Below are 72,089 nucleotides of genomic sequence, written 5' to 3' on the forward strand. Positions count from 1 at the left end.
AAGGATTGTTTAGCAAATACATTTTCCCACAAGAAGTAAAATATATACCCAAAAAAAAAAAAAAAAGGCAATTTACTTCACTTTCAAGGCTCTTTAATAAGGTTTAAATTTGCAATGTAATAAAAGAGATCATTGAGATTGAGGGCAATTGCTTGAACTAATAATAGGTGTGAATACAAAAGAGTACTGTCATTAGCTCTACTTATTTTTTTACGCTGTGTTTGGTCAAGAGATTTGGGAAAAGATTTAAAAAGAGGAAGGGAAAAGATGTGTGAAATTAAGTGAAATGTATATATGTTGTATTCACATTTTACCTATCTTTTCCCTTTTACTTTCTAAATCCCTTCCTATATCCCCCAACCAAACACATCTTAGAACCTCTAATTTCTTTTGACCTTCACCACCCAAATTGGCTTCCTCCATCATCACTCTTATCACAGGCAAATCCCCTCTCCCGCCACCTTCACCTCTGGCTACCTCTCTGTCACAACCCAAACCTGCCCCTAAATGTTTAGTGTCGTAACTGGCTAGTAATCTGAGATTACCAAAGGCCTGCTTTATAGTAATACAGTAAAAGAGGCTGGCGGAAGCCAATTAATAATAAAATAATCATCCAATGAGCTATGAGAACTTAAATGAACAAAACAAACTTTATATAATATATACAGATATTCACATAGTCCACAGTTTAGGAATTAAATCCCAAAAAAAAAGGGTCAAAACAAAGTCTTAAACAAAAGCTCCATAACATAGATCACATTTTCAAATGGACAAATTGAAACACCCAAAAGCCTTAACACTTGACGGCTTGGAACCTCGTAGCGAGATACAGTAGTTGGCTTGACAAAACTGGGTTCAGGTCGACGCCACTAAGTTCAGTCTGGTGCTTGAACACCTATATATATATATATATTAAACAGTGAGTAACAACTATGTAAAGGAGTTATGAATGATATCCTTACAGTAATTGAACTAGTCAATTCATCAGTAGATCATTTCCTCAATTAGTATCTCATAACATATCAGTCATTTCGAAATCATAGCAGTCATACGTGATACATCCAATAGCAAAACAGTACAGTAAATCTTAAAGACCGAAACAATCATGTATGATGGCCATCAACACAATAAACAGTAGTTCCAAAGATTGGAATTGACAGAGATCTTTGTAACAGTAGCAGTAGCAGTAGCAGTAACAGTAACAGTAATAGTAGCAGTAGCAGTAAAAGATGCTGTGGATGCCGTGATTACAGTTCATAAAATAGGTCGATCATTCATTCAGTAAACAATATTATTTCATAAAACTGTGCGATTTATCGATTAGAAAATAATTATAAATTGAACATACCTTTACAATGTTGTTACTCACAGTTAGCTCCTTAAAACACGTGACTATGATTCGGTGTTCGACCTACATAACCAAATTCAAGTACAACAACTCAAATTTACATTCAATTTATTCAGTCGGTTATATACCTATTTGATGTTTATTTGTTCGGTTAGTCTTATCCGTTCTTTATTCTCTTTTATGTCCATGAAATGCATATGAACGTAAAATACATGCGAAAACCATGCTAACGGAGACCCGGAAGCACTGGCCGCAGGTGCGAAAATGCCACCGCACGTGCAATTAAAGCAGTATGTGTCGCTTCTGTGTCCTATTTCCCGCACGTGCGAGGCCTCAGGCCGTACGTGCCGAAGTGGGTAAATTCAGTTTGAAAATCTGTCCAAGTTTTGAAGCTTAATTTTCGCAATTTCAAACTTCATTTTCATGCAATTCAAAGTCCAAAACTCACAAAAACATGTTGAACTAACAATTTCTATCGTCAAATAAAAACCATGACTTCAAATCAAACTAAGTTTTCCATGCAAAAGGTTCAAGTCTTGAATTGAGATGTAAATTCATAGAAGTTACATTCTTGAGTTTCAAATCCTCAAATCTCTTAGAGTTTCCCCTCAATTTTGAAAACTCATGCAAGAAAAAACAAATGTATGATCAAGAATTCCATGAACTTATGTCATGCATGGTGAATTTAGGAGCTAGTTCATTCAATATTTCCATATTAAGGCATGCATGTTCTAAACTCCTAATAACATGACCAAAACCTCTAATTAATCATGAAATTCATCCTATTTCAACTCAAAACCTAAAGGATTATGTGTATAATATCTCAATTTCTTGAAATTAAAGAAGAATTCCTACCTTGAGTGACCAAATTGTTGAAGGTTGTTTGGTTCTTTTCTTCCTCTTCTTGAACTCTTTCTCTCCCTCTCTAGAATTCTCTCTCTTTCTCTCAAAGGTCTTGTCTCTACAATGTCCACTATACCTCTCTTTTATTCCTATTCAATTGATGAGTCTAATAATATTATACTTAATTTTCAATTTAGGCTAATAAGTCATATTGACTTAATTACAACAAATTAATGCAAATCTCATTGTAATCCAATGCAATCATATTAAATCACACTAAAGTGAATTAGGCTCTAATTACCTACTCTAAATATTTAATTTTAACTTGTTTAAATTATTGAATTAGACAAGTTCAATTCATATCTATACATTTCTGTTCACGATAACACGATACATATAACACGTGACACATAATTAACACATAACCTCGTAATCAACATAATTCACATAATTAGCTTAATTAATTAAGGAGGTGGTTGTCACACTCTACCACCACACCCCCGCCCCCAACCCCCTTTTGTATCTCCGCCGTCGTCTAGCAGCAACCATTTCTCACCCCAACAATCATTTTCAAACACTTTTTCCTATGTTCGATTATTGTTCGGATAATCATGGCTAATGAACTTGATTTGTTCAACTAGAAATGGCCAAATAAACCAAATTTGTCTAGTTATAACGGACTAAACGAGGCAAAATTGATAAAATTGATCACATTCAACCTTAGTAGTTCGAATAACCTTAAAATATTTAGCTGCTAAAGGTCGAATAATTTTGATTTGTTCGGTAAATCAGAGTCGAATGGTATTTCAATTCTGTTTTTTTCCAAAATCGCACAAAATACATCAAATTGATAACCAACCACACCCAAATATCTCTCAAACATCAAAATTTTGTATATAATTTATTTACTATTATATACATTTGAATTATGAAATTTTTATTTTTATTGTTGTTTGTTGTTATCTTTTTCATGTTTTTAATGGTAGTTGATTTTTGAGGAAGATGAAGAGACTAGAGAAGGTAGTGAATATTGATAAAATTAATATTTTATGTTAGAATACATTTATAATAAAAATAAATAGAGAAGGTGGCAGACGTAAGATAAAGGGGGGATTTATTAGAATTTTTTTTTTAATGTTTGTATTTTAATTAGTCCATAAGATATTCTAATAGGTCTTATTATTTCAATATTTAATATATCAAATCCTAATTCTCATATTTAAAGTATTTTATGGGCATTTTTACCCCTACAAATATTTTTGAACGGTTAATAATTTGGTGATGTGAACATTCATATTTTACAATGTGAATATGCACATTGACATGTTAACATTCACACTGATGGTGTGAACATTCACATTAATAGTGTAAACATTCATATTACGAAAAATTCATACTGTAAATGTGAATATTATTAGGAGGTATTTTGATAACTATGTCACCCATAGGATTTATTGAAATATAAAAAAATAATGTGAACTAAATGTAACATAAGTAATTAAAAAGGAATTTATAAAAAGGTGTCCCGAGATAAAAGGTGCTATTAAGAACTCTCATACAAACAACACACAACACAATTCATGTTTAATGCTTCTTAAAAATTATTAAATTTACAATAATTTATATTTATATTTACGATAATCTCTTATCTCTTAAATGTTATAATTTTAGATGTACCGTCATTCATCATAGTATTTTTTCTTCTTTAGAAAGATAAAAAATAGTTATACTAAAATAAAGCAAACAATATATAAAGTAAAATAAAAACAATAAAAGTTTCAAGGGTCAAATAAAGAACAAAAAATAAATTCGATAAAAAATCATCTACAATCTAAAGAAAGTCACTGATCTTCTCATAAATATGATTTGAAAAATTAGATCTATATCGACCTACACTACAAAAAAATTGCTTTTTTGCGACGGTAAAACGCCGTCGCAAATACCTCAAACGCCGTCTCAAAAAGTTTTTTGCGACGGTAAGTGGCTTTTTGCGATGATAAGTAGGGGGTCGCAACAAAGGAAGTTGCAAAAGGGTTTTAGAGACAGCATGACACCGTCGCCTTTTTTTTGCGACGGCAAAATGCCTTTTTTGCAATGGAATAATTCTGTCGCAAATAACGCGTGAAAATCTGAATTTTTTTGAGACGGTACTGTGTTGCCGTCGCTAAAAGGGGTTTTTGCGACGGCAAAAAATACTGTCGCTAAAAGTTTATTTGAGACCGCACTTGAACCGTTGCTAAAGGACTATTGGCGACGGCAATAACATCGTCGCTAAAGGCTTTACTTGTCAACCAATTCCCTATCGTTTGCGACAGTAACGTGCCGTCGCAAAAAACCCTGGTTCAATTTTCTTTTTGAGACGGTGTGTGCTGCCGTCTCAAAAAAAAAAAAAAAAAAAAAAAACTGTATTAAAATTATTAAAAATATGAAAATAACCTATATTAAATGAAAAATAACTAAAAAAAACCCAATAATTACATAATAATATAAATACATACATAAACAAAAGTTAACACATAATGAAAATTCATAATGTTGTTCCATTCATAACAATACATAAATAAAAATTCATAACAATAAAAATTATCCCATTACATAATGTTGCATAATACATACATAATGTTGTTCACAAATCTAAATAACGTAAATCAAAACCAAAAGTTTTCGTTTTGATTCTTCCGTGGGTTACAAAAACAAAAGTTATAATCTTTACACGCTCGCATTCCACAAGAAGCAAACTACTACTCGGGAAATATCTGAAAATAACAAAATAAAAATAATTAATGACAATATAATGGTGTTAATATTTTAATTACAGAAAAACATAAAAAATTAACTACTATATAATTACAAAGATGAACATAATAAGATGCAATGATCTGATGGTCATACAAATATGAAAACAGATTTCTATTAAACACCATAGACAAGTGTACGGGGAGGAAATAATTCTCCTCGTATAATCCTGTTGACCAAGTCCACGCTCCTCCGTACGACGTCGCTTTGTCACCTGAAAACACAAACGTGAGCTAGCCGGCGGGTGTGTGCCGGAAACCTCTCCGATGCCTAAGTCAGAAAACTTGACAAATAGACAAAGCTCTAAGTTCTCAGAAAGATTGTGTTCAATTACCTCCTCCAAGGTGATGTTTGTAGGCTTTTATAAGTTTCCCGTGGCACAATCCTAGTAGGACTTGTACTTCTCCATGCAGAGTCCTCCTAGGATTCATTCTCCTAAGGATAATGCTTATCCTTTTACACCCTCCCCACTGCTTAAACCAAGTGGGATGGTTTTCTTCATGGCCGAACTACCACATGGCCGAAATAACACGGGCTATGTTGAGCCACAGAGAAGGCCGAACTATCCTTAGCTCGGTCTTCTCCTTTAACTCATTACTTCGGCTGTCCCTGTTCAGCCTTGGTATGCTTAGATCAGACTTCCAAGTAACAAGTTTTGACCGACCTAACCAGATTGTGTCATGACCGGACTAACTCTGAAACCGGTCCTCCCAGAACATACTGCGACCGGACTGACTCTAAGACCGGACCTACTCCGAGTTGTCTCTGGATTGGAGTAGCCTTACTCTTCCTTGGGCCGAAGCTACTATCTCTTCTTGAGCCGGAATAAACTCACCTCCTTGGGCCGAAGTAACTCTGTCTCCCCAAGGCCGGAATAACCTTGCCCTCTAGGTCGGAGTATTCAACACAGCCTTTTTACGCAGTCCTACGCGTTTTGGGCCTTAATGCCCAACTCTCAGCTCGGCCCAATTTTTCCCAAAAATTACCCTCTCAATTGCCCCTTAATTCCATCTGTGCAACACGATTGGGATTACCAGCCTTTTGGCCGAGCTGGAGTTTGTTACGCTTTTTCAGCCGAGCTAAAAAACCCTTTTAGCCTTTCCAGCCGAACTAAGTTTACCTCGGGTAACACTATGTCCGGTCAAAAACGTCTCTTCAATCATAGTGTCTGTAACGCTTCCCATTCCAGTGACACGTAGCAGGCTCTGATGGGCTAAGGACGGCTGTCACGCCGTCTTCGTGCTTTGAGATGTCGAGACGGTTCCCGCCCAAATTTTGGGCTCTCTAACAAAAGTGAACCCTAAGGCTAGGGTATCTTCACTTTTACCACCTTCATACTCTCCCTCTGCTTTTTTGGCTGCTCGAGTTCTTGAGCTTTAAGCTTACTGTGTTCGTGCTTCCGTTGCTGCCACTGCTTCGTCTTCAACTTCTTCTTCTCCAAACTGGTAAGTTCTGAGAAAACTTGTTGTTGTTGTTTTCTTCATTTCTGTTTTTTCTATCTGGGTGAAGCATGCTCGTGTATTCCTTGTTTTTGCTTCTGTACTTTCATGAAAAAATGAATAGAACTTGTATGTGTATGAACTGTTATGTAGAAAAACAAGCCTTAGATCCAAAATCACATTGCGACCGAACTATGATTCTGTTTGCCCCTAATACGTAGACTTCGGTAGTCAATAGCCGAACTAGAACTTGTAGGAATGTCAGTAGTTTCCTCTGAACCACTCTAGCCAAGATAAGATTACCGAACAAGCTTGCATATACCGAACTAGGTACTTCGGTCCCCAACCGAGCTAAGACCTTGGGGCCAAGCCGGCTTTCTTAGTTCTGAAACTGAACTCAGAAAGCCGCCCCTAGGGCTCAGCCGGAGTAACTTTCCTCACATCGCAACCGATTTAGGCCTTGGGACTAAACCAGCTTTCTTAGATTTTTGGACCGAACTCAGAAAGCTGCCCCTAGACGTTAAACCGGTCTAAACTGCTCGAAACCGAGCTAAGAAACCTTCTGATGAGCCGAGGTAGAACCAGCCCGCTAAACCGAAGTAGGATTTGTATATCTTGCTTATAATTTGTAGCGCGGTCCAACGATCTGTGCTTAACCCCTTTGTTTTCTACTTTGCAGACTTAGGTTGCCCAGGCACTCCTGCGTGTGCTCAACCGAGCTACTGAGCCTAGTTTTTGTACCGAAATAATTTATTCATAAATTATACGACAATGGGTAAGTATAGATATTTAGTCGAAACCCCTGGTGGCATGGCCGAATTTAGGCAAGATTACCAGATTCCTGACGATGTCCATCTGGCGTTGGCCGAAAAAGACGCTACCCCCTGGAACAATGAAGGCTTCGTGCCTTTTACCCTTCAATCCATCATAGAGACCGGACTACGGTTTCCTGTCCAACCGCTAATCTGCGAATTTCTCAGACAGACTAGGTTATGTCCCACCCAACTATCCACCAATACATACCGTATTATAATGGGGATAGCCGCATTAAACCACCAAACCGGACTGAATCTTGGTTTGGCCGAGATCTTTCATCAATACTCTATTGGCTCAAAGAATGCTGGGTGGGTCTACTACCTTAGAATTCGTCGTCGTCGAGAGAAGATAATTAAACATACTCCGGATAAAGATCTCAATGATGATGATTTCTTTTGGGTCTCTGGGAACTTTGAGGATTTTCAGGCTCAAATTCCTGGCCGACCTATAAATTGGAAAATGGGAGAGCCTGGTAATTTTACTTCGGTCTTCTGCTTTGTAAGTTATCTCGGTTGCTTAGTTTGTTAGCCGAACTAACACTTCTCTTTTTTGCAGATTTCGCCCATCTCCATTCCTTGTATAGCTATCCTAACCTTGGAGTCTTGCGAGCCGCTTTCCGAGTTAAAGAAAGGGATTGGGCCAAGCTTCTAAATTTCGAACCGACCTACCGTTACAGCGGTCGACGGAAAGCAAAGGTGACTGACTTCCTTCTTGAGGAGGCACCGGAACCGGACCCAACTTTGCCCGAGATAAGACTTGTCCCTCTAACCGCAGAAGAAGAGATGGCGAAAAGGAGCAGGGTCAGGGCCCTTCTTACCGAAACAGCTAGGCCCGAAGTGGCGCCTCCCAGCCAACCGCAACCTGCTGTTGTCGCCCTTCCTTCCCAACAGCCATCCTCTTCCCGCCGAACCAAACGTGCCCGAACTTCCGAACCCGAACGAGTTCTGATTGATGAAGAAACTCCTATTCAGCCGAGCTTACCACCGAGCCCCCAACCGGAGTCTTCCGACCGAACTATCGGCTGCTGGGCACCGAAACTAACCTTCAACGACCGAGTCATTCTAGACACAGACTCGGTCGTTGCTGAGAAAGACCACCTGTTGGCCATCAACCTGGCCAAGAGCGTGTGTCTGCCCAAAGACATGGAACATCACCAAAAACAGTTAACCACCGAGCTGAAGTCCATCCGGTCTGCTACTAAATCCATGATTCTGGTTAGTGACTTCGGTTGCTTTTCTGTTTATGTTTCTTTTTCTTTTTAGCTCTTTCTTCGGTTAAAGGGAAGTTGTTTGCTTTGTCAGGCCATTCAAAAGAACCAAATCACTCACAGGAGAGTACTGGAGCTGAGGAAAGTGACAAGGCAAGCGGCGGCCGAGGCAGAGGCGAAATCGGCCGAACTAGAGTCGGCCAGAAAGGAAATGGCCGAACTCCGAGGTGAGGTCGGTCGTTTGACCGGAATGGTTAGTTCGGCCGAGGCCGAAAAGCAAAAGACTGCCATTGTGCTGAAGGACAAGTACTTGCGTGAGCTGGTAAAGCTTGAAAGAAAGAAAGACGCCGAAATGAAGGAGAAGGCGAAGGAGGCTGAGAAACAAGGTTTCAAGAGGGCTGAGGATGCTTACGCCCAACAATGTGACGCTGCAAAGGAGCTGTTCTTCAAATGCGGCTGGAGGGCGGCAGTGGAGAAGCTCGGTCAAGATCAACAGACCGAGGTCTTCAACCGTCCAGATTATTTTATACCGAAGTCCCTGGCGGAGTACGCGGCCGCTCTGCAACAACAGTTTTTGGAAGGCTCTGACTCTGATGATGCCTCTGATGAAGATACTCCGGCCGAAAATGTGGACCAGCCAGTTCGGTCGGTGCCCACTGCTGAAGACCTAACTGTTGATCCTCCCAGTGGAACCGTAGCCGAAGTGGCTCACCCTAGTGTGAATGAGCTCCCTCCGGAGACCGGTCTTCAAGTTGATGCCGATGCGGTTTTCGACGCTGAAATTGATGAACTTTTCTCTTGACTTTTTTACTTTTTCTCCTTTGTAACCGAACTAAGCCCCCTTCTCCTTTTATTCCGGTTATTGTGTGTATGCTTGCCTTTTGTAATGTCTTCTATTACTCCAAGTGTTATTTCGGTTTTTGGTTGGTTAAACTATACTTACCAGCCAACCACTCCTTAGCCGACATAATTACTTCGGCTGAGGAGTACTAAGTGTTGGTTTAATCCAGCCAACCACTCTTCAGCCATACACTTACTTCGGCTGAAGAGAAACAAGTGTTGGTTTATTCCAGCCAACCATTCTTCAGCCATACGCTTACTTCGGCTGAAGAATAACAAGTGTTGGTTTATTCCTGCCAACCATTCTTCAGCCATACGCTTACTTTGGCTGAAGAGTAACAAGTGTTGGTTTATTCCAGCCAACCACTCTTCAGCCATACACTTACTTCGGCTGAAGAGTAACAAGAGTTGGTTTATTCCAGCCAACCACTCTTCAGCCATACACTTACTTCGGCTGAAGAGTAACAAGTGTTGGTTTATTCCAGCCAACCACTCTTCAGTCTTACACTTACTTCGGCTGAAGAGTAACAAGTGTTGGTTTATTCCAGCCAACCACTCTTCAGCCATACACTTACTTCGGCTGAAGAGTAACAAGAGTTGGTTTATTCCAGCCAACCACTCTTCAGCCATACACTTACTTCGGCTGAAGAGTAACAAGTGTTGGTTTATTCCAGCCAACCACTCTTCAGCCATACACTTACTTCGGCTGAAGAGTAACAAGTGTTGGTTTATTCCAGCCAACCACCCTTCAGCCTGACACATACTTCGGCTGAAGAGTAACAAGTGTTGGTTTATTCCTGCCAACCATTCTTCAGCCATACGCTTACTTCGGCTGAAGAGTAACAAGTGTTGGTTTATTCCAGCCAACCACTCTTCAGCCATACACTTACTTCGGCTGAAGAGTAACAAGTGTTGGTTTATTTCAGCCAACCACTCTTCAGCCTTACACTTATTTCGGCTGAAGAGTAACAAGAGTTGGTTTATTCCAGCCAACCACTCTTCAGCCATACACTTACTTCGGCTGAAGAGTAATAAGTGTTGGTTTATTCCAGCCAACCACTCTTCAGCCATACACTTACTTCGGCTGAAGAGTAACAAGAGTTGGTTTATTCCAGCCAACCACCCTTCAGCCTTACACTTACTTCGGCTGAAGAGTAACAAGTGTTGGTTTATTCCAGCCAACCACTCTTCAGCCTTGCACTTACTTCGGCTGAAGAGTAACAAGAGTTGGTTTATTCCAGCCAACCACTCTTCAGCCTTACACTTACTTCGGCTGAAGAGTAACAAGTGTTGGTTTATTCCAGCCAACCACTCTTCAGCCTTACACTTACTTCGGCTGAAGAGTAACAAGAGTTGGTTTATTCCAGCCAACCACTCTTCAGCCTTGCACTTGCTTCGGCTGAAGAGTACAAAGAGTTGGTTTATTCCAGCCAACCTCTAAGTTAGTTTTTCCAGCTAACTTAGAATAAAGTTTGGTTATTCCGACCAAACGTCCTGCAGCCTGGATCCTTATCCTGGGCTTAGGAGGGGTGTTGGTTTATTCCAGCCAACCTCTAAGTTAGTTTTTCCAGCTAACTTATAATAAAGTTTGGTTATTCCGACCAAACGTCCTGCAGCCTGGATCCTTATCCTGGGCTTAGGAGGGGTGTTGGTTTATTCCAGCCAACTTCTAAGTTAGTTTTTCCAGCTAACTTAGAATAAAGTTTGGTTATTCCGACCAAACGTCCTGCAGCCTGGATCCTTATCCTGGGCTTAGGAGGGGTGTTGGTTTATTCCAGCCAACCTCTAAGTTAGTTTTTCCAGCTAACTTAGAATAAAATGCTTACTATGTACCTAATCTTCACTAAAGCTAACTTTTACAGAGAACAACTCATGCTGAAAAGAATCGCTTGTTTTATTGAAGAAAGAAAAAATTACACGTCTTTGAAGAAGAAAGAATAAAATAACTTGAGATTGGCCGTGTTCCATGGCCTAGGGATTGCTTTGCCGTCCTTGTCTTGGTGGTATGCCCCTTTGTCTGTTAACCAAACCACTTTGTAAGGACCGTCTCAGTTTGGCCTTAACTTGCCATCTCCTGGTCCTCCACTGCTTTCCGATCCGCCGTTTTTCCGACATCTGCGAATAGCTCATTACTCTCCGGTTCTTCCATCGAATGAACATATCCTTTGGCGGCGCGGCTGCCATTCGCCGTGACGAAGCATTGCTTTGACATGATCTGATCTCCATAGACTTCTTCAATTATGCCGGTGTTGTTGGGGAACCGCATTACTTGGTGGTAGGATGACGCCACTGATCGCATGGCATGCAGCCATGTTCTGCCTAAGATGATGTTGTAAGTGGAGGGGACCTTCAATACCCAGAACTCCACTTGTTTTGTCACGGTTCCTGCTCTGACTGGAAGAATGATTTTGCCGACGGGCCATTCTGGCATGGAGTTGAACCCAATTAGGGGAGATACGGCAGGTGCCAAGTCTTTGTCTTGCAGCTTCAATTGCTTGAATGTCTCGTAGTACATGATTTCACATGAACTACCTTGGTCAATCAGAATCCGCTTGACGTCAAAATCCTTGACTCGGAGAGTGACGACCAGGGCATCATTGTGGGGGCAGTAAATTCGTTCCAAGTCTTTGTCAGAAAAAGTCATGACGTTTGTTGCCTCCGTCTTCCCTTTCTTGATGGCTGGTTGGGCACTTAGTACTTCTCTAAAGTGTTCTGCCTTTTTGATCGATCCCCTGAGCTCGCATACACGCTCAGGTTCAAAGACTCCATGTATGACATTGATGACGCCTTGAGGCGGGGCGTCTATTGGCATTCCATTGGGGTGGTTATTATGGTCCTGGGGGGCTGGCTGCGTCCCTCCTTCAATGTACTTATCCAAGTGTCCTGCTGCCACCAATTCTTCCAAGTGCTGTCTCAGTGGCGTGCAATTCTCAGTTCGGTGCCCTTTTTCTTGGTGGAAGGTGCACCGTGATCTGTCGTCGTAGTCTTTCTGGGCTTCTCCTAGCTTGGCTGGCCACTTGACGAAAGGCTCATCTCTTATTTCGCTCAGAATTCGATATATTGGTTTCTTGAACACCGTTGTTATGGCAGTGCGGATTCTCAACCATTTTTTATCTGGATCTTCTCCGTTATCTCGTCTACCGCGTCCGTTTTTATTCTGTCGATCTACTGTATTGACCTTTGCTGAGGTCTTCTTTTCTGGTATTGTGGTTGTACTAGATTTTGCTTTTGCACGTGCACCATCCTCTTCTACCCTGATGTGCTGATGTACTCTCTCCATCAGGGCCTCCATGGTGAGGGGTGGCGTCATGGTAATCGAATCCCTTAGTCTGTTCCCTACTGGAAGGCCTCTTTTATACTGCGCAATGGCTAGATTGGTGGGGCAGTCTCCAATCTGGTTGAATGTCTCCCAGTAGCGACTGTTGTAAGATCTGAGGGTCTCTTTTTCACCCATGTCGATGGAGAGTAACTGGTCTATCTCCACCGGTGTTTTAGTATTTGTCCGAAACCTTGTTACGAACGCTTCTGCCAATTGGGCCCAGGAGGCTATACTGCCCTCTGGGAGCTTTTCGAACCAAGTCAAGCCTAGGTCGCCAAGACTTGACGGGAAGAGTATACACATTAAGGCCTCGTTTCGCCTGTACACAGCCATGACTTGGCGAAAGTGGCTCAGGTGAGAATACGGATCCGTCTTCCCTTCATATGTATTGAACTTCGGCTGAAGGAAGCTTGATGGTAGGGGAGCGTTTTCGATTGCTGGGACAAACGGCGAAGTCTGTAGTCTTGCCAATGCCTTGTCCGTTGGTTCGTAGGCCGGTCGCGGTATTGGCATTCCAACCTCGACGCTTCCATGCGTCCGAGGAGCCAACCGTTGTAAGGCCGAAACACGGTGTGGATCTCTTGCCCTGGCATCCTCCTTGCATCGTGCTTTCTCTTCTAGCACGGTTCGTAAGTCGGATGACCTGGGCAGCTCTGTTTGTCTAGATCTGGTTTGGTGTGAATGTGAAGGCCAATACGTGCTTCCTTCAGTGTATGATCTTTCGGATCTCGTCCTCTCAGACCTGGAGTGACGAGTTCTTGAAGACAAGGAGTGAGTGTCGCCTGTCCTGAGGCTTCTGCTCTCTCCTTGGGAGGGCGTAGTATTCCTACTATGATTCTCTGAGTGGCGAGGGGGCGTTTTATGCTTGCGCCCCTCTCCTGTCGCCACATCTTTAGTCTTCATCTGGCGTTTTAAAGCCTCCATGTCTGCCGCCATCCTTCGGATTAGTTCATCCTGTTCCTTTACGCGATCTTCCAGGGCTTGAGGATCAATCCTCCTCCTTTGTCTGTCGGGACTTGGAGAGTGACGAGGGCTGCCATTCCGCCTTCCCCTGCCACTCCTCCTGGAATTATGTTGTTGGGGCTCCAAGTCCGCCATGGGAGGGACAGCAGGTAATCCTTCACGCCTTGCGCCCCCTTCTGGAGTTAGTCCGTCGACGGCGGACTGTGGCAAGTCTTCAATGTGTGCCATTGATTTGCGAGAAAGGAGAAGCTTAGTCAAGAGGTTTTTGTTCTTGTCTGTTCTTCCCACAGACGGCGCCAATTGTACGGGGAGGAAATAATTCTCCTCGTATAATCCTGTTGACCAAGTCCACGCTCCTCCGTACGACGTCGCTTTGTCACCTGAAAACACAAACGTGAGCTAGCCGGCGGGTGTGTGCCGGAAACCTCTCCGATGCCTAAGTCAGAAAACTTGACAAATAGACAAAGCTCTAAGTTCTCAGAAAGATTGTGTTCAATTACCTCCTCCAAGGTGATGTTTGTAGGCTTTTATAAGTTTCCCGTGGCACAATCCTAGTAGGACTTGTACTTCTCCATGCAGAGTCCTCCTAGGATTCATTCTCCTAAGGATAATGCTTATCCTTTTACACCCTCCCCACTGCTTAAACCAAGTGGGATGGTTTTCTTCATGGCCGAACTACCACATGGCCGAAATAACACGGGCTATGTTGAGCCACAGAGAAGGCCGAACTATCCTTAGCTCGGTCTTCTCCTTTAACTCATTACTTCGGCTGTCCCTGTTCAGCCTTGGTATGCTTAGATCAGACTTCCAAGTAACAAGTTTTGACCGACCTAACCAGATTGTGTCATGACCGGACTAACTCTGAAACCGGTCCTCCCAGAACATACTGCGACCGGACTGACTCTAAGACCAGACCTACTCCGAGTTGTCTCTGGATTGGAGTAGCCTTACTCTTCCTTGGGCCGAAGCTACTATCTCTTCTTGAGCCGGAATAAACTCACCTCCTTGGGCCGAAGTAACTCTGTCTCCCCAAGGCCGGAATAACCTTGCCCTCTAGGTCGGAGTATTCAGCACGGCCTTTTTACGCAGTCCTACGCGTTTTGGGCCTTAATGCCCAACTCTCAGCTCGGCCCAATTTTTCCCAAAAATTACCCTCTCAACAAGGTATTCTGTTTATTTATTCCAACTCAAGAATTGAATGAGATAATCATCATAAAATGCATATGAATACGGACGTGTTGTAAATTTATTGTAAACCATTCTGAACTCCAAATAATAATTTCGATAGCTTAAGTAGCCTATAAAAATAGTGTAGTTTCTCAAAATTATTTGTTCATAATAGAAAAAGAAACATGGCAAACTTACTTCCATGCGATATCCTGCTCTCAATGCACACATTGAATGAAAAGAAGTGGCACACTTGTAACACTGAGTACAAGAACCATGAGTCTGCTTGCAAATAACACATGGCTGCAGTTCAAACAAATGTATCACGTTTAGAATAGAAGGTTAGAAACATGAGGGCATATCACTAGATGTATTTCACTGTTTTTTTTTTCAGCCTCCTATGTAGATTCACACAACAAACACTGTACATGCAGGAGCCATCATATTCAAAAAAATAATAGTGGGTCCATTTCTTTTCTAAATATGGTGGATCCTAGATGTACAATTACCATTTTTTGTGTGGATTCATGTAGAGGAGGTAAAAAAACCAAAGGCATAACATTAATGGCACCTTGTTCCACTAAATAGCAATTATACATTTATCATCTAACGTATACTCTAAAATCAGAAGCATATACACTTCCAAGAAGTTAGAGTGCCTGTCACACACTGACACTCGTCAAACACTCTGTGTCCTATTATTTTTTTCAAAAAATTGACCCAGGCACACTTTGGACACCTAGGTGGACACACACATAATAAGTTTGAAAAAATAAATTTGGATACAACATAAATTTATACATATTAATCCCTCATACTTTAAACCTAAAAAATTAATGTTTATCATCTTTGAATGAAAATCATATATATGAAAAATAATACAAATATATCTTTTGCATGTGTCCCTCACATGCCATGTCTTCTATTTTTTCAAAATTATCATGGTAGTGTGTCCATGCCCAAGTAACTAATTCGGCAAAGATCGAGAGCACCATGAGAGCATCTATATTATATAATTTTATATATCATATTATTTTTTTTAAAAATAATTTATTTAAGTATTGTTATATTTTAATATAATTAAGATTATATTAGTAATTATTTGCATAATTTTTGAGTCATATAATTTTTATACTAAATATCTAGATGCTTTTACTAGCTGATTCAGTACTTAATGTTTTGTAAGTTCAATAATATCAAGATACTTAATCAAATAACAAAAAATGGAGTCAAGTGGTGCAGTAGAAGCTTCTCTTAATTCATAAAAGTGACAAGTTCAAATTCAAATCCTTCAAAAAGCGTTGTTGTTTTATTATTATACACGGAGACACAATGAGCTAGCAAGGTGATGGAGGATACTAGGTGAGCATGGTACACTAGTAGTTTATGTGTTATTCAATTATTGGCTAATCCATGAGTGGCTGGGGGAATTTTCAAACTGAAATTAATTGATCCACAGATTAATCATGGATTAAAACTCAATCTGTCAATTTGCATTCTAGTTCATGATTCACATCCAAACTATTTCAAACCCACTAAAACCGCATGTTTTCCTGGCATAAGAAGCACAGACACTTTAACATCGTATCTTTTTTGGAAAAAAAGGACACCACACGGCTATATAATTTTATATATTTTTTTTGTCATATTTATGAATAATAATTCATTCAAAGATAATAAAAAAAAATAAAAAAAAATTCTAATAACTGTATAACACTAAATTATATTCCAGCCTTGAAGCACTGCTGACAAAATTTTATCATTGTAGTGTCGGCTGCGTCACTGTATCAGTTAGAAACAACATTTCTACAATGATTTTAAATAAGACTCATACCTTTACAAAAGAATGTGATGGAATTCTAAGAAGTCCAACTGCAGGCTCCATTTTCTCAACATCTACAAAAGCTGCAGAAGCAGTATTCAAATCTATGAGAATCAAAAAACAGAAAATGAAACTAGGTATTTAACGCATAAATAAGGATATCAATGGGAATGCCTTTAACAGGGCAGAGACAACACTCCTTCTCAACATTAGGAGTTTCGCATGCTCTGCAAACCCATGATGTAAAATCCTGAACATTGTTTGCTCCATAGCACTCTTGATGGACTGCTATTTGACACCTGAACTCAACAAGTTAAAAATAAAATTGACTCAGATGATTCTACTAGAGTTCTTAAATCAGGTGCTATCTCATCTCAACAAATAAATTGTAATTCAAATGCATAAAATGTGATGATTAAGCATAAAGATTCATGAAGAATAGTAACACCTGTTGCAAATAACAATTTTGTTATAGTCCCAATCCTCAACCCATCTACATACACAGATTCAACACAACTAAGAACAAATTTCTTAAGAACAAATTTCTTAACATACATATATACATAAACAGATTCAACAAAAATTCTTAAGAACAAATTCAAACAAATTTCTTAACATACATATATACATACACAAATTTCTTAAGAACAAATTCAACAAAACCAACATGAATCTGATTAACATACATACACACAGATTCAACAAATTCCTTAAGAACAAACACACAGAGAGTGATCGGTGCAGAATAAAATAAACAGAACAGATCAGATTCCAAAACAAAACAAACACACAGATTCCAAAACAAACAGAACAGATCTGTTGGTCCAAAACAAACAAACAGAACAGATCTGTTCGATCGGTGCAGAGATAAGAGATCAGGGAGAGAGAGAGAGAGAGGCTTACCTGTGAGTCGATCGGTGCAGAGAGGCAAAACCAGAGTGTGAGACTGATGAGATGAGAGAGTGAGGGAGGCAGATCAGATAAGAGAGATATCTGATATATATATATATATAAAAAAACAACGATCGGGGCGAGAGAGAGAGAGAGACAGAGATTGAGAGAGACAGTTTACCTGTGAGTAGATCGGCGGTGCGATGAGATGAACAACGAGAGAGTCAGAGAGTGATCGGTGCAGATATGAAGAACAACGAAACGAGAGAGTGAGAGAGAGAGAGACAGTGATGAGTTGAACTTGAGATGAGACTGAAAGAGTGAGGAGACGATTAGGGTTCTAAGAGATTGGGGATTTTGGGGGGCGCGGGAATAAAAGAAAATGGGGGAACGGAACGGGCGGGATTGGGAAAAAAAATATATTTAAATAATAATAATTTTCATCATAAATGAATATTTAAATAATAAAAAATAATAATAATAATTTTCATTTTCATCATAAATGAATATTTAATGAATGAAAAATTATTATTATTTTTTTTTATTTGGTAGAAGTAAGGATAATATTTTAATGAAAAATATTTTCTATTAAGAGTGATGAGTGAGAGAGAGAGAAGGAGAGAGAGAGAAACAAACAGACAAAGAGAGAAAGAGATAGAGAGACAAAGACAGAAAAAGAGAGAGAAACAAGAGATGAGTGATACAAAAAGAGAGAGAAAGAACGAAAAACGATGAATGAGAGAGAGAATAGAAAAATAGAAAGATAGAGAGCAGAGAGATGGGCGAGACAGAAATAGAGAGAGAAAAAAGAGAAATGAGCGAGAGAGACAGAGAGAGAAAAGAGATGAGAGAGATAGAGAGAAGAGAGATGAGCGAGAGAGACAGGTAGAGAAGACAAATGGGAGGGATAGAGAGAAGAAAGATGAACGAAAGACACACAGATAGATAGACAAACAGACAGAGAAAGAAGAGTGATGAGTGAAAGAGAGAAATAGAAGAATGGTGGTAGTTGAATGGCACTTGCAGTAGTGGTAAATGTGGTAGAGAATATGGGTGGTGAGAGAGAGATGAGTGAGAGACGAATAGAGAAAAGAGATAGAGAGACAGAGATAGAGTGATAAGCGAGAAAGAGACAAAGTGGTAGCTAAAAGTGCATTTTCTTGTAGTGGATTGATAAATCGAAAGGGAGCTCAATAAATAAAGAAGAGATGAGGGAGAGAGTGAGCAAGGCGAACACAGTGGGGGAGAGAGACAGACAGACAAACAAACAGGCAGACAGAAAGAGAGAAGAGTGATGAGTGAGAGAGAGAGAGAGAGAGAAAAAGAGAGAAAAACAAGAGATGAGTAAGAGATAAACTAAAAGATAAAGAAAGAAAGTGAAAAGAGATTAACGAGAGAGACAGAAAAAAAAAAGAGACAGAGAGACTGGTAGTGGTAGTGGTCATAGTTCCACCCATTGATTTAAGTATGGTGTTTGTTTTGAGCTTTCAAATCATAATTCTACATCCATTTTTCAAAACTCAATTCAAAATATAATCAGTACTTTTCGAAACTCATAATCAAACACAAAATTCAAAACTCTTTTCAAAACTTAATTCAAATCAATTTTTTAAATATTTTAATTTTGTGAGAGATAGATAAAGAAGAGAGATAGAGAGAGAGACAGAGATAGAGTGATGAGCGAAAGAGAGAGAGACAAAGTGGTTACTAAAAGTGTATTTTCTTATAGTGGATCGATAAATCGAGAAAGAGCTCGATAAATAGAGAAGATGGGAGTAAGAGAGTGAGCAAGGCGAACATAGTGAGAGATAAATAGACAAATAGACAAGTAGGCAGTGAGAGAGAGAAGAGTGATGAGTGAGAGAGAGACATGAAGAGAGAGAGAGAGAGAGAGATAGACAGAAAAAGAGATAAAGAGAGAAAGAGAGAGAGAGATAGAGGGAGAGATAGAAAAAAAAAGAGAAACAAGAGATAAGCGAGAGATAGACAAAAAAAAGAGAGAAATAGAGCGAAAAGAGATGAGAGAGAGAGAGAGAGAAAAGAAATGAGAGAGATAGAGAGATGAGAGATGAGCGAGAGAGACAAAGAGAGAAAACATATGAGAGAGATAGAGAGAAGAAAGATAGGCAAGAGACACAGAGAGAAAATGAGAGAGAGAAACAGACAGACAGATAAAGAAGTGTGATGAGTGAAAGAGATAAAGAGAAGAGAGAGAGATAGAGACAGGAAGATGAACAAATGAATGAAAAGAGAAATGTTATATCAAAAGAGTAAGACGACATTATTTTTATTTTTTATTTTTTTTTTGCGACAGAAAAATATCGTTGAATTTATTCAAACCATTTTGTGACTGTATATTTATGAAGCTATCTCAAAACCACAATCACTATGCTAGGTTAGAGTTTTCAAAAAACTCTTTTGAGAAAATTATACTTTCTTGTTTTTCGTGTTATATTGTTTTTACTGAATTTTTTTAATATTTTAAGTATATTTTTAATTTTTAGACACATCTAACATAAATACACCTAAAAATTATAAAAGTCGTAAAAAAAATCTTTTAAAAATTCATTAAATACCAAAAATACAAAAAAAAATTACAATAATTCAATACATTTTTTTTTGTATTTTTATGTATTTATTCATTTTTAAAAATATTTTTTTTAAAATTTTTTATTTTTTAAATACATCTAAGTAAGGTGCATCTTAAAAAAAATATTGAGAATTTTAAAAATATTCACTAAAAACAAAAAAAAAAAACACGAAAGTCACTTTTTTGAGACGGCAGAAAATGCCGTCTCAAAAAAGCAGAGTATTTGCGACGACACCATTTGCCGTCTCAAAAAAGTAGAGCATTTGTGACGGCACTATTTGCCGTCTCAAAAAATGAGAATATTTGCGACGGCACTATTTACCGTCGCAAATACTCTCATTTTTTGAGACGGCAAATAGTGCCGTCGCAAATGCTCTGCTTTTTTTAGACGGCAAATGGTGTCGTCGCAAATACTCTGCTTTTTTGAGACGGCATTTTCTATCGTCGCAAAAAGTGACTTTTTGAGATGGCAAGTGTGCCGTCGCAAATAGTTTCGTCTCATAAACCCACTTTTCTTGTAGTGCTAAGCAAGATATGTATCAACACCAATCATTGACGTCGTTTCTGTCACCGCTATCTAACTCCGTCACTATTGTCGTCGTACTTTGAACACCACCAAAAGCTAGTTGAAGAGGAAGAATATCCACAATGATACAGGAGAATGCTTGAGAAAAAAGGGAACCATTGTGGGTGCTAAAAAATAAAAAATCTCTATTAAAATCGGGAAAGAAACACTCAAAATCCTTAGATTCTGTTTCTACCTAGTTGGCCCCAAATTGTACTTTCCTTTATGACCTTTTAAATTTTAATCACTTTGTTTGGTTTGAATTTATTAAAAACACTGTTTAAAAAATTTTATTTTTTTGTTTTTTGTATTTTTTTGTTTTAATTAATTTTTAGATACACCTAACATAAATATATTTAAAAAGTATAATTTTCATGAAAAAAAAGTCTTTAAAAAATTCACTAAATATCAAAAATATAAAAAATATAAAAATTCAGTATATATTTTTATATTTATGTATATTTATTAATTTTTTAAAATATTTTTTCACAAATATTTTATCTTTTAGATATATCTAAGTAAGGTATATTTAAAAAAGTAAAAAAATATTCAAAATTTTAAAAATATTCATTAAAAATAAAAAAAATAAAAAATTTAGTTTTCAAAAAATTGAATTTAAAAAACTGAAACTAAACAAATACACTGATTTATTTTTATTTTTTATTTTTTTAGAAAGCAATCAAGACTCGTCAAAGACCAATGGGTTAGTTGTTGTTGAGGTATTCCTTACCATGCACGAAACCAAACGTGATTAGCTTGAAGCTTATTTGTCTTTGCAATTTGTCTCGGTCAATTTCTTATTATATTTATTTTTTGTATTGTATCAATTTATTTTCTATATAGTATTTTTACGGAGAAATTGCAATGTAATGTAAGATTCTAGAAAAATTTACAAATCGGTAAAAAAAATTTTTTTTATCAATTTTAATAATTAAAATTATAAATTTTTCATAAATTTGTAAATATTTTACAAGAATACCATTCAAGTTGTTTGGTTTGGATTTTCAAAATTCACTTTTTTAAATTTTTTATTTTTTTTTTATTTTTACTAATTTTTTTTAATATTTTAAGCATTGTTTTTAAATTTTTAGATACACCTAACATAAATACAATTAAAAAGTATAATATTTATGAAATTTTTTTAAAAAAATTCACTAAATACCAAAAATATAAAAAAAATGATAATTTAATATATTTTTTAGATTCTTGTGTATTTATTGATTTTTTTACAAATATTTTACTCTTTAAATACATCTACGTAAGGTGTATCTAAAAAATTACTTAAAATTTTAAAAATATTCACTAAAAATACAAAAAACTAAAAACCAAGTTTCTAAAAAATTGAAACCTAACACACTGATTGATTTGTAAATTTTTTCTATTTTTACAGTCTTTGGAGCCCATTACATATTCAACTTCTATGATTAGATTCAATTTTTTTTTTTGGCTTTTGAGTGCAAATCATCCATGAATTTAAAAAAAATAAATAATTTATTAATCATAACTATATAATTTCATCCCAGTTATTTTCAAAATATTATTTTAATTTCTATTATAAAATTTTGAAAATGATATTTTCATAACATAATTTCACAAAATTAAACAAAATTTAAAGATATATTCAAAACAACTCACAATTCACATATGTGAAATCAAAACAAATCAGTTTTAAAAGAACTCGAATTTGGTATATCCATTTTGCTTTTTAATTAACAGCCAAAGATTTGTACACAATAAAATACAAAATGTAACTTAGAATGTTTACATTTATAATTATAAATATTGAGAAATGTAACTTAGAATTTTCACATTTATAATTATAAATATTGAGTTGGATTTCTCTCAAGTTCACATCTCAATTTGAGAGAACTTGAAGGCCCATGAGATCCATCACGGGTCCTGTTTCGATAATTCAAACAGTTCATTTTGTAGAGTTCTCAATGTAAATCATTTATGAAGAAAATTAAATCAATCCGATAATTATACCTTTTTCATTTTATCTTGTTTAACTCTAAAAAATGAATGATTTATTTTCAAAATATGTTGTTTATTTTTTTGGAGACAAATACGATAAAATAAAAAAGTAACAATTATTATATTTAATTAATTTTTTCATTATTGATATATATTGAGGATCTTACAAATTGCATTTATTTATTCTATCTCAAATAATAACATTTTATATTTTATTAAAAATGAGAGACCCCCACTCAAAAAGCAACCTGAAAGCTAGTGTTGGATAATTGCAAAATTGTCAATTGACTAATTTCCAATGAATAATAATAATAAGAGAAAAGATAGGGATCATAAAAAAAAATTCATGAAAATGATCATGAAAGATTTATGATCCTTAGATTACCTTGATTAGTGTGTGGTACTTTATTCTAAGTGTAATCCAAGGGTCGCAAAGCTCTCATAATTATTTTCATGAAAAATTTTTCATGATACCTACCATTGTTATAATAATAATAATAATAATAATTAAAAAAAGAACATGACCGTAATAATAACAAGAAAAATGATTCATTCCCCAGCCGCCTTATTCCATTCCAGTCCTAATACTGATGTGAAATTAAAAAAAGTTAAAGACGAGAAAGAGAGAAAATGATGCTACATCACCTAATTGAGGCTGTCAAATTTCACTCCAATAACGTGATTAAAACTCATGTGAAGTAGTTTTACACTCCTCTCTCGTCTTTAATCCCCCAATTCCACATATTAGGGTTAGAATTGGAGGAGCTAAATATAGGGGACTGTAATGACAAAAGAAGAAAACAAGAAAAGCATGAATCGCGTGTTGTTTTTCTGCCACCTCCATTCCTACATACATAGTCATGCATGCCTCATGAGACACTCCATTCTTTCTAACTTCTTGTCAAGGTTTGTTTTAAATTCCAACAATTAAAGTGTTTAATTTATGCAGGATTTCACCTTTTTTTATTATTATTTTATTTTTTATTTTAAGTTTGGTACATCCAAGGACTACAAATAGGGAAATCCCTCTGTTCTCTGTCTCGTTTCAAAACTGTGTCTCATGACTCTCCTTGGAATTGGCTGCTTGGGAAGTTCGTTTTTTTTTTTTTTTTTTTTCACTAAAAAATAAATTGGTTATAAAATAAAAAAAAAATCAATCCTAACAAAATATCACATCAAATCCCATAATCATTTCACTTTTTATCTCACAAACATCACTTCCAACCACAAAAAAACCTAACTATCTTTCCAAACACAAAAAAAAAATTTCTCTAATAATATCCTATACCTAAAAAAACCTACAAATAAAACTCACTTTCCAAACACCCACACTATATATTCCACAGGTCGAACATTAAGATATAAATTTTTTGATATTACTAAAAGTATCCGAAGTTCGTCCACTAGAATCATATTCATCAATTTGGGCATCATCTCTCACTGCTGAACGTTCAACCAAATAAGTAGATGCTTTATTGATTAATGCGGACACAAGCCCAACACAAGAACAGCTTTGGACCTAAGATACAAGTTCAAGTCAAAATCCTTCAACATTAGACAGGGCATTGTTACTCATCAAGTTACTGGTAAAGGTTTTGAGCATGCCGCCGCCGCTGCCGCTGCTATCCATAATAAAATTTGAACTATAATAGTAATGCTAGAGGTACTGGAGAAGAAGATATGGGTAAAAAATGTTATAAAAACATGAATGAAGAGAACTTAAAAAGGTCTGCCCTTCTCATGGATTGCCATTTGGGCAGTTGCATTTTTCTAGGGTGCAACTTGGGCCAATTTAGTTGGGTTGAAAAGATATCCAAACTTCGTCTTAATTGTGCTAAGAGTTGTCCAAACTCAACTCACAATCCGATCTGAATGCTTAGCCAAGCCTGATTTGAAAGTAAAACAAATTAAACCCACACTAGACCTGAAAGAGTAATGCTAAGGATCATGAAGATGATCATAAAAAAAATTTCACTCTTAGATTACATATATAATAAAACACCATAGTAATCAAAGAACGAAAAATCTTCATAAAGTATTTCATGATATTTTTTTTCATAATTCCTATATTATTCAACCTAAAAGTGCCCACAAATTTGAGTTTTTTTTCCTTTTCCTTTTATATGTATACATATTTTGTGTAGCTAAGCGGACTAATTTGTTAAAGTTGATTATATTAACAATTTTTTGGACACAATCATTAATAATATCAAAATAAATAATTTATATGACAAAGAGAGGGAAGAGATGAATCAAGAAACCAATGCATCACCACGATGATGTTGTCATTTTCAAGAAAGTGAAAGGATAGGGTTTTGTATAGTATCATTTGTGTATATGATATAGATCAAATATAATCTAATTGTCCAAATAATTTTAAGGTCATTCAAATTCAGACTTCTCAATTTTTGTCCAAGCCCACACCAAATTCAAAAATACGTTACCAAAGCGAATAAAAATTTCAAACTGGACTCGGATTAAGTCCCCCCAATAACTACAAACATATTCCAGAGTTAAATGGTAGAATTCCCTCTAACAGTCCTCCAATACCTCTCTAACCTCCCATATTAAGACACAAAATCATATGCTTCTACACAATTACGACTGCACTAACTTGTTCAAACCTATGAAATTTAATTACTCTATGCAGACCTCTGTGATGAGCCCATAAAATTTAAAAAGAACAACATACATATGTTGAGGCAAGAAAACTAGTATCTTACATCTACTAATTTATAAATGTCATTAATAGAATCCCCATCTGAAAGACACAAATCACCAGACTGGTGAAATCGTGACAGCTGCATGACAAGAAGATGTGATTGTGACAACTAGAAGCAGATGGTAAAACATATCCCATCTCAATGTATAAGTAACAACAATGAGACACAGAATTTATACAAGCACACTACATCCACTACTCCAGAACACGGGACCATGGGTGTTGCCCAAACAAGATCACACAATTGGAAGGTAACACAAGAGGCTTCAACATGTATGACTTGCTAGGTTTGCATCCAGCATGTATGCAGCAAGCCTACTGTGTTTGATGGATAGCATGTCATAGAAACAACGGCTTTGTGGTATCCCTGACTCAACTACTATTCTCATGGACATAGATACAACTGAAGACAAAGATGTCGTGGCAAATACTCATATGTAATAATGGAGTAATGATACAACAATAATGGGGGTGTTTGGGAACTATGGGTAGAGGCTATTTTTGTCTCAAAGTGAAAAATAGCCTTTTAGTCTTAAAAAAAAAAATCAGCCTACCCCATTGATTAAAGAAAAAATATATATATATATATAGCAGCCGGCAGACCTACACTGTCAAAATAAATATATATATAGCAGCCGGCAGTATATTTGTAATCATACCCTAGTCCCAAATGAGTAAATGACAATTTTACTCCTTTAGATTAATTTTTAAAAAAGTGAAACTAGAAGTAAATTTGTCATTTTACTTTAACATCATTTTAAATACATTTTTCAATACAACAACTCAAATAAAAATCTAATTCAACTCCCAAACAAAAAACTAAAATAACCTACTAAATAGTTAAAAAGCTAAAAAATCTCTAAATTAGCTACTTTCCAAATACCCACAATATCAAGCCCAAGCTATGTTTGGTTTTGACTTTTTGACTAAAAAAAGCACAAAAGACAAATTGACTACATAAACTAATAAGACAAAATATCATATCAAAATCATAATCATTACACTTTTTATTTTATAAAAGTCAAAAAAATCAAAAACAAAAATCAAACGAGGCTAAAATAACAAAAGTTCAGGCTATTGACACAGGCAAACTAAAAAGAATTTTGAGAAACTGAAGGTTTGATAATTGAAAAGCAGACATAGAGCGAGAATATAATCTAAAAAGAACACTACTACTTCAAATTGAGGTCATAAGCTTCCCTCAAAAAGTAGGCCGACTGCCAAGGATGCAGTCACCAAGAACGAAATATAAAAATCTTAATTTCAGAGATAAAATAAAGATTACAATATAATACATTTCAGGTGACTATCAAAACCCAACAACGCAAAGAAATAATCCATTTTGTTGCAAGCTACCACGCTGCGAGAAATGAGATCTAAAAAATGTATGAATCAATCTACCGAAAGATTATACACAACATCCTTATCCATCCAATATGCATCATGTGCGTAAACCCAATAAGCATGTCTATTGAATGAGTATATAATGGATGGAACATACATAATGCATAAAGTACTCTATATTATTACTCTGTATTGTAAACACCATTTTTATCAACTAAAAAAAAAAATTAAGAAAGATGAATACTCGGCAGCCAATATCCTTAAACATAAGAATTAGAATTACTTCAACCAAACAGCAGACTTGTAGCGACACCGATTGGAAAATAAAAAAAAGTTCAAAAACAGAATAACAAATTGAAGATCAAAACTCAACCTTGATTCATGTTCACACAGATCCATGAGCCTGATAGCAATTATGCAACATAAAAAGTAGTAAATAAAGAGCTTCATATACAATGTAAAATTCATCCTACAATTAAAAATTAAACCAATCCAATAACCTTCACTATAACAGGGATGACAATCCATTCCATTCCATTATATATTTCTAATTAAAAGAGTTTTCAATACCCCTAAAATGACAACTCATAATGCAAAATTTATTAAATTTGGAGAACATAACAGTCCAAGAGCAACCTACCAACCAACCTACAAATCAAATCATTCAGACCGCTTCGCGTACCTTTCGACCTTCTCATCATTGAGATTGATCCCCACCATAGCCTCTCCCAATCCACAGCTCACCTCCGCAAGCACAATAGGATCACTGTAGTGAGTCACGGCCTGAACAATCGCACGAGCGCGCCTCGCCGGATCACCGCTCTTGAAAACCCCAGACCCGACGAAAACACCATCGCAGCCCAGCTGCATCATCAGCGCGGCGTCGGCGGGGGTGGCTACACCGCCGGCGGCGAAGTGGACCACCGGAAGCCTCCCGAGTTGCTTCGTCTGCATCACCAAATCATACGGAGCAGCGATTTTCTTAGCGAAGGTGAAGACCTCATCGTCGTCCATGTTGCGAAGCACACGAATATCGCCCATGACGGATCGAACGTGACGCACCGCCTCGATGATGTTGCCGGTGCCGGCCTCGCCCTTGGTGCGGATCATGGCGGCGCCTTCGCGGATACGGCGGAGGGCTTCGCCAAGGTTGCGGCAGCCGCAGACGAAGGGGATGCGGAAGTTGTGTTTGTTGATGTGGTTGTCGTCGTCAGCGACAGTGAGGACTTCGCTCTCGTCGACGTAGTCGATGCCAATAGACTCGAGGATCTGAGCCTCGACGAAGTGGCCGATTCGGGCCTTGGCCATGACCGGGATGGTGACGGCTTGCTTGATCTCCTTGATGAGTTGGGGGTCGCTCATGCGGGCGACGCCGCCTTGGGAACGGATGTCGGCCGGGACGCGTTCCAGGGCCATGACGGCGCAGGCGCCGGCCTCCTCCGCGATGCGAGCTTGGTCAGCGTTGACGACGTCCATGATGACTCCGCCGCGGAGCATCTGGGCAAGGCCTACCTTCACTGAGAAAGGGGATTTCTTCGTGGTTTCGGTGATTGCTGCATTGCCGTAGACTGTTACAACACCGCTTCCTGCCATTTCAGAGAGAGAGAGAGAGAAAGGGATTCAATGTCTGAGAGGTTGAAACGCAGAGGTGGTAACCCTAAACCGAGAGAGAGAGAGAGAGGATATGATTAGGAGAGAGAGGGGGATAATGAATGGAGGATTGGGGGGGATGAGGAGGAGGGAGAGCTGGAGGAAGATAAATAGTTGGCAAGTGGAACTGCGGTGAACGCCAAAATTGCCAATTTGTGACGGTGATTTCATTTGCAAAGGCTCATTAAATTAAATAAATTAAAATTAGTCAAATATTTTTTTTAATTATTAATATTTTTTTATTAGTTAAATTTTTTCAATAATATTGTTAGAAAAATTTTAACTTATTATAGAGAAAATTTACAAATTTTTTTTGTGACAAATTGAAATTTCTTTCTAAAATTTTTAAGGCATAGTTTGGGAAGTTGGTTTTGGTGGGTTAGAGGCTAAAATAGTCACAAAAAAAAAGGCTATTTTAGTCACAAAAAACAAAACATCAAATCCAACCCATAATCATTACACTTCTCTCTCACAAAAAAATTTAAAAAAGTCAAAAAACCAAAAAGCCCTTCCCAAACCAGGCTTTTTAACCCTAGGCTAAAATAGTGAAAAAGCCAAAAAGCCAACCCACTTCCCAAACGGAGGCTAAATTTTTTCTGTGAAACTAAATTTTTTTTTTTGAAATTTTTCTTTAAAGAGCTAAAATTTCTCTATAAAGACAAATTTTTATGTATTGAAATTTCTGTGTGCCAAAATTTTTTTATGAAAATATTGAGGGATCCAACTATTATAAAAATATTATATATCCTTTAGGGTGTGTTTGTTTTGAAGGATTAGGGGGTGTGATTGGACTATTAGTCCCACCGGGCTAATAGTCCATTGTTTGTTTCATTTTTTTTGCTTCGGACTAATAGTTCCTCCTAGACTATTAGTCCCACAAATGTGGGATTATCTTATCCCATGGGAGGGGGTGGGATTGAAACCATGGGATTGGTATCCCATGGGATTATTTTGTAAAATGTCAATTTTGTCGTCCATGTTATTATTTAGCAAACAATTAGAAAATGATAAAATAGTCTTTTGAACATTTATAAATTATTTTTTTAGTATTGTTAATTTAAAATTATATATTAAATAAAAAATTTTAATTATAAATTAAATTTAATCAAAAATAATAAATTATAAATTATGGCCTTATAAATTAAATTTTTTTAGTGTTGTTAATTTAAAATTATATATTAAATAAAAAATATAAATTATAAATTAAATTTATTTAAAAATAATTAATTATAAATTATGGCCTTATAAATTAAATTTTTTTAGTGCTGTTGAAAATTTAATTTATATATTAAATAAAATTATTTTTTATTGTCATTAATTTAAAATTATATATTAAATAAAAATTTATAAATTATAAATTTAATTTAATTGAAAATAATAAATTAAAATAATTAAAATATTGTGCAAAAAATAAAATAAAACAAATTTTTATTTAATCTAGCTAAAAATAATTAAAATATTAAAGCTATGTTTAATATTGCTATTACTTAGTAAATAATTAAAAATGATAAAATAGTCATTTGAGCATTTATCATTCTCCATAATATCCCAAACAAATATTAGATAATTAAAAATAATCCAATCCAGACATCTAATCCAATGACTAAACAAACATAAGATATAAATTTAGTCCAATCAAATAGTCCCAGGACAATGTATCCCAGAACTAATAGTCCGATAGATTACAATCCCCCCTTATCCAGTTCATCGAAACAAACACACCCTTATCTTATAAAATATTAATATTAAGAACCTTAAATTAAAAACTCCTTAAATAAATGGGTTGTGTTATTTTAATCTAAAATTAAATTTATTTTTCAAGTTTAATAATCAATCAAGCAATTATTTTTGTGTTGTTTTTATCTTATATTTTCTCTAATTATTAACTAATAATCTTACAAATACATCATTAATTTAAAAAATAAATCTAAAAAATAAACTTATATTTTATTTTTAATAAGTATTAAATAAATAATAAATATATGTGATAGTGCGTCCATTGCCCATAAATATATATTATAAATAACAACACTTCCTCCTCTGTTTCAAATTATTTATTTGTCTATTTTCGATACCCGTGCCCAAGTTAATAAATAATATATTTTTATTAATAAAAAATTAAATTATAAATTAGTAATAATTTTTGAGAAGTCTTTAATAGTCAAAATGATCAAATAATTTCAAACCAATCCCAAATTGATTGAAAGTAAAATATCAAATAAAATCAAATGAGAGTGGATTACTTTTATTGGCTATTTGAGATCTCAAAAATAAGTCACTTCTTTTTTCATTTTTGATTTTATTTTTAGTGGCTTCATTTTTATAATTATGTCAAATTTTTTTTTTTCATTTTTCAATTCCTCTTATGTAGACGAATTTTAACCAAAAAATTGAATAAGCCAAGATAAGTTAAAAAAAAGTTCATTATTATTGGTTTATTTTTGTATTTTTTAGTCTTTTTCTTGAAAGTTTTTTTACAAACAAAAGTTAATTTTCATGTTTGTCTCGTTGAATATAATTTAGAAACTTAATTTTTTTTTTTAATTTAGAAAAAAGAAATTTACTAAAGACAAAAATAAATCAACAAAAGATTATAAAAAAAAAAATCTCAAATACCCACTGAGACCAATATTAGAGATATAAATAAATGATAAACTTACTATATTAATCTTATATTGATAAATAAATTAATAAATATAATACAAATCTATAGAATGGAAGAATGGTAACGCTTTGGTGTAACCCTGTTGCTTTGTTTGGTTTGTGACCCCTCTTTGCTTGCAGATTTGGGCTGGACACTTGTGTTTCAAATTACCCACACACACAGTAGTAGAAGAAAACAAATGTCATCATTCCTGTTATAAATTTGTAAGGTAATGTTAGGGATATCAAATTTTCTACTAAATAAATAACCAAATGTCTCACATGGATGTAGGGTCGGCAATTTTGTGGGCCCCACACCATGTGAGACATTTGGTCATTTATTTGGTAGAAAATTTAGGACCTCTAGCATTTTCTAAATTTGTAACTCCTTCCTTGCAAATTTTGAGTTGGACACGTGGGCTTCAACTCATCCACATATACAATGGTCCTGCTTGGTAGAGTTGTGAAAAAGTTATTATAACTTATAACTTAACAGTTTATAATTTATAGTTGTAAACATAAATTAATTTTTGACTCATAAATTAAGTTTCTTCTTCCCCACTCAAATAATAAATTGATTTTTAATTTATAAAAAATTATAAACTATATTTTTAAATTAAATCAAACACATTATAATAATTTAAATTAAGTTAAAAATTAAAATAAACTAAAAATAAGTCCCGCCATGACTAAGAAGAAACAAAACAAATACCACCATTCCTCCTAGAAATTTCCCCCGCCGGTGCTCCTGACTATTTTCCAAAGCTTCTCCCCGCAAATTTTTCTTGAATATTTTGGGTTACCCACGTGGGATTCAAATCACCGTCTCCGACAATGAAGAAGAAAACAAATTTCACCGCTTTGAAGAGCAAATTTCACAGCTTCACATCATTGTCGGCATTGTTGCTGCCGTAAGGCTGTCGAAGTTGGTCATCCAAAGCTCTGCTCCCGCCGTTGCAAATCCTGGTAATTACATCTGTATTTTGATGCCTATTATTTATGTCTGTTGCACAATATTTACCCACACTGCTTTTATTCCTAGGTATATGTTAAATAGATGAACACCAAGTGTTTGTCAATATGTCTCAATGAACAGAAAGTTTACCAGCCTGATTTGGGTAATTGGATTTTGATAGTCTTTGATAAATTTTCATGGATTGCTTTGATCCTTTTTCTATATTATGTGTTTCTGAAATGATGATCCTACGGAATTTACTATTACATATTAAATAAAAGATAGAGATTTTTATCATTTTGTTTCCTCAGTGGACTGATAAATGAGTTCGTTTATGGATCCATATGCACTGAAGTCTGTTTCAAATTTATCTGCTTCAGATTTACCTGCTTCTTTCCATTTAATTTTTGGTTTCAGGTAATTTTAAGTTCATATTGGAATTTGATGGTTGACCATTTTCTATAGAAAAGTTATACTTGAAAAAAACCATTTTCCTTATTTGTATGAGAGATTGAGATTTCAGATGTGTTATTGGTTTGGACCAAAATATTCAACGAAGCAAAATGAGTTCATAAAACATTTGAAGAAATTACAACTTTTTTCTCTAACTGCTTGCATGTGATCAGTACAGAAAATTACACTTTTTTCTCTAACATCATGATGTGGGCATCCTTTTGGCATCTTTTTGCTTCATATTTTTCCCTACATTGATTTTCAATTATTAACTGGTCTTGTTAAGTTTTATAAACATGCAACAACTGAGATGGATGCATGCTAATTTTATGCAATAATTTTTGCTTTCTTTGATTTGTCTATCTGAATGTTCATAACATCAACAATGTACGATCCTAAATGCGATTTAGGGAATTGACCCACAATAACTAAAATATTGTTCTTTTGCTATACACGGTGTAATTGGTATTGTTTTTGCATTTGTATTTGTTATACAAGTACTTTAACCCGCTGCAAAGTGAATGCTTTTCTGCATGTTTCCTATCCCATGTAAATATGGTCATTTCAGCACCAACAGGAAGTGGCAAAACAAGACTTTTTGAGCTTTGCATTTTGAGGCTGCTCTCAAGGTTCATCTTTGTAGAAGGAAGATTTATTCACTTAAAAGGAACACTCAAAACAGTCGGCTTTCTACGATTTTGTATATGGAAAAATTTTAGATATTTATTTGAACACTGAAAAGTTCAGAAGGTAATTGATTTCACGCCACCAAGACACCCACAGATACTCTTTGTTTCATTGACTTTGTATTGTTGATGACTGGGGGGACTTGTTCCTGGAGCATGGTTTAGTACGCTGCCTATCCTTTCTGCAGAAGTTTGATGCAGTGACTTGGTATCACATTAAAGATGGTGGCTTGAGTTTTTCAATTATATAGCACTAGTGATTTACAATAATTACGTCTTCACATCAAGTTGGATTTATTTGAAATAATCAAATATTTCATGCATGTGAAGTTTTGATCCATATCCTCAATTGTATTCTGAAATGTTTTTTTCTTGCCATAAAGAAAGAGATATATTTGTGTATGTAGTTTTTGTCCACAACAGGGAATTAAAACATTACCTAGGCAATTAGAAATTAAAATTAATGGAGTATTTCTTTCAAATAAGTCAATAGTTGTTTGGATATTTAAGGTGACGGACAAGGATACACATACATATATTGCATATAATTATTGTTATTTATTTCATATCTCGTAATAAAAGTATACTACGTTTATCTGTTGCTCTATACATAATCTTAGATATATGTTTCAATTATCTACATCAATAATGTCGTGACCCCCACACGCAAAGGTCCTGTGGAGGCAAGAGACCATTTTGACTTGTAACTGGACTTGAATGCTTATTGGTAATGCTTGGTTTTCATTCTTTTGCCGAAAGTGATATGCGCTGGAAGTAATTGCAAAAGATAATGCAGCATCAGTAAAGTTCCTCAACAAATTTGGTTTAAGTTGTGTTTCTTCTGCTGTGAATTAGGTGTGATGTTGTTTGAGGTTGAAAATCAATTACAGATGGTAAACAATTGAAATGGTATGCATTGCTACTTACGGATAATCTTAAAAGGCATAAAATTGGGGTTTAGAAATGGATTCTTTCCTAATACTTGGTTTTTTTAATGTATGGAAGAAATGAAATTTGTCAAGAATAGGCTGCATTAGGCATTCTCTTGATGCTTGATTTGTTCTTCAATGTATGTGTGGTAATGAAAATTGTTTGAGGGCCCAAAATCAGTGGCTCGAATTTGGCTCGAAACTCAGAATGACGTTGTTTTGGGTTTCAATTTTTTTTTTTTTCTTTTTTTTCTTTTTCTTCCTTCTTCTGTTACAGAGGCGAGGCGAGAGAGAGAAAGGAGAGGAGAGAAAAGAGGGAGAGAGAGAGAGAGAGAGAGAGAGAGAGAGAGAGAGAGAGAGAGAGAAACCTTCGATCGGTGGAGGGAAGCCGTGGAACTGATGGTGGTGATCGTCACCGATCGATTGCCGGTGGGTATCGTCGCTGATCGCCACTTTCTCTATTTTCTGTTTTTTTTTTTTTTTTTTCTTCTAGTGGATCTAGATGTGTTGATGATCTGGATTTGGGTTTGATTTTGGTTTAATTTTTGATTTTTGATTTTGGTTTGATCTCTCTCTCTCTGCTCCACTCATTTTTGTGTGATGATGTTGATGAAGGTGGTGTTGTTGATGATCTGGATTTGGGTTTGATTTTGGATTTTGGATTTTGGTTTAATCTCTCTCTCTCTGGTTTTGCTGGGTTTGTTGATTTTTTTTTTTTTGATTTTTTGTTTTTGATTTTGATTCAATAACTCTCTCAATTGAAAGTTGAAAACGGAAGGAAGAAGGGAAGGGAAGGAAGAAGGCAGGGGATGAAGAAGAAAAGGAAAAAAAAAAAAAAAATTCAAATTCAAATTCTTCTTCTTCCTCTTCTCTTTTCTTCTTCTTCTTCTTCTCTTGTTCTTCTTCTTCCAGCGAGAAAGAAAAAAAAAATTTTGAAACCCAAAATGACGTCGTTTTGGGTTTCGAGCCAAATTCGAGCATGAATAAATCGGGCTCTGTAACGAGACTGTGTAGCAATTCATATAATATTGATTTTTCGCCAATAAATAATGTATTCTTGCATTTGTTGGATTAGTTATGACATGAGGGGAACATAGCCATGTACTACAAGAAATGTCACTTTTAGCTACCAAAATATTGGTCGCCTGTGTTTGGTAACGTTTACGTTTTCAGTTTATATTTACAAAAATTTTATAAACTGGTTTTTATTTATTTTTAGAAAAATATAAACTACAAACGCGTTTGGTAATTGACAAAATGCTTAAAAAAATTTAAAAATATAAAAAAGAGTGAGAAATAGCAAGTGGCGGCGGAAAACGGTGGTGAAAAGTGGTGATGGTGGGTGGTGGGTAGCTGGTGGTGGTGGGTGGTGGCGGGTGGGTGGTGGTGGTGGTGGTGGTGGGTGGGTGGGTGGGTGACGGTGGTGGGTGGTGGGTAGTAGCGAGTGAGTGGTGGTGGTAGTGGTGGTGGGTGGTGGTGGCAAGTGGGTGGCACATGGCCAGTGGTGATGGCGGGTGCGTGGTGGTGTCGGGTAGGTAGTGGTGGGTGCGTGGGTGGGTGACGGTGGCGGGTGGTAGCGAGTGGGTGGTGGTGATGGGTGGTGGATGGTGGTGGCAGGTGGGTGGCGGATGGCGGGTGGGAGATAGGTGGTGATGGTGGGTGGGTGGGTGACGGTGGTGGGTGGTAGCGAGTGGGTGGTGGTGGTAGTGGGTGGGTGACGGTGGCAGGTGGTAGGTGGTAGCGAGTGGGTGGTGGCGGGTGGTGGGTGGTGGTGACGGGTGGCAGGTGGTGGATGGTGGTGGCAGGTGGGTAGTGAGTGGTGGTGGCAAGTAGGTGGCGGGTGGTAGTGGCGGGCGGTGGATGGTAGTGGCGGGTGGTGGGCGGTGGCGGGTGGATGGCAGGTGGGTGGTGGTGGCGTGTGGTGGGTGGTGGTGGCAGGTAGGTGGTGAGTGGTGGTGACAGGTGGTGAGTGGTGGTGACAGGTGATGGGTGGTGGTGGTGGCCGAAGATGGTGGTGGAAAATGGTAGCGGGTGATGGCTAGTGTTGGGTGGTAAAAAAAAAAAAACTGAAAACTCAAAATGGAAACACATTTTTTGTGTTTTTATTTTTTTGCCAAATTTATAAACTGAGACCACTGATTTATAAATTAAAAATTTTACCAAACAAGTTTTTATTTGAGTTTTTTAAATTTTTGTAAATATAAACAGAAAACTGAAAACGTAAGTGTTACCAAACGGCACCCAAACGTTTGAAATTTGGTCACTGAAAGGATTTAGCGACTAAAAAGTTTTGTCACCAAGTTAGTCGCCTATACCCTGTTGGCGATAGTATTGGCGACTAAACTTTATTTGGTCGCCGAAAGTGTTACATTTGCCTACTAAATTTCTGTTAGTCGGCAAATGTTAGCTTTTTGCCACTAAAACAATTAGTCGCCGAATGTGACTTTCGGCTACTAATATTCGTATGGTCGGGGAAGGTGTTACTTTTTTGCTACGAAGGAATTAGTCACCAAAAGTGAACATTTGGCTACGAATCTGTACTTAGTCGGCAAATGTGACATTTCGGCCACTAATTTTTTAGTCACTAAAAGTTCTACATGAAAATTTTAACCAATTATTAGAGACTAAATATTTTGGTCACTAATAGAATACATACTTTTAGCGACCATGTCATTTTTTGTGGTAACTTTTGGCGACTAAAATTGGTCGTAGCCAAAAATCTCTTAAGTTTCATTTTTTTACTTTTTGCCACCAAATGTTTTAGTCACTAAATGATACGCATTTTTTCCGTGACTAAAAAATGTTGTGGCCAATAGTGAAGTTCTCTCATTCTCAATTTGTTTAGCTACTAATTGTTTGGTCACAAAAACTTTTTTGGTTATGTTTTTGTTACTAAGTTATTAGTCGCCAAAACATTTGATCACGTATTTGGTTATCAAAATATTTGGTGGCCAAATATTTATTTATTTAAAAAAAAAAAATTGTTGCTAAACAACCTATATCCATAATATTATTAGTACAACCTGTACCCTGTATAAATAATATAATCCATCAACGCTAAATATATTATCAACCATTCAAGCATTCAACGTGCACACATTTCAGTTCTAACCATTCAAAAAATTAATATTGAACGTCCAATTCTATATATAATACAAATTCCATATGAACCAAGTATAATCCAACGTAAATAATTTAATTCCATACATAACCAAGGACTAACCAAATTAATTAACAAAAAGGACATATGTATCACAACCTAAATTAGCATATATGCTAATTTCTACCATGCCAAATTAGCTGATATTTACCACACCAAAAAAGTAATTTGTACAAACCACTATATATATGGGTAGATGTATAAAAACAATGCCCTTCCGTACTTGTCAAAAAAAATCATATCCATATTTTATGTCCAAAACCATCTGCAAATAAAAAAAATGTCATTAGTTTGGTGCCTATAAAGGCACTTTTGGACGACATATAGCAACTGTATTTATTTCAAACATGAAAAGACAAGGAGAGTAATAACTATTAACTAATGAAAGACACCCAAACATGGAATGGTAGACGAACATCGATTCTATGAATGAAAGCCAAAAGTTATGTTTATGACAATTAAAGGGGCCATAGTCAACAAAAGCAGTAAACAATTTTCCCAAAATATAACCGTACATAAACTAATAAGGAAAGAGTTAAACAAACTATAGTTTAAGATGGTAGTACCAAAATAGTTGCCCATGACATGGGCATTTCATGTTCTACCACATAAACACATTGTCGCCACCCATACGATTTTTTCGACTATTGTTATGACATTTTCAATTCTAACTCCCAGCCTAGGTGTCCTATTTACGTACCGCCCATCTCTACATGTCACATTTGGACCTGGGAAGCTTCCCGTTATGTAAAAACAATGGTTCGGGGGCTGTTTTGCATTTTTTTCCCCCGATCGCCTTTTTCCGATTAAATTTATGACATTTTCAACTCTAACTCTCAACGTAGGTGTCCTATTTACGTACCGTCTGTCCTTACATGTCACATTGGTCACCGAGAAGCTTCCCGTTACGTAAAAACAGTGGCTATGATACTGTTTTGCATTTTCGCCCCTCGAACCCCTTTTTGTCGACTATATTAATGACATTTTCAACTCTAACTCCCAATGTAGGTGTCCTATTTACGTACCGTCTATCCCTACATGTCACATTTGGCATCGGAAAGCTTTTCGTTATGTTAAACCAGAGGTTCAGGGGTTGTTTTTCATTTTCGCCCTCCGACCGCCTTTTTCCGATTAAATTTATGACATTTTCAATTCTAACTCTCAACGTAGGTGTTCTATTTACGCACCGTCTGTCCCTACATGTCACATTTGTCACCGGGAAGCTTCCCGTTACGAAAAAATGGTGTCTCAGGGACTGTTTTGCATTTTCGCCCCCCGAACCCCTTTTTGTCGACTAAAATTAATGACATTTTCAACTCTAACTCCCAACGTAGGCGTCCTATTTACGTACCGTCTGTCCCTACATGTCACATTTCCCACCGGGAAGCTTCCCGTTACGTTAAAACAGAGGTTCAGTGGCTGTTTTGCATTTTCACCCCCCGAACGCCTTTTTCCGATTACATTTATGACATTTTCAACTCTAAATCACCACAAACTGGCATAAATCACCACAAATATTAATAATTTTCACAACAAAAAATTGTAAATCTTCTTACGATATACCTTTTTTAGGGGTGCACAGACATTGTAGATTTGTCCTAATAATTATTATATCCAATAGAAGTTGCTCAGAACAAATGAATGAATTCCCAAATTTCCTAAGCATAGATCAGAGTTCCCAATCAAAGGTCTCATGACTAATGAAAAGAACAACCTAAATCTATATCAAATTAAAGTTCTTAGAACAAATAAATGAAGACCCAATTTTCCTAATGCATAGATCAGAGGTCAATCAAGGATCTCAAGACAAATGAAAAGAATGACCTGAATCTATATCAAATACTTAGAATAAATAAATGAAGGCACAGATTTATGAGGAGCAAAGAAACTTACCTTCGTATATGTAATCTATGTGGTATAGATTTATATAAAGAAAGTACCTGGATGACAAAAAAGAAGAAATTGATTGAGAGAGTATCCACAAAACACAAACATTAAAAAAGCAAATATAAAGCTAATCATATATTTTTTTTTAACTCCACAAACGAAGCACAGTAATTCATATATAATATTTATAAAAAAAAATTCAAGAAAATAAATCACAAAAGGCACATTCGAATTCAATCTGACCACATTCAGATATAAAACATGAAGAACAAAGGTAGTAATAGGGCATATACAATGTATTTATATATAGATGAGAATTCTTTCCTGGATTTGATCGAAAAAAATTTCGAGAGCGTTCATCGAAAATCCAGACATGCTATGGGAGTCCTAACTATAAAAAAAATAAAAATAAAAATTTGAGTTATAACCAAACATCACATGAGATGTAACCAAACAACTCTTAGATTATAACCAAAATAATGTCATAACCAACATCACAATCTGTCATAACTAACAGCACAATAGGTCATGTAATCAAAGACACAAAGATTGTAACTAAAGGCACATATAAAGGGGGTGTGTGCATATAATTTCCCTAAATTAATATATTTATAACTACTCTCCACAAAACTCACTGATCCCACCCACAAAAGGTCAATGTTGAGGCTGGGTTTGACAAGTAAGATTGCAAGATACATGAGGATGCTTAAAAGAGAAAAGATTAAATTAAAAAGGAAAGGGTATAGAATACTCTTTCATCCAGCTACCAATATCAGTTCTGAAAATCCTACGTGATTTGTGATTAGATCAAGATTAACTAATTCCAAAACCCAATAAATTCAAAACACTCAACCTAAAATCATCAAACACTTACGAGAGTGATTTTAGTTTGTTTGTTTTTGAGAATAAACAATAAATCAACACAAACGATTTTTTACGTGGAAAAAACCACAATTGAAGAACCTTCAATTGTAATCAAAAACCACGGGCGAACCGCCACTATCAATCCACTACTGAAGAACGAAAAGATTACAAAGAAATCATACAAATTACCCAACCCTAGTCAATTTGTCTCTGAATCTTCTGTAACTCTTTTTACCACACCTTCGTCACGGAATTGATTCTGAAGTTGATTCCACACCACAACTTCACTCGTCGAATTAACGACTGCGTAGACTCAAACGCCTTTTGGATCCTACGCTTTGATCTTCGGAATCCACCGAAGAGAACTCACTTGAAACTTAAGAAGCAACCTCCTTGATGTATGAATTTTAATGCATAAGTTCAGAACTCTCTTAAGAACATCAAGAAAAAAGATCAAAAATCTCCCCAAGAAGACTTTAAACACAACCCTAGTTTGTTTTGATCAGATCTAGGAAAACCAACCTCACAAAAACACCCTTAGCAGCTTTAAATAGAGAACTGGATCCGCGATCTCCGCTCGAGCTCACAACAGCCCGCTCGAGCGGACTGACCAAAAACTGCATAAGAATAAGCTGAGATGCGCTCGAGCGTAGGAGTTTCCGCTCGAGCGTAAAATCGCACCCACCAGTATCTGTGCTTGCCCTGTCAAAATACTGTGACCTGCTAATCTACGCTCGAGCTCAAGAGTCTCCGCTCGAGCGGACAGTATAAAAACACAAAAACATAGTTTTGAAGAAACACAAGGTTTTGTCTCCGGATTTGACAACACAGGGACCTAACAAGTTCCATATAAAGTTTCCAATAGTTCAAACAGAGCGTTCCAGAAGACGACTTATGTATTATAGATAGACAGTTACTGAGTGAGTAAGGCAGGAAAAGAGTACATTTAAGAGCAAGCAAATCAAGACTTGAGGCAAAAACCAAAATTGATTAGCTTCTAAATTATTAGAACATATCTCTAAAAAAACATGTAGATATTCTGCAAGTCTAAGCCCATTTTTTCCAATAATAAAAAGCCTAAATGTAAGCTCCAGGTTTTTTGTGAAGTATAGAAATGAAGAACAGTAATAGAAAATATGCCCAAGAAAATGTTCCCTACAGTGCTACATTTCTGTGGCCACAAAGTCAAAATAGTAAAAGTTTGGCAAACTTGAGAATATGCAACAAAGTCTGGCTCCCTTTTTCCTTAAATAATATCTGAGGCATAGGTTTGAGGAATTATGAAAATTATTTGAAACTTAACAGCATGTTGTGTAAGAAAGGGAAAAACACACAACAAAATCACAATGACAGCCAGTTGACCTAAATATCGGATTGCAAAGTGTGGTGCCCTTCAAACATCAAACGTCCACAAAGTCAATCTCGTTAAGTTCCTTCCTTATTGACCTAAAATCAACAACAAACCTAAAAGCTGCTTAAAAAAAAAAAATCAATTCATTGTAAGTACTAAAATAGCCCGCCAACATTAAAAGCTTCTGAAAAATTCCCATATTGGCTAAGATCCAACATGAAATCTTTTCTAAAACCATCTCAGTGAGGAAGCAAATAATTGTACTACAAGTGTGAGCTTGGTATGAACACTTACCACTATAGATGAAATGGCCTACAGGCTTAAGGAGTTAAAGAGGGACAAAAATAGAATTATCATTTAGAAAAACAATTGATAATTTCAAATTATCCATCAGTTTCTAACTTAGTATAAGCTAGACAAACTCAAATGAACAACATCAGCTGTACAATGTACAACCTACCCATCCCCTTCCATAAACCACAAGAGTCTGCATTAGAAGCATCATATATCCAAGCAACTCCCCTTAAGATTACGAGGAGTCAAACAACAAGTAGACAATGAACTGCATTCTCAATATTATGAGAGCACTGCATTCTCAAGAGTGTTTACAAGACAATCCATGATTCAAGTCCTGATCCGTTAGCATTGAAGTGGGACATAGAATCACAGGGCTATCCTTTTTTAGACTATTCAAAATTGTTCAATGAAAACAATACTAGCTGAGCCAAGTAATGGGTTGCTCAAGCTTGATTAGAAAATTTGGTGAGATATAAAATGAAGATTGAGGTTTACTAGTTTATTGCATGAATGATCTCAAGTAAGATTCTACTCAAGCCCATAAAAAACCAAGCAATTAGAGCTTGGTTTCTTGGTTAGTCTCATAAAATTATCGACCTCTCAAGTCAAGTTTAAGCTGAGTTGAATAAAACAAGCATCAAAATATGGTTGAACTATTCAATAAGGGATATTTTATATCTTTTTAATTCCCATTTACCTACAATTTCTCTTACCCAATCAGATTTAAAGGGCAATATGCTATAGTTCACAAATTCAAGAATTGAAGTTCTAGTTTATCTTCCATACTTATTTCCCATCAAAGTTGAGAGACCGACTAGATAACACTTTTTCAGCTACAAGGCCTACGTAAATTCAAGAATTTTCCAAAAAATTATGACTTTCACCTAAGTTGTTAGAAAAATTACTGTGAAAGACTCGTAGAATTTGAAATATAAATCTTACCATAGTTCCACATCTTCATTACTACTAATTTTCTCTCTTGCAGTTTATTACAATAGAGGGAAATTCGTACTATGCACTTATGCTATTTTCTTCTTATTCTTTCGGTAGGATTAATTTTCGTCATGACAATATTTTAATTATAATTTTTGGTTATGCGTGTTGGTTATTCCTACTGTAGAATTTAGAGAGATCAAAGAAGACTAAAGAGAAAGGAAATGGTGGAATCGCATACGCAGATCCTTGGTCGTAGATGTCGATGGAAGCGAAGACACGTTCGACACTGGACTTGAGCCTGGTGAGAGTGGCCTTCTTGTGGGCGACGATGAAAGGGGCGTCCGAGCTCGCCAGTGTCAAGAACAGAGCTGCTATCAGAACAGAGCTGCAAATGGAAGAAGAAAACCCTAGAGGCTGAAATTAGGGGAAGAGAGACTGAAAGATAGAGAGAGGGAAAAATAGAGAGAGGACATACCTGGGGTAATGCTCCAATGGTGGATTAACGGTGGTGCTCGTGTGCGATGACGGTGATGCTCCCGTACCCGACGACGATGGAGACAAAGGTGAGAGAGAGGGCAGAGACGTGAGAGAGTGAGAAAGAGAGAGAGAGAGAGTCACAGAGTGAGAGACAGAAAAACGTATGAGAGTCTGAGCGTATGGAAGTGTATTTTTTAAACCTAGTTTATTTTCCTTCCCGACCAATTTTTGTAGTCGCCAATAATAAATAAAGACGTTTTTCCAACTAACGACTTTAGTAGCCAATTATTTTTCCCTCTGAAATCTGAAGTCCAATTTTTAAATTTTTTAATTATAATCACCGACTAAAATTTAGTCGCTAAAAGTAAATTAATACCGACTAAATTATTTTTAGTAGCTAAAGATTATACATTTAGGGACCAAAATTTTTTTAGTCGCCTATAGGGTAGTTTTTTAGCGACTAACTATTTTTAGTCGCTGATTGGGTCATTTTTTAGCTACTAATTGTATTTTAGTCGCCTATTGGGCTATTTTTAGTGACTAACTGTTTTTTAGTCACTAATTGGGTCATTTTTTAGCTACTAACTGTATTTTAGTCGCCTATTGGGCTATTTTTAGCGACTAACTGCTTTTTAGTCGCTGATTGGGTTATTTTTTAGCTACTAATTGTATTTTAGTCGCCAATAAGTAATATACGGCTACTAAAATATTTTAGTAGCTAAAATATGAAACATTGCCGACCAATTCAAATTTTAGCCGCCAAAGGGCTGACTTTTGGCGACTAAATTAATTTTAGTAGCCAAATTTGGTCGCCAAAAGTGTAATTTCTTGTAGTGATGGTATACACTCATGGTTAATGCTGAGGAAAATAATAATTGCCTCTTCTATTTTTGATTATCTAATAAATCATAATGGAATACAATATACTATCGGCCAACATAGTACATAGTACGATAAAGTGTGGGGTCAACTGTATTTTTCCAAACGTCAAGGGAGATGAGTGTAATTTAGGCTTGTTTCTTTTACATCGAAGGAAACCTTGAAATATATTAGGAAATACTTAAAGGCTTGTTTTGGACCGCCAAATGTAACATTTTGGAACGAAAGTGTACCATATTTCAAAACGTGTGTTCTAAAAAGGTAATTTGCTAGGTAATACTTCTTCCTCTTCTTATCTTTTGTAAACAAATTTCCACTGCATATATCTACTATAATGTATAATGCTATAATCTTATCATACTTTTTTGGGTTAAATTTATGTTATAAGATGTATACTGAATGCATATTATTATCAAACCATCAACATTAATATGTTCATATGTAACATTTAGATAAGATCGCATTGAATACTTATTATCACTTGCCATGTTATTCAAAGAAATTACATAGATGAATTATCGAAAAGAATTGTTTTTTAACTGCAAATGTAAAGATATACTCATATCTGATATGACACATATCTATGTTCATATTTTTATTAATTGAAGAAAATATTCGCAAAGAGAAAAACTTAGACACAAAATATAATTACAGTCTACTTTTCAAATTCATAAACCAAACACAATTTGTAGAAATATTTCTATTGAAATTGTAGCACGACCCCCACGTGCAAAGCGCATGAGGGGCCACCTAGTACAATATAAAAATATGATAAATATATCATTTAATTATTATCATAGTAAGACAATTCCTAACCAGTTCTCAATTTGTGTGCCATCTCGAACACATAAGCTCCAATTGATGATATAGCACGATACACAATCATCTTAAACATATTTAGTTCACTTAAGCTTTAAGATTTTAAATATAGATGACAAGAATTATGAATTAATTAGAATATTAATTTCCTTTAACCTCTAATCAAAACATGTTTAGCCATGTATTAACCAAACTAATTAAATATAAAGACTCTAATCATATATAAATCTTTATTAAGTTCACTAATTACACAATTAAACTTAAATTAGGCTCATACACATTAAATTACAATTCAGTCATGTTTAAATTACTGAATCAGAAACTCATAAACATATAAATTTCACAATTCAGCTTCAATTTCAAGCAAATCAAGGCCCAAAACCTTCTATAAACTTGTTGAATTTACCATCTATAGCTTCCAACAAACTCATGACTTTAAATTGAAGCTTAATTCCATGGAAAAAGATCAAACCCTTGAATTTCAAGGCAAAAACATAATCCATGCACCTTAGAGTTCCAATCTTTGAAACTCATGGAGTTTGTTCTTCCAATTTCAAGAACCATGCAAGAAAAATAATTTTATGAACATATTTTCATGAATCAATGCCATGAATGTGGAGAGGTAAGCTCAAAGTCTACAATTTCTTCCTTAATTACTCAAGCACAACTCTAAACATGCAAGATTTCTTCTTGATTAAATTTAAATCCTCAAAATCCATGATAGTCCTTCAATCTTGAAAACCCATACATGAATTGCAAAGTATACAAATAAATCTTCATGAAATCATCTATGCATGACAAGTTTAAAAACTAATTTATTTTATTCCTGCAATTTGAGACATATTCATGTTAAACTCTAATTCTCATAGCCAAAACTTTTATCTCATGCATGAAGTCATCTCCATTCAACATATATTTTAGAAGATGAGGAGTAGATTTGCCTTAATTTCAAGAATTTGGAATGAAAACTCACCTTAATTTGAGGATTAATGAGCTATCTTCTAGTTCTTCCTAACTTCTTCAATTCTCCTTCTTTGAGTTTAACCCAAGAACTCTCTCTTTTCTTCTCTCTCTCTACGTGTGGGTTGTGTAATAGCTCCACCAAACCAAGTACTCTCTCTCTCTCTCTCTCTCTCTCTCTCTCTCTCTCTCTCTCTCTCATTTGTTGTTTATTAAGATAAAATGATGAGTAGAAGTTTCATATAATTACCATTTAATATTAAACTTAATTCATCCAAAATTAATAAATTATTTCTAGTTAAATTAAATTAATCCTCATCACAATAAAACCTCAATTACACTAAATTAAATTATACTAATGTGTATTAAGCTCTAATTCCTATTCAATTATTTAATTCCAACCTATTAAAATTAGCGAATCAGACAGAATCAATTTTTAATTAAACTTTCCGGATAACTCTAAAAATTCCAATTAACCTATCCTTGTACTCAATTTTGATTTCTGAACCCATTTATGTCGTCAATTTCAGTTTCAAAACTGAGCTCACAACGAATAGTTTCTCAATTTAAATAGATATTTACAACGAATCAAATTAGATAAGTCATAATTAATCATTTGGCACATGTCATAATTAAAATTCAATACATAATTGTGGGAGCCGAATATTGAAAAGAATTAGAAGCATATTCCAGTCAGATAATATTCGGCTCTATCCGGCACGTTCAGGATGCCGAATAAAATGGATAGATAGGCCGAATAGTTATTGAACTATGGAGCTAAGGGAATAAAAGGATAATGAGTGAAAAGTGGGCCTTGCCCTGAGGCATAGGGAACGAGTATAAATAGAGGAATAGCAAACTGAGAAAGGTATGTGAAAATTATTTTGCTTAACTTAGAATACAAGCAATCTTGAGTGTGAGACTGACTTGCCTGTCGGAGTGCTAATTCCGGCACCCCCGACAGGAGTCTTCATTCTTTTTCAGGTGACTAGAAGAGGATCAAAAGCATCCCCCAGGATCTGAAGAGTATCCCCAAAACCACTTCTCCATAATTGGCACCGTCTGTGGGAATACTCAAGCACATCCATGGCGGGCGTGACGGATGACCCTCCAATAGCCACTGATGAAATCACGCAGTTAGACGATTTTACTCCAACAAACATGCATGGACTGGAGAATATCCCGGTACGACGCACTTTGAACTTCGCCTCACCTTCGACCCCAGAGCATGAGGCAATGCAAGCGATCATGGAACAAGCAAAGCAAAACGAGCAGCGGTTAGAGAACATGATCGCTGAGAACGAGCGTCTCCATCAGGATTTGGCCCTGGAGGTGGCAAAGTCCAAACAAGCCGTGTGCCAAGATCTGGAACGACCTCTGAAAGCAGCTGATTGACGATCTCGAGCCCGGCAACAAGACACTGATAGCGACTCCGACTCACTATCTCCGGAGCCCAAAAAGAAAGGACGACCTGCAACTTCCAGCTCCTCTAAAGAGGGCCCACGTATAAGGCATAAGCGCAGAAGAAACGGCTTAGATGACGAGGACCAGCATGATCCCTTTGTGCGACGGATCGCAAGGGCAATCCTTCCCAAAAAGTTTAAAGCTCCGTCATTCACTCTCTATGATAGAAAGTCAGACCCCACTGATCATATCCGCCACTACAAGCAAGCCATGACACTGCATGCAGACGATGAGGCCCTCATGTGCTGAATATTTCCCAGCAGTTTAGGACCATTGGCTGTCAGGTGGTATTATAAACTAGAACCGGCTTCGATCAAAACCTTCCACCAAGTACAGAAGTCCTTCAGGGCCAGATTCATCACCAACGAGGTTCAGTCGAAACAAGCCGACTCTTTCTGGGCAATGCAAATCCTGCCAGGAGAAACACTAAGAGCATATTCGGCACGATATTGGGAGTGCTTTAATCTTGTTGATGATGCTTGCAACGATTCCATTGCTATCACCGCCTTCAAAATGGGATTACACCCGGATAGCGCCCTCCGCAGTTCCTTGACCAGATGACTCTCCAAAACAGTCTGGGGGTAGATGAAGAAAGTAGAGGAATACTGTAAAGTGGAAGATGACGCCTTGCGGGTTAAAGCCGGACACATTGCCATAAAAATGGCCCCCCCTGAAATTGCTCAACCAATAAGTTCCGTACCTCCTCAGAGCCCTGAACCACGACAGCGGGCTAAACAAGACAAGAAACGGGATTCTTGCCAATCAAGCGAACAATGCTCACACCGAACAAATGAGCAATTGCAAGTTGATAATAGGAGCACAAAGCGCGCCGACAAGAAACATACGGAGCTGTCAGAGCCAATCAGCTCGGTTATGTCCCAAATCCAACATCTTCCGTTCTTCAAATGGCCGTCCAAAATGGTGGGACCTCCCGACACGAGACGATGGGACAAGCGGTGTGAATATCACAAACATCATGGTCATGATACGGACAACTATTATGCTCTGAAAGACCACCTTGAGGAATTGGCGTAAGATGGTCGACTCCAGCAACATGTCCGAAAAAACGCAATCAAAACAGTTACCCTTCAGCAGGATTCACCTCCTCTCGGCATCATTCATATGATATACGGTCTTCTAACGCCACTTGCCGTACACGCAATTCCGTCAGCTCCCCAGAAGCAACGCACACCATCGAAGCAGCCCCACGAAGCTCCGAGTATTGTCTTCGACGATTCTGATCTTATTGGCGTAACACTCCCCCATAGCGACCCATTGGTCATTGAGCTACACGTGAGTCGATCTATCGTTGAGCACGTCCTCATAGACCAAGGGAGCACTTCAGAGGTTATGTATTATGAAACCTTTATCAAACTCGGCTTCAACGAATCAGACCTGTCTCCAGCTCCTCATCTTTTGTTTGGCTTCAACGCAAATCCAGAGTACCCGTTGGGAAAAATCTCACTACCCGTTTGAACAGGCTCCCAAACAATGGATGTAAAGTTCTTGGTCATCAAGCTCCCATCGCCATATAATCTCATCATGGGGCGAACTTGGTTGCATGCTATTCAAGCCATGCCAAGCACCTACCATCAGCTGTTGCGCTTCCCGACCGTACACGGCATTGAGCAAATCCGTGGTTCCCGGCAATCCGCACAACCATGTTATCTCCTTTCTGGAAAGACGCCTGCGAAGTCGTATGCCAACTCCTTCGAAGTGCCAAATCGAAACATCCTCAACAATGTCGGACAACTCCATAGCGAAAAGCCACAATAGTCCTAGGCGACACCAGCAAATACTTGCCAAGTCATATAATCAACGCGTTCAGCTGCACCGCTACACACCGGGAGAATGGATTATCAATTAGGTCATAATTGAGACGACCATTATTGGAAGGATTCCTTATCAGCTTAGAAATACGTCGCGGTCCTGAAACTCGAAAATTCTGTCATTAAACCTGACTTGTGGGGAATGATCTTAGCTCTAAAAGATTCGCCATGTACACATTCCACCTTTGTAATGCAAGGATTCTTGTTGAACAGTTGTAGTCCCACCCACTGCGAAATCTAGCCAAAAGGTGCTCTGACAAATAGCCTCCGGATTCGGAGCGCCCTCGGCGCATGACGTCGTTGGGCCGATAAAGCCTCCGGATTCGGAGCGCCCTTCGTAGATATCACGACTGGCCAAAAAGTCTCCGGATTCGGAGCCCCCTTGGCGCATGACGTCGTTGGGCCGATAAAGCCTCCGAATTCAGAGCGCCCTTCTTGGATATCACGACTGGCCAAAAAGTCTCTAGATCTGGAGCCCCCTCGGCGCATGACATCGTTGCGCCGAGAAAGTCTCCGGATTCGGAGCCCCCTTGACGCATGTCGTCGTTGGGTCGATAAAGCCTTCGAATTCGGAGCGGCCTTCGTGGATATCACAACTGGCACAAAAGTCTCTGGATTAGGAGCCCCTTCAACGCATGACGTCGTTGGGCCAATAAAGCCTCCGAATTCGGAGCGCCCTTCGTGGATATCACATCTGGCCAAAAAGTCTCTGGATTCGGAGCCGCCTCGGTGCATGACGTTGTTGGGCCGGTAAAGTCGCCGGATTCGGAGCGCCCTTCGTGGATATCACGATCGGCCAAAAAATCTCCGGATTTGGAGCCCCTTCGGCGAATGACGTCGCTAGGCTGATTAAGTCTCCAAATTCGGAGCCGCCTCGGCACATGACGTCGCTAGGCTGATTAAGTCTCCTGATTCGGAGCCCCCTCAGCGCATGACGTCGTTAGGCAGATAAAGCCTCCGAATTCAGAGCGCCCTTCGTGGATATCACGACTGGCCAAAAAGTCTCCGGATCTGGAGCCCCCTCGGCGCATGACGTCGTTGGGCCGATAAAGCCTCCGGATTCGAAGCGCCCTTCGTGGATATCACGACTGGCCAAAAAGTCTCTGGATTCGGAGCCCCCTCGGCGCATGACGTCGTTGGCCCGGTAAAGTCTCAGGATTCGGAGCGCCCTTCGTGGATATCACGATCGGCCAAAAAATCTCCGAATTCGGAGCCCCCTCGGCGAATGATGTCGCTAGGCCGATTAAGTCTCCGGATTCGGAGCCGCCTCGGTGCATGACGTCGCTGGGCTGATTAAGTCTCCAGATTTGGAGCGCCCCTCGTGGATTCACGATTGGTCTCCGCATTCGGAGCCCTCTCGGTGCATGACGTCGTTGGGCCGATAAAGCCTGCAAACCAAAGCGCCCTCCAGGTTCACATCAAAGCAGGGATATGTAATTTGAGCTGGCACAACCGCATGAACAGAACAAAACGTGCCAACACTCGAAATAAGATGCTTAACAAAAATTCACAATGAGATACAGACTTTTAAAATAAAATATTTTATTCGATTAAAACAGTAATTACAAAAACGCAATCCGCGTTTGAGCATTACAGTATCTATTTTCATACGGCGTCACCTTCATCCTCACCCTTTTCAAGCTTCGAAGGCAAAAGAGGAGAAGTGGTTGTGTTGGTACAGCGGCAGCGCCAAATCAACGCCCATTACTCGGGGAGCGTCCGTAGCTTGAAATGCTTCAATCTGACCGCGCTTGGATCCACAATGTTCACACCGGCGAGACAATCACCCTCAAGGTAGAGAGCCTTGACACCATTGACAATCTCAAGGCCAAGATCCAGGACAAGAAAGGAATTCCCCACGAAAATAGTAAAATTCAACGGTCGCGACGCTACGTTGGCCTCATCCTTCCTTCGGGGTGATCTGCTTCGACGACCTGAAGGCTGACGTTTTTCCCGTTCTTTGAACGCCCCACCTCTTGCATGGGTGGGTTCTCTACTGCGATTCATTGTAGTATCGAGCTCAGCCAAAGTTCGAGCCTCCCTTCTGCTGATGAAGAAAATTCACATTTGTCTGACCCCACGCAACAAAGTTGTTTTAAAGCGAGTCTGAACACAATAAGTGAAATTACTGGGGCGAAAAGTCTGAGGTAATTTATTTCTAATCCTTGCGGTGACCCCGAGGCGATTTCATTAACATTGAACCCCAAAAGACGGACGTCGGTAGATATTGGCCATAGCCGCTCCATATACTAATTTTTGGCTTTTTGGAGTTAAAATGGACTAATTATGGCAATTATAGATGGGCTGACAGTTTCCGGATTCGGAGCCCTTGGAGCGTGACACCTTTGGGCCGATTAAGCCTCCGAATTCAGAGCCTAATCGGCGGATTGATCGTGCGTGAAACAAATGACACTTAACCAAGAATGCTCATGACAAGCCGGCATATAACCGTTCGGAATTAAATGCCTACTTAACTTGGGCCGGACAATGTTTATACAATGAAAATGTATTAAAACGCGAGTGTACCGAATGCAGGTTATAATGAAGCATTTAAAATAGACGATTTATTCAATCAGGCAATAACTACGCAATTACATAGTATTTTTATTCGACCTCGCCCTCATCCTCACTCTTCTCGACTTCAAATGCGGAAAAGGGAAAATGATTACGTTGGTAGAGTGGCAGCGCCGAATCGATTCCCGACGCTCGGAGAGCTTCCGTGGCTTGAGATGCCTTGATCTAACCGTGCTTAAAGCCACGATTTTCACATTGGCAAACTTCCTTAGCGAGTTTCTCTTTGGTCTTCTGAATTCCGACCAGTCGGCCGTTATGGAAGCCTTTTTCATAGGCCACGCCTCTCGCAGTCTCAATCGCGAACATGCTAGCCGTATTACGATCGGCGATCGCATCACTAATCAGCCTTTGAGTGACCCTTTCTTTGACAACTGGGTTGGGTTGGCCGGTTGATTGGGCCCCGGCAGGCTTGATTTTCTTTAGCTCACGCTCGGCCTTCTCGGTGCGAGCTTCTAACTTCCAAATTCGTTCATCTCTCTGTTCTATGTCGTGGCGAGCGGCGCGAAGACGTATGCCGATCTTATAAGCGGTGTACAGTCCCCTCACTGCCCCATGAACGCCTTCACGAAACACTTCGAAGTCCGGCCGACCTATCATCGACTGCTGAACTTCGGGTGGAAAAATTTGTCGAGTAACTCGACTGCCACATTTGGATCTCGAATGATCGAATTCGTCTCCGTCATTGGTCTATTACCCATGAAGACCGTGAAACTCAATAGACGAGGAGTCGCATCGGATTCCCTTCCAGGACGGGACTGAAGAGACTTACGCTATGGCTGATTGTCCCTCCTAAGCGATCTACTTCGACGACGAGGAGATGGGTGTCTCTCCCGATCCCTCGAAGTCCTACCGCCTGTTCGTAAGGGTTCATCGCTTCGATTCATGGCACCTCCCAGCTCAGCTAGCGTCTTCCTTTCACCTCTATTGTTGAAGAAAAGCTTATTTGACATTCGCACTTGTTTAATCTTCCTCAAAGAGCGGGACTGAGATGCTCACTGAGCGCACAAATAGGACCCTCGTTCACGAAGTGCACGCCTATTTATTCCCTACAAGGGCAGCATCTCTGAGGCTGTCTCATTAATATTAAAATGCTAAGGGCAGATTAATCAATCTATACGGCTTGAGTGCCCCAGCCGTTCCATGAATCGATTTGTCTGAACAGTAGTCATGAATTTATTCTATTTATGATTAAGTCAGATCTCGGCGTTCTACGTTCATGAACCAGCTAGGGCAAGGGAAGATTAATTAATCTATACGGCTTGAGTGCCCCAGCCGTTCCATGAATCGATTTGTCTGAACAGTAGTCATGAATTTATTCTATTTATGATTAAGTCAGATCCCGGCGTTCTACGTTCATGAACCAGCTAGGGCAAGGGCAGATTAATCAATCTATACGGCTTGAGTGCCCCAGCCGTTCCATGAATCGATTTGTCCGAACAGTAGTCATGAATTTATTCTATTTATGATTAAGTCAGATCCCAGCATTCTACGTTCATGAACCAGCTGGGGCAAGGGCAGATTAATCAATCTATACGGCTTGAGTGCCCCAACCGTTCCATGAATCGATTTGTCTGAACAGTAGTCATGAATTCATTCTATTTATGATTAGATCAGATCCCCAATTTCAATCGGCTGTTAAGTCTGCCGTCTCACGCAAGCTTGACATTTGGTTCTAACTGCTGATTCTCCTAACTATACACTCATACAGCAAACAATACGATAAATAATTTAAGAGCATATAAAATTTTCATCCATAAACTGGGCATTGGCAGCGGACATTTTACATATGAAAACTAAAAAACGTACATTGAAATTGAAATTGCATATACTTAATAAAAGTAGAATGTCTCCCAGATCAATCCTCGGGATCAGACTCAAACGGCTCAATGTCCACTTGCTCGTATGGAATTGGCACGGCCAATGTAACTCTAACGGAAGCAAGGGCTTTGAGCCACCCATGTTTGAATCCCCGATTCTCGAATTTCGGGACCTCGTCTACATATTCCTTGAAGGCGGCGCTCCTTCCAGCCTCAAGTGCTGTAGAAACTTCGGATTTGGCTTTTTCCTTGGCCGCCTTCAACTCCTTAACTCGGCCTTTGCCTTGGCAAGCGCCTCCTTGGCTAACTCGAGTGATTCCTCGCTCACATTCGCCCTATTCTCGGCTTTGGATCTGAGCTGGTCAGCAGTCTGAGCCCCCTCACTTTCTGCTTCAGCTCGAGCATTTTCCATTGCGGCTCTCATCGCCTCAAATTCGGCCCTGCTCCTTTCACCTTCAGCTTCAGACTTTAAGCGGCCAATTCTTTCAATGGCATCATGTTAACGGCGGCCTAGTTCGGCTATCCTTCCAACTGTCTTCAAAACAGGTTGGGATCATCACACCAAGGAATATCATATGCAAACCAAATCAAACGAGTAAAAAAGTGAAAATCGTACACATACCAGAAGGGCCGACTGGACAGCAAACGCTATAGCCGCCAAATCCGGCTCCTCTTGAAAGGTGGCCTTGTCAGCCGGTAGTGAAACTGAGGCGGCCAAGCTCAACGCTACGGCCGGATCCTTCATGGTGGATGCGTCAGCGGAGATTGGCGTGTTTTTTATCTTTGGTTGAACAACAAAAGGAAACACGACGTCGGACTCCTCTAAACGAGGCCGTTTGCCAGCAGGGCTATCCTTCGAGCCAACGTCTCCCTCGGCGTTACGTTTTTCGCCCCGCTCTTTCGGAACTAGTCGTTCTTCCGTAATCTGTTGTTCGGCCTCCTTCTCCATCTCATCCACAACAACTTGAGCCGTTTCCCCTCCAGTAATGAGTTGTAAAGACTCAACCGGGGCAGGCTCAGAACGAGCGGCCTCTGTCTTTTTTCGGGCGGCCATTCGTTCGGCATTTCTCTTTCTCGCCATCTGTGTGAGATTTTCCCCAGCCATGCCTTCAGAAAAATCCCCGGGTAGATCCCCCAAGTCTGTAAAATATCTTCGAAGGAAAACTCTACCTGACCCGAAGTGGACAGTGAGTCAGGTTGGTTACGACCGGCAGCCTCAAACGCTGACCTCTGGGCTTCGTCGACCTCTTCGGCCTCAGCAGCGAACTCCCTGATTGATTCGGCGACTACCTCGATCATCGACTCTAAGTTTTGCTCCGAATCAGGAGTTTCGAGACCAATTTGTCTAAGAGACTTGAAGCTAGGGAAGACAAGAGCCGTATGGTGTTGTTCGCCGGTTGGGATCGGAATGTTGTCTGCGGCCGAGAACGTAGTATAGGTAGGCTCATGCCGCAGAAGAATGTGGGCGGCTCAACCTTGTTTCTATACGTTTGGACGGCCACAATACTTTAGTGCAGTCTTAATTTCCGCAAGGACTGCGTCGTCAGCCGAGGTCAGAACCTTTTTCAACTTATTGCCTGTAAAAACAGAGGATTAGATTTGGAAAAGGAGCCGAATAAAAGAAGGGTCAACAAACAAGGAGTTACACAGCAACTTGGTTCACCTCTCCGTCTGGGAATAGGGTCTAGGCAATCTTCGCCTTCGCCGAATTCCCAGTTGCCTCGGACATTGACCATTACATCGTCAACTCGTTTGCCAGAGCTGGCAAGCATTGTTACCAGTGATGGTCGGTGTCCTTGGCCCTGAGAAAGTAACGACCGAACCAACCGGAGGATTTGGCTAAAGCGTAGCAGTGCCGAATCGCCGGAATGCCAAGGTTGATCCTGAGGCGCCGGTTCAACTCTTCGATTCTCATCACGATTCGAAAGAAATTCACATTGGGTTGCGAGGGAATCAGACCCCAATGTCGGAGGACGGCCCTAAGAAATGGATGTAGGGGAAAGCAAACTCCGCCCTCCGCAACGGATAGGAGAGGAAAGACGATTATATTTCGGTCGTCCCTCTCCATATCAGGGGAATTGTCCGTTACAAGAGATAGATGGACATTATCAAGAATGGAGAAATGTCTCCGGAACCCAAAAATTCGATCCTCGAAGAGGAGGTCTTTCAAATGCTTAGCCATTTTAGTGAGGACTCAAGGATATTTTAAATCAAAAAATAAATACCGAAAGTAGGATTGCAAAGAGAAGAGAAGAAGACTTACGAAAGGCAAAGGAAACAAGGAGAAGACGGATAGGAGTTATAGAAAATGCCAGAGAAGAAATACCGATTGGCAGTCCGGAAGGTTCGAAATATTCGAAAAAGCATGTATTCGACGAGACTTAAGCTTCAAATCATAATAAATGCGAGAGAAGCACGAATGAGGCGGGAAAGCGTTATAATGACCAAAAAGCGTATATGCGTCCCGACACGCATCGGGAAGATGATTAACCGTTGAATTTTAGTGTCCCCAGATTAGAAGCCAACCACGCCGACTAGATGATGCTAGTGGGGTGTTTGGGGGGCAATTGTGGGAGTCGAATATTAAAAAGAATTAAAAGCATATTCTAGTCAGATACTATTCGGCTCTATCCGGCACGTTCAAGATGCCGAATAAAATGGATAGATAGGCCGAATAGTTATTGAACTATGGAGCCGAGGGAATAGAAGGATAATGAGTGAAAAGTGGGCCTTGCCCCGAGGCACAGGGAATCTTGAGTGTGAGACTGACTTGCACGTCGGAGTGCTAATTCCGGCACCCCCGACCGGTGTGTTCATTATTTTTTAGGTGACTAGAAGAGGATCAAAAGCGTCCCCTATGATCTGAAGAGTATCCCCAAAACCACTTCTCCACAATAATTAATCACGTATAATTACGATTAACATTTTGGGATTGTCACAGTCTCCCCATCTTAAAAAGTTTGGTCCTTAAAACAAGAACCAAACTGCACATCTCCAATACAAAACAATCACATAACTATAGAAAAATACTTGGGACCCCTTTTTTTTTTAGACCTCCACAACCCCCTTTGGATCTCAACCATTAATGTATATGTGGGACCCACTCATGTATGTGTGGGGCCCACACCATCAATGGCTGAGATCCAAAGGGGGTTGTAGGGGTCTCCAAAAAAAAAGCTTCTCAATCATTGTTGCATAACTATAATCATCTCCCATTTAGTTTCCTTCGTATTAAAGATTAAGTCGTTTGTTGCCTTCCACAATGTCTATAGAATTGCCAAAAACACTCCCAAATGTTCCTTTCAACAATCAAGACAACCAACTCTTCAACACCAATGTGCCACCATCAACCCTACCATTGCGACCCTTCCACAATTACATCAACTGTTATTTGTACCCCTAGACTGTAACCACTACTCTAACTCTAACCAAACATCACAATTGTTACTCCAACACAAGAAATGTTGATGCCATCCTTTCATAGTACTTCCAAACTACCAAAATCACATTCTTTAGGAACCACTTCTAATAGCTACTAAAATCAGATTCATTAGGCACCAATTCTAATAGCTTCACAGTAGCACATATGTGCTTCCAAAAGGCTGCATGTTTGAGTTTCTCATCCAATCATGCTTCGTAAAATTCAAAATTTTGGTCCCACCACAATCTTTTTTATAAGAAACCCCAATTACAAAATATATGTACTTTTTCCCTTAATATAGTAAGAAACACAACTTTATCACAAAAAATATTTCTTAATTCCACCTAACCAAAAATTTTGTTCTTAAAAATTTCAAATAAAATGTTCTTAAAAGTTTTACTTAATTTTACCTGGCCTGACATCACCTCACCATTGATTCCACTTATGTTAATCCCAGCATAAAGGCAAGCCTTGTAGTGTGAATCAACAATATCACGTCCAAAAAGCTTTGTCGGCACCAGCCCCACAGTAGTATGGTCCCTAAGTTGCAATAACAAAAGGTTCAACTATAAGTCTTAGGCAAAAAGAAATAGCCACAAAAATATTCACCAGAGCATCTACAAGAATTGTTATTATATGTTATTGAATTCTGCACAATAAACAGCAAATTAAATTTGGTTAAGAGAAAAGGTGCATAACAAGGACTTCTTTATATATGCTTTTTAATAGCATTGTACAAATGGCTCAAAAAGATTAAAAGCTAACATAATATTATGTAATTTTATCCTTTTCGGTACACAGAAGTGGTTGCAAAGCATGTCAGCATCCAAAAGTTCACAAGGACTAAACCAGCAGACAAAATTAATATACCAGGTTTAAGAAATTTCTAAAATTGGAGGACATGATCACTAAATATTATAACTCAGACAAAATAGACAAATGAAATTGTTGATATTCGGAAAAAGTATCAATTTCATTACCTGAGGTCCAGGATAACCTCCCTTTGGCCACCCGATAGGCCGCTTAACATCTTTTTGCAACAAGGTGTACTCTTGCTCAATACCATGCCTATTTTAAAATTAAAATTCAAAATAAATTACAGCCTCCAAAAATTAAACGGACAAAGATACTCAAACAAAAGTTACAATTAAGTTTTGACAATATTTTGAAAAGCTTGAAATCCTTTACCATGGTTCTTCAGCAATAACATCAGGGTGGCTGAAAATCTTCTCAGCATGGTGCCTCTTGTTCGTTGGAAATGGTTCACCAGCAGGAGTGCAAGCATCACAGATGATCTAAGACAATAATGATTAATGAGAAAGACAGCACAACAAAACTTTTTTCACACATTGTTTAAGATTTCACGATGAAAGTGCCCCAAAACCCAAATGAATTGAGGAAATGTTTCATTCATTGGAACAATTTAAGGAAGGAATGAAATGACTATTCCTTGGCCTTCCAATGGAATGACAATTCTCCTAAATTGGTGAATGGTGCTTTTATTTCCAATGTTAAATTCCTTTCCTTTGTACCGAAACAAACATGAGATGATTATTCTGATGGAATGACTACTCCATTCCAATGAACTACATGAATGCACTAACTCACCAATATATTGTTTCCCTTCCTGAATGGATCTTCCAAAATTGCTTGAGGGCTGTTTTTTCAATTCAACAAAAACAGTTTATACACTACCAGTCTACCGGTTTGGAAAAACATTCTAAACTAACATTTAGTAAGGCAAAGTTTCCTAATTTGGAGCAAAATTGTTTCAATCTCATATATATAAAGAAATATACATACAAATTGCTTTGGTTCAATCTCATATAGGGACACATTAGATTTTTAAATTAAGGATAACCCAAAACTTTTTTTGGCCTTAAAATGTCAACTCTCATCAAAAAGAAAACAAACAGACTAACAGAGAAATGCAGAAAATGATCATCAAGAAACAAATGTTAGAAATGGTTGGAAAAATTCTGGGTAAAAACAGAATTTTTTTCCTAACTTTGGTCTATTATTTAGGTGGGACCCATACGCCAAAATTGGCGGGTCTAAGTGGTAACGCGTTTTTTGCCGCGTTGTGAATGACATGGTATATTTGGTTGCTCAAAACCATTATGGGGTGAATTGGAAATTGAAGCCAAAGTATGCTCCATGGAAATGGAGTTTTGGTGGAAAATCCTTAAGGTGTGTATAATGGCTTGTCCCACATTGATTTGGTGGGAAATTTTGAGTGGGTTTATAAGGCATGGGATTGATACTTGGGGTGTGCCCCAAGGAGTACCCAAGTTTTGTAGAGAAGGAGGTTATGGACAATATGGGCTAGACCCATGGGACCCAAAAATTACCACACGCGTGTCGCCGCTGTCCGTCTGGTTAGGCTTGTTCTGCACAATACTAATTTTTTTGGGCAAAAAACATTTGAGTTTATTTTATTTATTTTGAAATAAAATCTGTCCGTTTTTTTTTTTCAAAATTCTGGTTGTAAATTAAATTCAAATTTTGTAATGTGCCTCTTCAGAAATTCTGTCCAAACCGGATTTGTTCCACCTGAAAAGATTTCAAATCTGTTTAATTTTCAAATTCAAACAGATTCGGTTATCTCTCCAAACAGTACCAGTTCAAACCCAACAGGTTCAGTACCTGTTTAATTCAAAACCAGCAGCCACCAATCCATCTATAAATAGGCAGCTCTCATTTGATGAATTCATTCAATATTTTCGTCCCTAATAATTCTGCTATTATTCTCTTCATATTCCTGCATTAGTTTTCTATGAGAAAGAGCATATACACTTAGTGTGTTCGTCGTAGGAATAAATTGTAGTGCTGTATTTATTCGTTGATTGATCATTTTATCCTGGGAGATAGACGTCCGTATTCTGAAAGCACTGTGGAGATGACGAATCTGTGTTAAGGACACAGTGTTGAACACTGGACTTGATCAGAATATTATTCAAGAAATTAATCAAGTAAGTTGGTTATTTATTTTCTGTTTTATTTAATTATTTAAATCAGATTTTGATTTTGTTTTTGTAACAAAATAAAAATCTATTTTTATTTATTTATTTTATTTTCCTGGTTTGATTTTTGTAATCAATTTTTTATTTTATTTTCCAGGTTTGATTTTTGTAATCAAACAATTTCTCTCCGTTCCTTTATTTCTTATATATTCTGTTTGTTGTTAAGTATACAACAGAAATAATTTTTCAAATACAGTAAAGATTGTCCTACAACAAATGCATAATTGAGAATGATAACTAAATAAGTATAAGCACAAATATACAGTCAAAATTTACATTTCCCGAGAAATATCACTAAACAAGAAGCAAATATCACTAAAAGAAAATAAGAACATATTCAATCTTGTTTAATTCAAGTTCTATGCAATGAAAAACCAAGAGCGTGTTTGGTTGTCTGAAAATGAGAATCAAATAATTTTAGAATTGAATATTTTATACATAGCTAGTTAGATATGTTTAACTGTCAAAATTGAAACGACTAAAAAATCTTCAAACTAACTTTTTTTTACAGAACTTTCAAATTGCTTTTCCCTTTTACACGAAGAACAACCTAATCTACAATTAGAGGATTCAAATCCTATTCTCTTGAACACTTGCATAAAATTTGAAGCTCCATATTCGATATTGGTTCTACTTGTAATGATACCGATGTATTCAAAAGCAAAGAGAAAGCAAATGAAGACAGAGAGTATTGAAATATACATACGGAACATCTTAGTGATGAGTTTGAGCTTGTCCTGGGCCTCTTCGATGAGCTCTTTGACTTGGCCACTTGCGAGGCGCTTCTCGATCATTTTTTATCTGTAGAGAAACCAAATATCAAAACACATTACAAACTCTATCTACCCAAGAACAAATGAATTTGAAAAATTAATTGAAACAAACTTTTGTTGCAATCTTAGGAAGAGGCTTTGCCACGAAGAGAATTTATGAGTTATTTTAGTCAGGCATATTGTCAAACAATTGGTATACATAATTTCTCCACACATTAACAAGCTCGAAAACACATACAAATCAGGCATGAACATCTCAGTAGAAGACAAGCAATGAGCAGGAATATCGCCAACAGGTAGAGCAAGAAGATGGTGGTGCGAAATTTAAATGTTGCCCAACCAATTCTTCTACAAAGAGAGAGGTGCTCCAAGATTATAAAATTGAGGTACACCAAATAGAGGAAACTTGTAGAAGCCATTGAATCCACACCAGTGCGAACAAATGTGAAGGCAGCCAAGGGTGAGATCAGCTGAACAAGCAAACAAACAGTACCGCTTTCTGCTCAGCACACAAGAAACTTATAAGAGGGATAGATGGTGGGCTTTGGTTGGTTCGGCGATCGGTAGGATTAGGATGGAAAGAACACACTAAGAGCATCTCCAACCCAATCCTCTCACCAAGAGGATGAAAATAAATTTTTATATTCAAAAAGTAAATATAGAAGATGATACTATTCATTCAAACTCCAACCACAAACCTTTATTTTCTTCTCTAAATATTTTCCTCCAAATTCACCATTAGTTTTCCCTTCATTAATTTTCCCTCCCTCTATTTTCCTTACAACAATGCGTGGATTGGGTGCTACTAGACGTCCGTCGGGAAGTCCGGCAGGTCAAGAGCCAATTTTTTTTTTTTTTCTTTGTTGGGCATTTTTTTAAAAAAAACATTAACTTATACACATAATACATTTAATATTAGACTCATTTTAACATTAACTTCTCACCAAGAGGATACTTTAACAGAAGTTAATTTTTAATTTTTTGTTAAATATATTTAATATTGAACTCATTTTAAAGATAAAATTTTCATATTTTTAATGATATCAAATTTTAAAAATTTAGATGTACATATTAAAAGTTATTTGTATTTTATAGCATATAACAAAAAATACAAAAGGATATAATTGATATATAAATTTAAAAACAAAAGGGCTTGAGGACAAAATTAGTATTTAAAAAATATGAATAGTGTTATAGAGACGATCCTTCATTTTTCATACTCCCTTCAAATTTGAAGGATGAAACATCCATCCTCCCAAATGGAGGAGGATATAGAGGATTCTGTGAAAAAATTCACTCCAATCCATGCTCTAAATACAAAAGGATGATGTTTTATATATCAATTATATCTTTTTGTATTTTTTGTTATATGCTATAAAATACAAATAACTTTTAATATGTACATCTAAATTTTTAAAATTTGATATCATTAAAAATATTAAAATTTTATCTTTAAAATGAGTTCAATATTAAATATATTTAACAAAAAATTAAAAATTAACTTTTGTTAAAGTATCCTCTTGGTGAGAAGTTAATGTTAAAATGAGTCTAATATTAAATGTATTATGTGTATATGTTAATGTTTTTTTTAAAAAAAAATGCCCAACAAGGAAACAAAAAAAAAATAAATTTGGCTCTTGACCGGCTGGACATCCGCCCGGACTTCCCGCAGACGTCTGGTAGCAACCAATCCACGCATTGCTGTAAGGAAAATAGATGAAGGGAAAACTAATGGTGAATTTGGAGGGAAATATTTAGAGAAGAAAATAAAGGTTTGTGGTTGGAGTTTGGACAAATAGTATCATCCTCTATGGGTTGTTTTGGGAAGATAGTAAAAAGTGACTTTTTTGCTTTTAACCAAACTTTTTTGGAGTGATTTGGGAAATTGGTAAAAAGTTACTTTTTTTTTTGAGTTAATATTTATTTATGGTGTCACATCACACCAAAATGACTAAAATAACCTCACCAAACTTAAAAAAATTACATTTGACCCAAATCCATAAGATGTTATGTAATTTCTTAACCTACTTTTTCTACTTGCCAAATGAGCCGAAAAACGCAACTCTGCGTTTTGCTCCAAAACGCCAACCTAGCGTTTTCAGCCTTTCCCAAAAGAGCCCTATATTTACTTTCTAAATATAAAAATTTATTTTCATTCTCTTGGTGAGAGGATTGGGTTGGAGATGCTCTAATGTGAGCTGGGCTAACTTTTTCTATTTCTTTCATAATAATAATTGATAGTTTATATTTTTTAATTATATTTTATTCAGCGTATCATATATGATATTTATTAAAAACATAATAATATCTCATTGTAAAATAAAATAAATAAAAAAATATAACCAATACAGCATTAGGTGCTCTGAAATTGATGATGTGGAAAGTATGGAGAGGTGGGGAGGCATGGAGTAGATGGACAAAAATATCAGCCGGCCCAATTTTGTATTTTATTGATTAAAATAATAATTTTTTATATTTTTTTATTGAATTTGTAAAAATATATTGATAAATGTCCCGTGATAAATAATGTAAAATAACATCCCAAAACTACTCAATAATCACCAGATTTTAATTAAAACTGATAAAATAAAAAACCAAATAAACCAATCCAAAAGAGGCCAAAAAGGGGTTGTAAAATTGTAGGGTGACCAAAACTGAGACGTGGCACTTGGGAAGAGCAGTCACACAAATCCACCTGACTCTGTTCCAAAGCCAAGCATGCCCGCAAACTTATCACTTTAAATTAATTTTGAAGGATGGGTTTGGTAACGTTTACGTTTTCAGTTTATATTTACAAAAATTTTATAAATTGATTTTTGTTTATTTTTTGTTTATTTTTAGAAAAATATAAACTACAAATGCGTTTGGTAATTGACAAAATGTTTAAAATATAAAAAAGATTGAGAAATAGCAAGTGGTGGCAAGTGGAGGCGGAAGACGGTGGTTCAAAGTGGTGACAGCTGGTGGTGGTGGGTGGTGGCGGGTTGGTGGTGGTGGTGGGTGGATGGTAGTGAGTGGGAGGTGGTGGTGGCGGGTGGTGGATGGTGGCGGCAGGTGGGTGGCGGATGGCGGGTGGTGGTGGGTGGCGGGTGGTGAGTGGCTGATGACGGGTGGCGGGTAGGTGGCAGGTGGTGGTGGTGGGTGGGTGGGTGACGGTGGCGGGTGGTGGGTGACGGTGGCGAGTGGTGGGTGGTGGTGGTGGTGGTGGTGGCGGTGGCGGCGGGTGGGTGGTGGATGGCGGATGGCGGGTGGTAGTGGGTGGTAGCGGGTGGGTGGGTGGGTGGGTGACGGTGGCGGGTGATGGATGGTAGCGAGTGGGTGGTGGGTGGGTGGGTGACGGTGGCGGGTGGTAGGTGGTAGCGAGTGGGTGGTGGTGGTAGTGGTGGTGGCGGGTGGTGGGTGGTGGTGGTGGTGAGTGGGTGGGTGATGGCGGCAGGTGGTAAGTGGTAGCGAGTGGGTGGTGGTGGTGGTGGTAGTGGTAGGTGGTGGGTGGTGGTGGCAGGTGGTGGCGGGTGGGTGGCAGGTGGCTGGTGGTGGTGGGTGGCTGGTGGTGGCAGGTGGTGAATGGTAGTGGCAGGTGGGTAGTGAATGGTGGTGGCAAGTAAGTGACGGGTGGTGGTGGCTGCGAACGGTTAATGGTAGTGGCAGGTGGTGGGTGGTGGTGGGTGGATGACAGGTGGGTGGTGGTGGTAGTGGTGGTGGTGGCGGCGAGGGGTGGCTGGTGGTGGCGAGTGGGTGGCAGGTTGGTGGGTGGTGGTGGCTGGTGGTAGCAGGTGGGTGGTGAGTGGTGGTGGCAGGTGGTGGTGGATGGTAGGTAGTGGGTGGTGGTGGCAGAAGACGGTGGTGGAAAATGGTGGCGGGTGGTGACTAATGTTGGGTGATCAAAAAAAAACTGAAAACTCAAAATAGAAACACATTTTTTGTGTTTTCATTTTTTGGCCAAATTTATAAACTGAAACCACTGATTTATAAATCAAAAATTTTACCAAACAAGTTTTTATTTGAGTTTTTAAAATTTTTAGAAATATAAACAGAAAACTGAAAGCGTAAGTGTTACCAAACTACACCGAAGCATTTTTTTTGACAATCTGTTAGGCACTATAAATTTAAAAAATTTTGTCATAGAAGTATAAACTTGTACAGAAGAGGTCCAAAAATTAAGGGTATTAAAGTCAAGTTTGAGAAGACTAAATAAGTGTATTTTTTGACTTTTTTTGTATTGTGTAGAAAAAGTAGAGAGGAGATGTTGATTGATGTGACCCAAAAAAGATAAAAAGATGAAATAAGTACACTTTTTTAAGTTAGCCAAACTTGGCCTAAATTAGTAGCCTAAGAAAAGAGATTGAGGATGTGACACATGGCCGCTTCAAGAAGAATGAGAATTCAAGACAGATACAGTTTATGGATAAATATAGAGAGCCAGTAAATGGACACGTGGCAGTATGGCATAACCAGTAAAATCATATAAAAGTTGGAAATTCGAAGAAGAAATTACTTTCAACTAAATTCGCAATTCATGTGAAATCTAGGAGTTGTGTAACTTATCTAAGAGTAGTCTATCCTAATTTAAGAGTAGTTCATCTGTAATTCAGTTTTTGTATAGAGTTTGGCCTTGTCGATTGTAATCTTATTTGAACTTGTAATTAGATTTTTGTAATTAAGTGACAAGTTTAAGTGTTATTCAATTGAATTTCAGTCTGTTTGTATTTGTTTCTTTACATTATAGCCTCCTAAGAATTCCTTGAAATTGTCAAGGTATAGAGCACCAACCACATTGCTTGATCTATTTTTGTGTTTATGAAAATTAGGTTGTGTTTGGTTATGTGTTCCAAACACATTTTCACCCACTGATTTGAGTGTGGTGTTTGTTTTGAGCTTTCAAATTATAATTTTACATCTACTTTTGAAAACTCCTTTTCAGGCGGGAAAATTTGACTAATCCGGTCGTTCTCCTAGATGTCTCCCGGACGTCCGGCCGGTTGATTGGTTCGGTTTTTTTTGTTTTTTTTGCACTTGTTTTATATTGTAAATAAAAATTATTTTCGAAATTCTTTTAATTTTTATATGAGCTTTGAATAGAACTTTAGGTTATGTGTTTGGTTATGAGTCGTAAGTTTTTGAATCAAATATTTTTTCTAATTTCAAAAACTCAAAACTCTCTCCAAAACTCATAACCAAACAAATTTTTTACACTCAAATTATAATTCCAAAACTCACAAATTCAAAATACAACTCTATTTTTAAATCATATTTAAAAAATCTCTACTAAACACTACTTTAATTTTCCCATCAATATTTCCCTATCAATTTCATCCAAACCAGAATTTTGCTAACAGTCTCACAAAAATTGTGTGGCCATTTCGAATCTGTTCTGGCTTCCACACAAAACTGCGTCGTTGCATAGATGAACACGCACACATTGAGAGAGACACACACATACAGAGAGATCGGAGTGAGGACAAATTCACCATTTTGTCAGCTATTTTCTTCCACTTCAAACGAATCTGCATCCATCGCTTTCCTCCTACTTGCAATATTATTAGTTCTTTTTATTTCTTTAGTTTTTTTTCAACTGATTTGCATTTGATGGTGATTTATTTATTTATTTATTTGCAAGTGTAAGAAAGTTTCCCTTTATGAGATATGCGACAAATAGTGTGTGTTGTGATTAAAGTTTGGAGTTAAACACTAGTCTAGTTTGGTTTGGATTGGAATTATAGACAAACCCAGAATCAAATGATATTGATTAATTTCAATTTTTTAACCCAATCTAAATAAACTCATGTTAGAGCATTTTCAATAGGCTCATTATTTTCACTTTTTTTCTGCTTTAGAGAGTCAAATATAAAATAAATTCTTTTAATAGGTTCCTTACTCGACTTCGGATTAAGGGTCTCTGCTGTGCTAAAAGCACAACAGTGACTATTGTGCCTCAATTTGAGGTATATTATGGATTTATTTTTATAATCCAAACCATTCATTTTATAGGATTTGTTGAGTACTTCATGCTTATCAAAAATCATATTAATCGGATATCAATAACTATATAATAGATAATCAAAAAAATAAACAATAAGTTTTTCTTTTGAGAAATGACATAAAAAATATGCAATTCGATCATATAGTTATTGATATCCGATTAATATGATTTTTGATAGGCACGAAATACTTAACAAACCCTACAAAATGAACGGTTCGAATTATAAAAATAAGCTCATAATACACTTCAAATTGAGATACAACAGTCACTAATGTACTTTTAGCACAACAGTAACCCATAATCCCTCAACTTCCTATTTAAGAGGGTAAACTTTTGGCTTCATACATTAAAGGAGCCTTCAACTATAATTAAAAAATTAAGAAAAATGTTATAGGTCCTAAATGTTTTACTAAATAAATGACCAAATGTCTCACATGGGTATGAGGTGAGACATTTGGTCATTTATTTGGTAAAAAATTTAATATCCCTAGTATTACCCCAAAATTACTCTCTCTCTCTCATCCCTCCTCTTTTTCTCAAATGGTTGAGGAAAGAGAACAAAGTTTAGAAAAATATTTTTAATAAAAAATGATAAAGAAAATTATTTTTAAAAAACATATACAGAAAAAATAAGAAGTATTGTTGGATATAATAGTTAAAAAAGTGGTTCCCCAAAATAGAAAAGATACTTTTTGACTAAAATTTGAAAAAAAATTAGGGACTATTGTTGAAGATGCTCTAAATTTGAGTTGAAATAACAATTTACTAGTATGGACTAGGACACAAGTTTATTTTTTGCAATCCATGTTAGGGAAGTTGCAAGTGTTAGACAATCTTCAATGCATTCAAAGAAAGAAAATTAAGAAATGAGATATTCTGTTTGATTACACAAATCAACATAGAGATGGAAACAAAAATAAGAACAAACCAAATTCTTATTCTATCACAGAAGCAAAACAGAATTTGTAAAAATAAAATAATGAAAAATAGAAAATCAAACTAAATACTTATAGTATTATCTTCTCAAAAAATTCGATCAAGTCCAGTGTTGAACATTGTGTCCTTAAAACAGATTCATCCTCTCCACGGTACTTTCAGATTATGGACGTCTATCTCCCAGGATAAATTGATCAGCGACAACTAGTAGTAACACTACTGACTAATTGCCCAACAAACACACTCTGTGTTTATACTCTTTCTCATAGAAAATTTATGTAGCAAAATGTAGAAAGTAAAAGCAAAAAAGAAGAACGAAAATTGGATTAAACCAAATGGAGGACTTGTCTATTTATAGGAGACTTGGTGGCTATTCAGGGCAGAGTTGAACAGGCATGAAACCTATTCGGTACAGTTTTGAACAGGCAAAGACTTTGTTTGGGTTGGATTTGAACAGGTAAAGCACCTGTTCGGGTTGAAGGGAAAGTTGTGTTGGACCAAACTGCCAACGTTTCTGAACGTTGGGGTCATTTCAGAATTTATTTTGAATTTTAAATTCCAAATGGTAAGAATTTAATTTTAGAAATAAATAAATAAATTTAAATGTTTTTGGCCCAAAAAGATAAACATTGAGCCGGACAATTCCAACCCTTCAACAAAACTTGGGTACCTCTTGGGGCCCTCTCTAACATGCAAACTTAAAGCTTATAAACCCACACCAAGTTTGCCCACCAAAGAAATGTGGGACAAATCTTAACTACATCCTTTATGAAAATTTCACCACAATACTATTTTCATAGAACTCATTTTGACATCGATTTCTCATTTACCCCATAATGGTTTTGAGCAACCAAATATACAATGTGAATCGTTACGCGGCAAAGAACGCGTTGCCACATGGACCCGCAAATTTTGGAGCATGGGTCCCACTTAAAAAATAGACCAAAGGTTAAAGAAAATCCATTTTTTTTCAAACCATTTTTCCAAGTCATTTCTTACAGCAAGATGCCGTAATGTGAAGCACTAGACCAATCTTGCTGTGAAATAGAGTTCTTATCCCTCTCGAAACAGAGCAAGAAAAATGAAGAAGAGAAAATTTAGCATGTGGAATGAAGAAAATTTGTGCAACAAAACTCATATTCGCCAATGTCATTCAAACCAATTCACATTTAAGTTATTCACCATTTTCACCAAAATTTGACCACAATTTAAAGAATGCCTGCCATTGAGAATTTTTTCAACAAATTTCTACTTTCTTCCAAAAAGCACTTCCGCTGTGTTTGGATCTTGAATTTTGTAGGTCCACACATCCAATGCCCAAACTCAGAATTCATTATTCCCATTAGCAAGAAGCATCAACTTGGAACACCCCAAAGCATCCAAGGAAAAAGAACCCTCCATGTTATAAAGAAAGAACGAGGTTCAACAGAAGAAACAAAAGTTTTTTTTTTTTTTTTTTTTGGGAAAAAAGGTATTTTTCGTTTCAGAACTGCTCATATTTCTGAAAAGAAGAAGTTAAAGTTGAACAACATTACTCTACAAAACTGAAGATTCTCAGCACATGAAAGACCCACTTATTTCAGCAAGAAAAATAACTTTATAGAGCTAAGATCCACTGAGGAACACTGATGCTACATACAAATAGAGTCACTGTAAAGTACTTCACTTTCGAAGTGCAATCAATTGAAGAACTGTAAATGTGGTTTTATTCTGTAACAGCCACGTGGCACATCCTCATTTTTCAGTCTCTATTTCTAAAACTTTTCGGTTACACAAAAATTTGCACGTCCCTAATAATTTTATTCTTTTCTTCTAACCATCTATTGATAATATTCCTATTAGGACGCTGGAGTGTACATGGGGGGGATGGCGAAGGTGAGGAAGCTGACCTTTCTAGGAATTGCCTCTGCATTTGGTCAGCAAAGCAAAGCAGGGATTCAGCACACACTTCCAGCGCAGATGAAGGTGGGACAGGCAGGAATTCCAACAGTTTTGAGTACTCCGTGATAAGATGAAGCATATAATCATAAACCCGATCCATGTTTAAGCTTCCCATGTAATCCTGTGATCCTCTTCCTATTTCTGCAGCCTGTTCAGCCAAATTTAGGAAACGTGAAAAATAACAATTGACTTGCTCTTCTTGATATTGATAAATGAAATGCAAAACTATCAAGGAAGTTTAGAAGATTGGGCAGCAGTTAGAAGACTGAAATGAGAATGGGAACATTCCATTTCACATTAAAAAATAAGTCTTTCCTTTTATTTCTTTGTTTATTTTTCATAATCAATATGATTTTGTACATGTACTACTACTGATTATTTCAGCAAATATCACCATATTGTAATATACTATCAAGTTGAAATACAAACCCAATCAGGAACAACACCCATCACCTAAACTAATATACCGCACAGTGGAGCAACTACTTAACAACAGGAAGAAAGATGGATAGTGAAGGCAAACATGAGGCATGGTTTGGCATGCATATAAAATCATTCCAGTGAAAGAATTCTTCTTTTTTTTTAGAAAGTAAGGACTTTCCAGTGACCAATTTGGTTCTCAATAGGTCTCTCTCTCCCTCGCTTTTTCTGTGTCCGTTAAAAATTGAACTGGCCTCGTAATAATGTAGATGAACAAATAATAGTAACTTATGTTCTCACAATTGCTGTGGCAGTCATTAATAGAGTCTCTTTATGACACTATTAAAATTTATAGAGATAGATTTTAGCAAGCAAACTTAATAGATTAAAACAATCTATTTTTGGCTTCAGGCCAGCTAAGAAGCCAGCACTGACTGTAACTAAATTGTTAGACCAGTTAGTCTGGACAAATAAAATGAATCAAGTGTGTAAACATGAGGTAAGAAACGGTGAAACCATACCTGATCTAAGTGTGCATTACCCCATTCAACAGCATTTTTTATAGAGGGGCATAAATTAGTAGAAGAGACAGGCCAATAGTTTTTCTTCGGAAAGAGACCACGACTAAAGAAATCTTCGTATTGAGGAGATATTATTAGGGGAAGACAACCACATGACAGAATATATTTCAAGCTCACGGACCAAGCATAGCCTTCAGCATAGATCTTATACCTGCGTAAACAAAAAACAAACATCCTAATTTTCAAACAAGTGCTGGGAAAAAAAATAAAAATAAAGATACTACCATAATAAAAATAAAAACTTTAAGACAAGCACTATCCACTCAGGGAATAATGGGCAATAAATTGCACTGCACGCTACAACCTTTTAATAATCTAACATCAAGCAAAGAGTGCAAAACTTGTTGAGTCCCAGCAAGGATACTCTTACATCAAGTCATACCAGTCAATGAAAAATTTCTATTATGGTACAACACTTGGTTTTCGCTGATTCACTCCCCAAGATGAATCATCAGGACCCTCCAATTAGATTGGTTAAGGTCTCAGGTTGCAGGCCTATTTAGCAGCTTAATGCCTCAACAAAATTTAGAAGACGGCAATGATGATACCCTTTTGAATGTTTAAGATAATGTTCAGAAACCATAAAATCAGCAATCATATCAGAACTCACGCAAGAACATAGTAATAAAAAGAAAGAAACAAAAAACTTCAAAGCAATAAATTTCTTTTCCTTCTTCCTCTTTATTTATTCATGACAAAGAAAAAAAGAAAAAAGAAAAAAGAATATATCAAATTTGATAAGTCTCAGTTTATTTTCACTGAAATCATCCAAATATATCCTTGAACCAATTGCAACATAGACAACCCCCAAATCCGTGATGTTACCTTAGTTGTCAGTAACATGAGATCACATTTGGAAAAGAAACTTACCGATAATCACACTGTTTTGATAATTTGGATTTCTCAAACCCTTCTTTAATTTCTGTGAGCCAATCCTGTAATTCATAATTGTAAGGGAAAATCAAATATTTGAATTTTTATGACTTAAATTGGCATCAAATTCACTTTAATTTTCCAAAAAGGAGTCCAAAATGATGAATAAATTATCAACCTGACGCATAATTTGTGCTCGCCACAACCTAGAGTGATTGCATGTTAGCAACTCTTCACGAAGAGGAGAAGCAACATCTGGATTTCCTTTCCAGTATGCTACTGGCCACTTATTTCGCCAACTCCGAGATCGTGAACCTTGTTTGATGCTATTAAATTCTTCATCCCAAGGTCCTATATTGATCTCTGGCCTGAAGACATCATTTATGCCAATGTTGTTACATGCAAGTAAAAACTCAAATGCAAAGACCAAAAAGTAAAGACATAAACCAAGCATCAGGACCTTTTGGTCCTTATGGTGGTGATATTTAAAAAGCGGAGACATAAACAAGGTATCAAAAACTTCAAATGTGTATATGTGCCGCTGACACACCCTTATTTTCTAATTAAGACTCAAATAACTAACCTCATGGTAGAACAATTAATCATAGCCTTTACCATAGGTATATTTACCCTATTCTTGCCATGTTTGGCTCCCATTATATTTCAATCTTTGTATAGCTTCTCAGGTGTCAGTTTGATGTATGTTAAAAATGTTTGCCAATAGTAAACCTATATAAACTTTAGAGCATGCAAATACACAAGTTTCACAGGGAAAAACCTGTACAGCTAGGGTGTAATTTTGAATAATACATCAAAAAACGTGTATGAAGGGGCGCATCAGAGAGTTAGAGAAAACGTGAAAGAA

The 72,089-nt window shown here is 37.3% G+C and overlaps 3 protein-coding genes, 1 long non-coding RNA gene and 1 pseudogene across 9 annotated transcripts in view; 1 reads left to right on the forward strand and 4 right to left on the reverse strand.

The window, feature by feature from the left end:
* Window positions 1–721: 721 nt before the first annotated feature.
* LOC114296887 (histone-lysine N-methyltransferase ATX4-like) lies at window positions 722–17,837 on the reverse strand. 4 transcript variants are annotated; one of them, XM_082907340.1, is made up of 7 exons: window positions 17,633–17,837; window positions 17,464–17,506; window positions 16,573–16,859; window positions 14,937–15,041; window positions 2,204–2,340; window positions 1,349–1,411; window positions 722–895 (listed from the first exon to the last, which is right to left on the reverse strand). In XM_082907340.1, exons 4-7 carry the CDS (start codon window positions 15,037–15,039, stop codon window positions 794–796), a joined length of 405 nt encoding a protein of 134 aa, XP_082763466.1. In that variant the 5' UTR covers window positions 15,040–15,041; window positions 16,573–16,859; window positions 17,464–17,506; window positions 17,633–17,837; the 3' UTR covers window positions 722–793. The 4 variants fall into 4 exon arrangements, 3 of the variants coding, with proteins under 3 accessions (XP_082763466.1, XP_082763469.1, XP_082763468.1); XM_082907343.1 differs by lacking the exon at window positions 2,204–2,340; XM_082907342.1 differs by lacking the exons at window positions 17,464–17,506; window positions 17,633–17,837 and adding an exon at window positions 17,009–17,186.
* Window positions 17,838–27,076: 9,239 nt separating this feature from the next.
* On the reverse strand, window positions 27,077–28,473 carry LOC114296850 (putative pyridoxal 5'-phosphate synthase subunit PDX1). The gene has a single exon (XM_028241186.2). It carries the CDS (start codon window positions 28,237–28,239, stop codon window positions 27,307–27,309), a length of 933 nt encoding a protein of 310 aa, XP_028096987.1. The 5' UTR covers window positions 28,240–28,473; the 3' UTR covers window positions 27,077–27,306.
* A 2,743-nt stretch (window positions 28,474–31,216) lies between these two features.
* LOC114296875 (uncharacterized) lies at window positions 31,217–33,435 on the forward strand. The gene is made up of 2 exons (XR_003641318.2): window positions 31,217–31,905; window positions 32,916–33,435. It is a non-coding gene; the product is annotated as an uncharacterized LOC114296875 (long non-coding RNA).
* A 3,650-nt stretch (window positions 33,436–37,085) lies between these two features.
* Window positions 37,086–60,514, reverse strand: LOC114296874 (glutamine synthetase nodule isozyme-like; annotated as a pseudogene). Its single transcript, XR_014350285.1, has 7 exons — window positions 60,423–60,514; window positions 58,306–58,354; window positions 57,886–57,992; window positions 57,678–57,765; window positions 57,108–57,237; window positions 39,016–39,062; window positions 37,086–37,387 (listed from the first exon to the last, which is right to left on the reverse strand). The product of XR_014350285.1 is annotated as a glutamine synthetase nodule isozyme-like (transcript).
* An 8,472-nt stretch (window positions 60,515–68,986) lies between these two features.
* Window positions 68,987–72,089, reverse strand: part of LOC114297206 (O-glucosyltransferase rumi-like protein (DUF821)) — a 5,276-nt gene continuing 2,173 nt past the window's right edge. Inside the window, exons 3-6 of one of the 2 annotated variants that reach the window (XM_028241596.2) lie at window positions 71,403–71,592; window positions 71,222–71,286; window positions 70,292–70,502; window positions 68,987–69,498 (exon numbers count right to left, since the gene is read on the reverse strand). In XM_028241596.2, the coding sequence (XP_028097397.1) occupies window positions 69,178–69,498; window positions 70,292–70,502; window positions 71,222–71,286; window positions 71,403–71,592 (787 nt within the window). In that variant the 3' untranslated portion in view covers window positions 68,987–69,177. The remainder of the gene's footprint in view (window positions 69,499–70,291; window positions 70,503–71,221; window positions 71,287–71,402; window positions 71,593–72,089) is intronic. The other variant, XM_028241597.2, reaches the window with a different exon arrangement.

This window comes from Camellia sinensis, chromosome 14, assembly GCF_055761805.1.
Source record: "Camellia sinensis isolate YWXY chromosome 14, ASM5576180v1, whole genome shotgun sequence".
NCBI lineage: Eukaryota > Viridiplantae > Streptophyta > Magnoliopsida > Ericales > Theaceae > Camellia > Camellia sinensis.

What these genes read in the sequence shown, in the direction of transcription:
- LOC114296887 (XM_082907340.1), bottom strand. Translation starts at nt 15,039, where the DNA reads ATGTGTTATTTGCAAGCAGACTCATGGTTCTTGTACTCAGTGTTACAA. An exon ending in GAGCAGGATATCGCATGGAA is followed by an intron (nt 2,341 to 14,936) that starts GTAAGTTTGCCA and finishes TCAATTGAATAG; the next exon opens with GAATAAAAGAGAGGTATAGT. An exon ending in CAACAATTTGGTCACTCAAG is followed by an intron (nt 1,412 to 2,203) that starts GTAGGAATTCTT and finishes TTGGTTATGTAG; the next exon opens with GTCGAACACCGAATCATAGT.
- LOC114296850 (XM_028241186.2), bottom strand. Translation starts at nt 28,239, where the DNA reads ATGGCAGGAAGCGGTGTTGTAACAGTCTACGGCAATGCAGCAATCACC.